This window comes from Adiantum capillus-veneris, chromosome 17, assembly GCF_014529385.1.
Source record: "Adiantum capillus-veneris isolate H3 chromosome 17, ASM1452938v2, whole genome shotgun sequence".
Lineage (NCBI taxonomy): Eukaryota > Viridiplantae > Streptophyta > Polypodiopsida > Polypodiales > Pteridaceae > Adiantum > Adiantum capillus-veneris.
The window spans coordinates 151,549,842-151,621,930 of record NC_140947.1 but is presented as its reverse complement, the minus strand read 5'-3'; the positions used below and the strand labels follow the sequence as shown (position 1 = coordinate 151,621,930).

The 72,089-nt window shown below is 43.1% G+C and overlaps 1 protein-coding gene across 1 annotated transcript; it reads right to left on the bottom strand.

Annotated features, from left to right (window-relative positions):
• Positions 1 to 31,413: 31,413 nt before the first annotated feature.
• Positions 31,414 to 67,295, bottom strand: LOC147438331 (uncharacterized). The gene is made up of 11 exons (XM_086487623.1): positions 67,147 to 67,295; positions 66,838 to 67,049; positions 66,398 to 66,659; positions 34,594 to 34,806; positions 34,074 to 34,464; positions 33,625 to 33,941; positions 33,347 to 33,544; positions 32,645 to 32,812; positions 32,431 to 32,549; positions 32,260 to 32,355; positions 31,414 to 32,183 (listed from the first exon to the last, which is right to left on the bottom strand). Exons 1-11 carry the CDS (start codon positions 67,201 to 67,203, stop codon positions 31,925 to 31,927), a joined length of 2,292 nt encoding a protein of 763 aa, XP_086343749.1. The 5' UTR covers positions 67,204 to 67,295; the 3' UTR covers positions 31,414 to 31,924.
• Positions 67,296 to 72,089: the final 4,794 nt, after the last annotated feature.

The following is a 72,089-nucleotide window of genomic DNA, read 5'->3' as shown; positions in this document are numbered from 1 at the left end:
CATTTCCGCACTTCCCTAGCAATCTTGGATTGTCGCGCACGCTCCATTGTGAGCTTACAAGCAAATGCTGTGCAAAAAAAACCAGTTGAACATCTCCTCTAAATAATTGGATTGCACCATTCCACCACCATGTCGAGTATTTTTGAAGGACACCCCCCTTGATCCATAATGGAACTTCTCCATGCCTTGAGTGCTAAAAATCTCAAGTGAACCATATTTGTGCATAAAAAATGCACCATGCACAAACAAGATATGTTGTTCACATGAGAAAACAATCCATATTATTTAATGAAAACATTCCTTTGAAAAATAAGTTCACCACGTAACATGGCTTACCATGTAATGTGTGATGTTATTTTCACCCCAAGAAAGGGTGGAGACCTTGGTGAAATCCGCCAAGGCTTCTTGAAATGATTGGCGTTGTTCAACTTGCTTGTGCTTGTTTGCAAGCTCTCCGTTTGAATCATTGTCAGTAGTAGCTTTGCATAGCTCCTTTGAAAGTTCCCAAAGGTTACCTGCCTACTGGTTGGAGCTGCTTTGAGCATCAAATCGACCTGGCTTTCCTTGGGTTAGTTTCTTCAAAATGTGTCTGGCTTTTTGTCCACTCATTGACACTTGTTGGGCAATTTCATGGGCCTCCCATGTGTTCTTTGCAGCAACGATAGACACATTTCCACCATGACAGCCAATGGAATTCAAGAGTGCCTCCACCCTTTCAATCTCTTCCTGGGACTTTTCCAATGGCTTCATTGTGAAAGCATAGTCAATGTGAAGCTTCAATATCCTATCAAATATGCGCATGAATGTGTGTAATGTACAGAAATGTACATTCGATAGAGGAAATGGAAAGATTGGATTCCAAGCCTGGTCCTTTTGTGCACGGTCTGGGTCATTGAGCATGGAACATCTCAAAATAGACGCTTCCCATTCTCTAGAGGACTTCACCTCCGACATCATGACATTCCAACCCTTGTTCTCCATCCCCTTGCCATGGAAGCATTGAACCGATGTTTGTAGAGCTCTTGTGTGATTTTTGTCCGCTAGGTTTGTACCCTCGAGTGCAAAATGGACAAGGCATGAGACAAGAAGCCCCTTGTTTGCAGCCAAGCAAACAATTTATGGTCTTCAAGTCCCCACCTAAGTGCCACTCCACATCATAGCTACCAAAACCCTCAACCTCCAACTTCTCACCTGCAATTTGGGAGTGCATTACTTCTGTGATCCATGGAGTTCTCTCAAAAATCCATGAAAGTACTCCATTGGTCTCTTTGGGCACCTCAATAGCACTCAACCACCAAATGTCTTTCTCTGATTATTGCACACTAAAAGACGGGATGGGAGATGGCTCGACTGAGAATCCCTTCGCTTGGTTTGCAAAAGGGCCTCATTCATTAGAGTGACAATTAGCCTCTCTAACCTTTGGCCTTTCACTATGCCTCTCTAACCTTCGGCCTTTCACTATTTGACACTCATTGAGTTTTAGCACAAAAGGGACCTTTGTGCCAAGCACTGCAAAATAAATAGTGGCAAGACCTTATACTTCAAAGTCTATGATAAGAACATAGCCAAAAGAAATAAGTATAGTGTGTCACCTTCTTCAGGTAACTCGTAAAATCTAAGCATGGATTGTTGAATTCAACCTTCTAAGGTCCACAAATATATTATTCCACATTGGGAAACCCTTCTCCGAAGGTCTTATGGAGTGTTTCTTACCTTTTTCCCTTGCCTTTTGTTGTGGATGAAGCATAAAGCAAAGTTGGCATTGTGTCCTCAATGTGTAGGTATGCCCCAATGCTGGAGAACACATCTTTGTTTGTGGCCTTCTTTGCAAGGTTGACCTTGTGTGGAACGGAACATAGGTTTTCCACAATTCCATGCTCTTTGAGGCCATCCTTTAGGAGTCAAAAAATAGCCTGATAGGCTTTGGTGTTGATCCCTGCCTTATCACAAGCTTGTTGCACGTCATCTTCACTAACCACATTTCTCAATTTGCACATAAGGTCCTTGGTGACTGTGTCCTTAATGTGCTTATCTTCAGGTGATCGTAACATGGAAATCACATCATGGGTATTAAGACAACTAGTGAGAAGGTTGACTCGACCATCTTGGCTTGTTCCACCACATGCCACCTGGATGAAGTTTCTAGCAACCAATAAGATAAATGTTAGGAAATAGTGTGAAGTAAGAATGTATCATTCAATTAAAGACCAAATCACATTGTGGTTGTCACTCGTCATTTGCATGCTCCACCCGAATGTGCAAGGGTTTCAATTGATGAATACGTGTGTTTGCGTTCCCTTGCACCAAGGGGTGTTTCTTTCAAATATGTGATGGTGTTGGCAAGATTCATAATGTGGGAGTCATTTTCTTGCATTTGTTGTTGAAGAGTTTCAACCTCCCTCTCCAAAGAGGCAATACTATCTTGTAATGCCATCGTCTTGAGCTGAAGAGCTTGACATTCATGCATCCACATATGCAAAGAAGCACATGCACCCATACACAACCGCTTGCAATAGCCTAACAAGCCTGCTTCTCCCCTCCCAAGATATTGAAGAAATGTCAAAAGGCTATTAAAGGATGGATGGAAGCGGCTTTTAGGATTGTAAGGGTACAATTGGCCCTCCACCCAAATGTCAACATTCCTCTCACCGATGGTGCGACGGTCCTGTGATGACCTTTGATCACCCTCACATGCGACCTTCGGTGCAAACGTTGTGGGCAAGTGAATTTGCACGCTTTTGGTGTACGGAGTACGTGGTGATGGAAGCAAACAATTTGTGAAGTATGTAAGCACCATGGAAGCTATTGCGTGAGGAAGCAAAGGATGAAAAGATAGAAGGGGAGGGAGAGGGAGAAGGAGAGGGAAGAACATGGGAGGAGAGAAGGAGGGAGGGGGGGAGGGAGAGATTGGTGAGGAGAAGGAAAGGTAGGGGCAAGGAGGGAGAGGAGAGGGAGAGAGGAGGGAGGAGGAGAGAACAAAGTGTTTTTTACTTTTTGGGAGAAAAGATCTTGAAAAAATGGACTTTCAAAGCTTGTAGGTAAAAAAAAGGGTCAAAATTTGATTTTTGGATATGTATATATGCTGGGAGGGAGTTTTAAGTCAAAAATAAGTAAAAATGAGCTTTTTGAAAAATAGTCAAATTTTGGCTCTTAGTGACCCACGTTTTTGCTAATGTGGCCACACCCCTATACTTCATTCACTTTCAAAAAGCTAGAGAGAGAAAGTAACCTCTTAGTCCACATCCTACATTTGTCTAAAAAAAGGCTAGAAAAGCCTACTCAAAACTACCTTCTTCAATGCCCTTGTCCCCTTAACCCTACACAACATTAGCCTTAATCCCTAAAAATTAGGATTTCTTACAAGGCCCATGCAAAGTTCATATTTCTCACGATGGTGTATCTTTAAAAAGTTGTAGATTTTACAGTGTAGCTATCTACCTAGGGTGACAACCTTTAGGGTTTAGTAAAGTATTTTCTAATATGTTGAAAACTCAAAAGCAATTAACAAAGTGTGTGTGTGTGTGTGTGTGTGTGTGTGTGTGTGTGTGTGTGTGTTTGTTTGTGTGTTTAAGTATTAAAAATCCCCTCAGAATTGAACCATACTTAGACAATTGTATTAAATAATATATTAAATAACAATATTTTAACACAAGATGTCATAAACCTCAATTATCAATTCATATACACTAATACAACAGCCTGTATCTAATGGATAATACAATCATTTAGATCAAAAATTTGATCTTTGATCACTACAATATAATATCTTAGTGTTGTATCTTATGTGCTCATCCTTTGGGATGAACTTCGACTATATCTACATGCAAAAGGATCCAGCTGGTATATTGGACGATCTTCCGTTACTGTTGCAGTTTCCGTTGTAATCCCAAGGAAAGAATCTCTTACCTGTCACCATCCAAGAAACACAAGCCTATCAGAACTGGCATTACTTGGGAAGACAGGTGTCAACGACTCCCTCCCCTTGTTATTGGTGTCAAAAATTACAACAAAAAACTAACAACATAACGTAGATCAATTATTAAGTTTAAAGAATGAGCCATATATTTACAATACTATGAATGTTATTTAATTCCATAAAGAATCGAACAGCGTCTCCTTTGTAATTTGAATCATTTTTCAAAAAATCCAATCAAAATGCCATCTCATCCGAGACCCTCACAGGAGGATTAAGGCACCTTTTTGAAGCATTGGGGTGTTTTCAAAGTAAATTACTAACCCTAATTTCGAACAAAAACATTTTATGTTTCCTTTATCATCAACAATGGTGTCGTTCCCATGGAGACACAGTTAAGAGTCATTAAAAATGCCAACATTCCATCAACTAAGTACTGTCATCACCAATTACTCAATCATATGTTTACTCAGTATAGAGAGAATAATACTAAGATAATTGCAGTCCCAAACCATGTAAGGGAAAAAACATTCAATGTATCAAAACTAGAACTATTGGTGTTCACCAAAAGTCAGCATCCAAGCTGCGAAATATTGTGTAGCCCTAGGTCATCAGAGCTGCATAGGTCAATGTTGTCTCATCCCACAACAAAACCGGCAAATTTTAGTCCAAAAAAGGCAATCCAATGTCCTCTCAACCGAGACCTCCACTTAGTTTCTAAGAGAGGAACATATCAAAAAATAGCTTATGGTTATGAGCTCACCAATGTATACTTACCTTGATTGGAGTTGCCATATCCATTGTATAAGACATTCATCTACATTATCTAATGTAAAGTATCTACCAAAAGGGATTGTACACTCCATGTATCTACATATGAATAGATTTTCAACTATAAATCAGCAAATATTTTTAACAACTAAAGAAGGTAGCAGGCATGTTGCACCACTACCGCTTCTCGCATTAAAGCGCTCTAAAAAGTGAAAATTTGGGCATCATCTCCTTTGTATAACGGATGATTTTTCAAAATTCCACTCGCTGCCATCTCCACCGAGACCCTCACATGAGGTTTAAGGCTCAACATCAAGCATCAAATGTCTTTAGCTAGGGTCAAATGTAAAAATCAAATCTTCCTGCACATGGGCCTTGCAGACTCCCAAAAGTATTTTCATTTTCCAAGTACTAACTTGACAAAAAATGAATTCAAAAAACCTATTTTTATCATCAACCTTGAAAGGACATTTTGAGTGTAAACTCCCAACCAGTTTTTTAGCTAATGATTATCAATAATATCATTTTTTCATTTGTAGTAAGACTCAAATTCTTTTTTTTGGAATTGAAAAGACATCTGATGTACTTCCTATCTGATGCATACAGCAACACATGTTTCATGCGCTTAATCAGTCGTGTCAACACTACTCATTAAATTCTAGCTATCTCTATTATACAAGGTCACAGTTCAGAATATCCTCATATGGCTGAAAAAGGACAATTAGAAGGCCGATTTAAGCGAAGGAATTCATCAGAACCAGACAAACAATAATTTTTGTACAGAGTAGAACTCAATTTTTTGTCAGTTCAGCTTAGTGTGTTATAGTCTGAATGTAAACCCTTATCATATGCCTTGTTCTCCAATACATATTATTAGACAGCTTTTATTCATAATTCCAAACTTGAAAAGCCCAAAATAATCAAAGTTTTGACTGAGTAGGTGCAAGGGCACCTACCTGTCCCATTGTTGCCGATAAAACAGTCAATTGGATAGTAGGTGAAGTGTTTCGAGGATCTTCTCTCCCCATTTAGCTTGATGCGGTCGAGACTATATTGTATGGCCATCGATTGTACCTTCATGTATGCTTTGTGATGAGTTGTCCAAGGAGCTGCCATTAGCTTCCGAGTTGTACATGTCTGTGAGCACGTACGCACGGATGGATATGCCAAAGAAAATAAAACGAAGATTGCGTATGACAAGCATGTATAACACTCAAGGCATGTATTGTATGCTAGAATCATTATGTGTGTGTGTGTGTGTGTGTGTGTGTGTGTGTGTGTGTGTGTGTGGATGGATGCAACATCCTGTGAGAGCCACGAGCATGTGAAGGAAGATGCAGAGGGTAGTGAAGCAAGTCAAAACCTGCAAGGGCTGAGTACACGAAGGAGGAAGACTCGAGAAAAGGTATCTCACGCACTGCAAGAGCTGAGTGCTGCCCGTGCAGAGTCCAGAGGAGGAGTTGAAAGTGCTTGTGAGCATGACCTTGGCAGGGCTATAGGCGCACATGAGAAATGGCGAGACCTGCGAGATCCATTCCGCGAAGGAGATGAAGCAGCTCGTATGTACTTACAATAGTGTGTGTGTGTGTGTGTGTGTGTGTGTGTGTGTGTGTGTGTGTGTGTGTGTGTGTGTGTGTGTGTGTGTGTGTGTGTGTGAGGGCATACCTGCGTAGAGGGATGATGCAGATAGAGAGCCAAAACGATGGGTAAACGGGTCGCTCAGAATCTCGACCAAGGTTGCAACCAGAAAGCCATTGTCTATCTATCACGAGTAGAAAACCGCAGCAAAATTGTAGGAGAAGGGGGAGATTCACCGGGGTATCGACATGAATCCGTGCGCTCACGAAATTGCGCAGCGTTTGTGTGTGTGTGTGTGTGTGTGTGTGTGTGTGTGTGTGTGTGTGTGTGTGTGTGTGTGTGTGTGTGTGTGTGTGTGTGTGTGTGAGAGAGAGAGAGAGAGAGAGAGAGAGAGATAGCTGTATGTGAGCGTCCCTGCCTGTGTTCGCTCGTGAGCAAGAAGGGCGTGTGGCAGTGTAACGAGATAATTAAGCAGATCCCAATTTTGCAAAATTAGAGGGGTTGTTTTAAACACCCATACCTACAGCTTGTTGACCCCATTATGAGCCTCCACGTTAGGTGAGTTATCTCACCACCAGTTCCAAACTCCAGCTAAACCAAAAAATATCCATCTATGAAGCGTGTTTCCTTGGGGTTCGAGGGTTTAAGCAAGGAAGATAACTTGTATCGAGAGCAATTACAAGCAAGGGTATATGCAAGAGAAGATCATAGGTTAAAGCATGTCTCCTCTATGCAGTTGTGCAAAAGTGTATGTCCAGAGTTGTGTTAGCGAGATATAAGCAGTACGAGAACTACCCGAGTAAATGGTACCATTTTTAAGGCGTAAAATGCATGTACCAAAACACACCAAGTGAGTGGGTGGGTGGGTGGGTGGGTAGCAGAAAATTCTCGAGCCAAAGTACGTGTGATCTAGGTTGAGCAAATCTAGGCGACTATCCTTGATTGATATGCAGTGAGGTATATAATATACGCATCCAGCTGTACCATGAGTATCGACAAAAATGGGTAGCCATAAACCCATTACGCTATATTTACGTTGGAAATCAACTACTCAAGGCAGCCAAGTATGATCACGACCTTCAATTTATGATAAAGAAGATACATAACTTAAAGGCTACCACCTTTCCTTGGGTGCTCAAAAATTTACTGACTTTTGTGTGTACTGCACAACATTGAGAAGGGCGGGCAACACCAGAATATATCGCCACGCCAAGGGATCCCACAAGGACTTCCAGAATGTCGTCATAGTGTAGATGTAATAATCGACACTGTCAGCTTGTAGAGTCAGACAAAGGTCATGTTTGGAGAAGGGCCGAAATAGAGAATAGTATCTATATTTACTAAGCAAGAGTGTGTGTGGGTGTGGTATACATCTGGTAGAGATTTGGTACCATGAGCCATTACATGTGGTCTTGTCTAGAGACTCAGTGAAACTTTTCTAGAGAGTAGCAGCTCTACGTTAGCACACCAAAAAGGGAGCTATCAGCCAAGGGTTAGCCAACGACTTGTCAGCTAAATAAGTGTGTGTGTGTGTGTGTGTGTGTGTGTGTGTGTGTGTGTGTGTGCGTGCGCGCACGCACGCGTGTGTGTGTGTGTACCCGGCCTGCCCCAGGCACCAAACACAATGGGTCGATAGTAGGCCCATTGTGAATGGGCCTACTACTTTATTAAAGGGATGAGAATATTATGGTTGAAGTGTAACTCAACCCAGTCATGCTGAGTAAGTAGTAGTAGTAGAATTTTATCAATTATGTCGCATCTATTGAAGCCATTAAGGCATTACTTTTTTATAGGTAGCTTGATATCTTCCCAAGCAAGGAGATAGTTGGAGGAGGATTAGATAATTAAGTAAAGCAGACTAGTACAAGTGCTAAGAGCCACTTTGTGGGGTCTATTACTATTCCTTTTTATGAACTCAAAGGGTGGAAGATTCAGAAGATCCCTTTTTCATTGAAATTTTTGGTCATACTCTCCAACACAAGGTATATGAAGTGAAATAGAAAAGTTAAGGAATTGTATTGAGGTGCTAAAAAAAAAAACACATTGAATGTAGTGAACCTTTCTATAGAAGTTGGATCTATTTTTAAGCAATTATGATATATTTGACTGATCTCTTGTGAACCAGTTAATGCAGAGTAACATCGCATCAGAATTTTACTTTGTAAAGCGACCATATTTATTATTCCAAACCCCAAATTTTAAGGATCGCCTTCATTCAAACCATATAATTATGCAGCTTTTACTGAAAAACCGAAACCTAGTAGAGGGTCAGAGCTTTTTATTTAAAAAACCCATTCATCCGTATGTAGTGTCATGTAAAGCAAACCCATTGGGTGGGCCTTATCAGGCATTCAGTGAAGGTGATCAAGATACCATAGCCTGGTTATGTTTGCAATTTAAACAAGAAAGAAAGTTCAGTAAACAGTGAAAAACTTGGGTTGGTTGAGCTACATGCTCCATGTTTGGTGTAGCAAAGTAACAAAAACCAACACATAGTCCTAACTCTCAAGTAAAAACACACCCAAAGCTAAGTGAGGGGAAGAAATCACCCTCGCCTCTTTAAATAGAGGAGGGGAGACCACCATTACTCCTGACGTGCACAGAATCCTCCCAAGTACTGAGTATAGCATGCCCCTTTTGGGGAATCGACAATATGCGGCCGCCTCAGTAGTGGTCCGTCTTAGTGGAGTAAATTTACCATAGCGCCTTACGCTAGGGTAGATGGGGCTTAGTAGAGAGACCCATGTTTTTTACCTGCCAGCTAATACTTAAGTGGCAGTTATCAGCCTATAAGGGTTTTATCGCATGGTAGATTTAAACTTAGTGTATCTTTAAAAAGTTGTAGGTTTTACACTGTAGCTATCTACCTAGGGTGACAACCTTAAGGGTTTAGTAAAGTATTTTCTAATATGTTGAAAACTCAAAAGCAAGTAACAAAGTATGTGTGTGTGTGTGTGTGCGTGTGTGTGCGTGTGTGCGTGCGTGCGTGCGTGTATCAGAGACAAAGAGGGGAAGGAAACATGAGAGGGAGGAGAGGGAAGGAGCATACCTGGCTCTCCTTCCTCTCCTCGTGTGTGTGTGTGTTTTGTGTGTGTGTGTGTGGGGGGGGGGGCGGGGGGGGGGGGGGGGGGAAGGGGAAGAGAGAGAGAGAGAGAGAGAGAGAGAGACAATTGTGTGTGTATACCTGTTTTGTTAGAGCGTCGAAACTCATATCTGAGATCTAAGTTTCTGGCGCTCTCAAAAAAAAAATTAACCTTGTGGGCATCGCTATGTTTGTCGCTATGTTTGTCGCTATGAGTGTCGCTACGAGTGTTGCTATGCAACAAATAATATAGCAACACTCATAGTACCGACGCCGTGGATTTTTACATTTGAGCATCACACTAGTAGTGTCACTAACATGAAGAACCTCTTGTAGTGTAAACTTGGTGGCCATGTTCAAAGAAGATCCACAAAGTTGTTCATTAGCTTCAATTGTCAAAGCACCCATCAAAAGTACCTCAAAACAGCTATACAAATTTTTAATTTTGAACCATAGTGATAAAAGGGAGAATCTTAAATAGTAGCTTAGCTATGATGGATGAGTGTTCCATCTCCATGAACCCTTATTTCACCAATTAAACAATCATATGTAAAGGCAAACAATCAGTATACCATGTAGTTAATATCTTTACCATTGATGTCGTATGTTTGGGATAGCCTCCTAAGGTGAAGGGAGAGGAGTAGCATGAATTCTAGAGTGTAGGCTCAAGTAATCTTTTCCCTATGTGGCTCTTGATCAAGTTTGATCAATCATATTCAAATTGAACACAGTGAGTTGCCTATAACCAAATAAGTCACCTGAAAATACTTCATGTGTAATATAAAGAATGAAAATGAGTCTTGTTAATTTTATAAGTAAACATGTAGATGTTCAATGTAATTCATAATATGACATAACCATAACTTTAAACTTACAGTCTGAGGTTGATGATACTTATGCATAGTGTTCTGGGAAGGTTTTTGTCCACTTTACCTTTAGTCGTTGAAAGTTTTGATTAGCTGAGATAACTAATTGACCACGCTTATGATACCTGTTTGATGACCTTAACTTCCAAGAAGAAAGTATCCTCATTTGATATCCATGGCAAAAACTTGTGTAGCATCATGGATAGAAGCAACATCCCATCAACAAGGGAGTCGAGTGCAAGTTGGGCTCCAAAGTATGCTCAAAAGTTACTAATTTTTGACAAATTTTCAAGAAAATGTAATAAATTTAAGTTAATTTACCTAGTTATCAATTCTAGTAGGCTTCTTTGCAAGCCCTTTTGACGGTTCTTGTCCGTTTTTGAGAGCTTTTATGACACAAGTGAGAAAGGATGTCATCATCTTTAAAGCATATTCAAAGGTCACTTCCATCTACCTTTTCAACACCATCAGATTCAACAAAAGCAAATTTGTACAATGAGCTTTGCATTGGTATTGATCCTGGGTAATCTTTAGAACACAAGCTACTACTTCCAAGATCTTTTGGAATGATAATGCCGATGTTCACAAATGATGTGCTAGTTAGTTGTCCTATTTGGTTGTTCAAAGAATTTTGGAATTTTCAACTGGGTTCGAGCTCTTATAAGTGAGGATGCATCAACTTGGGAGGCTAGCTTCAAAGGCCTTGGTGGGAATAGGGTCGCTTCTCATAAAGCCTACTTTCTAACGTCAAAGTTTGAGGTCATAAGGTCATTTCTAATAAAATAGTGTGAGATTATCATGGGACACCAATAAGCAGGAGTTAGATGGCAAAGAGCTACCTCTTAAATGATGTTACTAGGTATGTAATGGACGGCCAAAGATGTTCTTATGTTGGGCGACCGACCATGGGTGATGATCGACCGATGAGTTAGTTGGGGGTGAAGTGCCTCTTAGGTAGCTAGACATGCATTGGGCGGCCAAAAGTGGTTAGAATGGGGCAACCAAGAGAGTTTTCAGCGTGGGTTGGGTTATCGACTAAGGAGGTGATTCCAATGGGGATGTTGGTGGATGATCAAGAGCTGAAGCAATGGCCGTTATATTTCATTTTTTTGAAAGTAAGTTGACAAGGGGTGGACATGCAGTGGGCGGCCAACTTTTAACCACACTTTTTAACTAAAGTGTGTGAAGGGGTTGTCATTTTAGGGAGTCAACAACGAGCAAGAAGAGAGTGACACTGTGAGAGAAAGAAAGGACGAGGGTGACACCTACAGACACCTTTGCGCCATGAGGTAGAAGAGAGAAATTGTCAAAAAATCAAGACGTCCCCTTTGATGCCAATCTTGCAGGCTTTGGTGGAGGTCGACAGAAGGGGTTTTCTGCATGCAAGAGTTGGTGACACAGATTCTTCCAAGAAATTCAAGAATGGTAAAACTTTGATATAAGTAGCCGTCTCGGTATGGCCCTTGAGAAAAGATCCATGCTCAAACCTCTCTTGAGCAAAAAGAGGTGTGAGATTCCTTTGGGCAATTCTTCAGAATAAGGCTCAAGTTTGTCAACAAAAAGATATAAGACGGGAAAACTCAAATCTTCTTCGAGTAAGTGAAATTTTCTTCAATTTCATCATTACTTCGGTATAGAGTTTAAGTAGTGTGATGGTGGTATTGCCTTGTGTCAAAAAAGTTACATAGAGACATTGCTATGTAAGTTTGGACTTGAGGATTGCAAACCTATTACCACTTCCATGGAAAAAAGTTTAAAATTGAATCTTCGTGATGCTATTGATGCTACATATGTCACTCTTTACCAGACTATTGTTGGATGCTTCATTTATGTATGCAACACAAGGTTGGATATTCAGTTTTCAATCTCACGGGTCAGCAGATTTATGCATAGCTCAGGGTCTAAGCATTGGCAGGCTGTCAAGAGGAATTTTTGCTACTTGAGTGGCACTTTACATCTTGGCTTGTTTTATCCCAAGGGGGATCATTGCCGCTAGACTTACATGTTTTTTCGGACTCAGATTGGGCTAGTTTTTTTTGACACATGAGTGTCCACAAGTGGTTTTCATTTCATGCTTGGCAGCTCACGCATATCATGGTTGAGCAAGAAGCAACCTATCGTGGCCACTTCCAGTCGTGAGGCTGAGGACAAAGACAGTCTTCACAGCTATGGTTGAGTGTGTATGGCTCAGACACCTTATTGTTGATTTGGGTGTTGGACACGACACTGCCAACACTATCTACACTAGCAGTCAGAGCACATTGGCAGTTGCAAGGAATCCAATTTTTCATGCTCGCACAAAGCACATTAAGGTGCATTACCACTATGTTAGGGAGAGGCTCTCAGTAGGAGAGATTAGCTTGGTTTATGTGCCAACACAGGACAACCTTGCATATCTTTTCACAAAGGCATTGTCTCGTGAGAAGTTCAAAGATTTCCGCAAAGCTTTGGGCTTACTCCCCTTTGTGGATTAATCATGTCCTCAGGGCATGGCACTTCCCTTTACTCTATATGCCAGCTCTCATTCAACGCATCACTCCAGGGATTTTGACACCCTTTGCAGGCTACGTTTTCGCTATGATGGGCTGCTTCAGCCAGTGCCAATCCAGGACAATAGGACAATGGATATTCTTAATATCCCCCCATCCATCCTCTTGCAGGAAAGGCAGAGCCTTCAAGGGTTGAGAGCAATAGACGCACACGATCGCGGGTCAAGAGGGAGGAGCCTGAACATGCCAGGGAGGAGCGTGAGCCCATCAAGGATGAGCCCGCTTAGGTAGAGACAGATCCCACTAGGGAGGAGCCAGCCGGTTTAGAGCTTGAGCCAACCAAAGAGGAACACGCAGAGGTAGAACCAGATCCCACTAGGGAGGAGCTAGTCAAAGAAGAGCCCTTAGAGGTAGATATGGATCCCACCAAGGAGGAGCCAATCAGAGAGAATCCCACAAAGGTTGACCCCGAGCCAACCAGGGAGGAGCCAGTATGCAAAGCTATGTTTTGTGCCGGTATGCAAAAAGTTTTGTGGTGGATAAGTTTTGTGTCGATATGCAAAGCTATGTTTTTTATGTATTTTTTTTTTGTAGTGCGCATTGGAGTCTGATGTTATTCAATATTGATGCGAAGGTCATCTACTATGGAAACTCTTGGCAAAGCAAGGAGTTCCATGGCCGTGTAAAGACGTAAGGCTAATCTTTATGCTTTTGCTTGTAGTGTCTGTTTCTAATGCCCTACTGAAGCAAGTGCTTATGTATGTAGTTCCGCAAGAAAATTTGTTTGTTGTGTAGAGCATATTTTATTAGAACATGATCTAGGTGCTACCACTAAGCATCGACGGGTTAGCGTGCCCACTTAGACTAATAATTTCAATTATGGCTGCAAGACTTGTATGAATGCCATGCTCCTTCATACAAGACTCAAGACAAGGTTCGAAGCATGCAAGAAGCAAGCAAGCAATATTATGCAAACTCCACAGAAGCAAAGGATTGGGTTACACGTAAGGTGACAAGAGTGAGAACAGAGTGAAGCTTCACAGGTTCAAGATACATGGGAAGCCATGGACGAGGCACAAGCATTTGATCGACGCAAAAGGGCACCCGAGACTAGCGTCCCCCAAGGGAGAAGGAGTAGCAACGGGGGAGAGGGAAGGGGAGCAGTGGTAGCAATGCGGATAGGGGGCAGTAATTATCGCCCCTTTCTATAAATTTTAAATGAAAGAATACAATGTATAAAGTCTTGAGACAATACAAAGTTTATGATTTTGAGACAATGTTTGAGCGGCACAAATTTTCTTTGTATTAATTATTTTGGGGTGTACATCTTGAATGGCATGGCAATAAAACTCATTGCGTGCACAGTGTATGTGACCTAGATTCCGATTGAAGCAATCAAGTGAAGTGTATTTGAGAGGGAATCCTTGCACAATGTTGTTTTCTCCTTGCATCTTGGAATTTGAGAAAAACAAAGTGTTAGTATCTATATCTTTAAGGCACTAAAGACAAGTGAAATTTATCCATTTAGTTAGTACCTTTCTATTGTTGAGATTGAATGCATACACTTCTGGTAGCAGTGGTAGGTCTTCATATGTAAGATCTACCCTGAGTTGTGCAAGAGTTGTACTTGACCTTGTGTCTATCATTTTGAAAGTGTCTAGTGATAAGAAAATCATCTACATAAAGAACCACAATGAGAAGTACATCACCCTCATGCTTCTCTACAATGTGCTTTCTGTTGGAATGCTACAAAAGCCTTGTTTGTCCAAATGAGTGTCAACCTTCTCATACCAAGCACAAGAAGATTGCTTCAACCCATACAAAGCTTTGTTACATTTGAACACCTTATCCTCTTGTCGCTTCTTGACATAACCACGAAGTTGTGTCACATAAACTTCCTCAAATGTGTCACCATTCAAGAAAGTAGTAGCAATGTCTGATTCATGTACAGCCCAACCAAAATGAGCTGCCAATGCACATAGAAAATGTGCAGTAGTCATACGACAAGTGGGAGCAGAAGTCTCTTCATAATCTACGCCTTTTTGATGTGCATAACCCTTTGCAACAAGTCAAGCCTTATAGCAATCAATCTCAGCATCTGGCTTGTGTTTCAACTTGTAAACCCACTGTGTACCAATGGCCCTTTTTTCCAGGAGGCAAATCACATAAAGTCCATCTGTCATTTTTTAAAAGTGTATCATATTCTGATTGCATGGCAGTCATCCAATTTTCTTAATTTTGTGCTTCATCAAAAGACAGAGGTTCCTCAAGATCATGTAAGCTAGACACAGCCAAAGCATAACAATCTAATGCATAAGATGCATTATCCACAAATGCATGGTCAAAATGAAAGGATTCTAACATGGCATCCTCTGAATCAAGAAATTTATGCATCTTAATGATTGTTTAAATGGAAACACCTCCATTTGATGGACGAGGTGAGAACAACACAAAAGAGAGAGTGAGTCCTCACCTTTATGTAAGTGCCCATCATCTACTACCTTGTGATAGCAAAACGTTATCCGAGTGCTGTAGTGTCTATTGGTCTTGCAATTGTATACATATGTTTGTGTGCACATGGACGTGTGTGTGTGTGTGTGTGTGTGTGTGTGTGTGTGTGTGTGCACGCGCGCACGCGTGCGTGCACGCGTGGCCCTCCCCCATCCAACTAGTCATTATAACTTCATCTCTTAGACCATCAAAGAACCAAAGATAAAGGAACATGTATAACTATCCATGAGATGAAGTTGTATAGGTATTAATGATACTGGCTTGACTGGATCATCATCATTTCCCATGTTGCTTTTCATGCAACAAATTCTATCATAGTGTTACATATATAATTGGGTGAGTTATGAGATTGGGCACCCTCCTATTGTATGTGGTTAACTACAATTGGGATATCTGGAGTGTAATGGTTAATTACTATGTTGTCTTTCTATTTGTACTAACAATGATTTGATGTTGTGTAGATTGGAGCTCTGGGAGTTGAGGAGAAGGCATCGATAATATATTATTCTCGGCCATTTTATTTGCATAGTGTTATAGTTTATTTTCTAACAAGCCACTATGGCTCACTTGTAAATAATTAGTAAGAACTCACCCTAAGAGGGTCATGCAACAAGTGGTAGCCACCACACAAAGACTAAAGTGGAACTAAGTGTAAAGAGGGTCTCTAATTTTTGGCACCGATAAGAAATATCAAATATTAAATACCAAACTCCACAACATCGAGGTGCCGTGGAATTTGGGACAATAATCTTTAAGCCATTCTTGTGTGAAATGCTCAAAATTTTCCCTTTCCGCTCTCTTAACCTAAATCCTTGTGTACTATTATGTGTAGGTTGTGTGTGTGTGTGTGTGTGTGTGTGTGTGTGCATGTTAACATCAACCCTTCTATCTCTTTCTTTTCCCTTCTCCATCAAAGCGAGGTCAATAATTATATTTCATGGCCAAGGGTCAAAGCCCACCCTTGCTCCCAACAGTGGTATTTGAGCTTTTGGCTCGAGGAAATTGGCAATTGAATTCAAATTTCAAGGAGAATTAAAAATTGACAACATCAAGTTTGTAAATTAAGGCTAATTGGCAATTAATCGACAAATCAATCAATTAATTTTGCTTATCAACGATCAAGTTTTGATGTGACAAGTTTTAAATTCAATTTGATGGCTAAATCTTGTGTATTGTGAAGGTGGAAGAGCAAGGACACAAGAAGAAGAAGTTTTGAAGAGCCTGGTTAAGCGGTGGTATCGACTTGATATCAAAGTGCCTTGGTGGGAAGTAGCAGATTCAACTTAAGAGGAGGGAAATATAGATTAAAGCATTCGATTGTGCTTGCAAGAAGTTAGCAAGCATGTTCACAGACAACAAAGACAATACCAAAAGATTGAAGAAAATTTTAATTACTCGAAGAAGATTTGAGTTTTCCCGTCTTATATCTTTTTGTTGACAAACTCGAGCCTTATTCTGAAGAATTGCCCAAAGGAATCTCAAACCTCTCTTTGCTCAAGAGAGGTTTGAGCATGGATCTTTTCTCAAGGGCCATGCCGAGACGGCTACTTATATCAAAGTTTTACCATCCTTGAATTTCTTGGCAGAATCCGTGTCACCAACTTTTGCATGCAGGAAACCCCTTCTGTCCACCTCCACCAAAGCCTGCAAGATTGGCATCAAAGGGGACGTCTTGATTTTCTGACAACTTCTCTCTTCTGTCTCATGGCACGAAGGTGTTTGTAGGTATCACTTGGTCCTTTCTTTCTCTCACACTATCACTCTCTTCTTGCTCGTTGTTGACTCCCTAAAATTCCAACCACTTCACACATTTTAGTTAAATAGTGTGGTTAAAAATTGGTCGCCCACTGCATGTTCATTCCTCGTCACTTACCTTCAAAAAAATGAAATATAACAACCATTGCTTCACCTCTTAATCGTCCACCAACATCCCCATTGGATTTACCTCCTTAGTGGATCACCCAACACAAGCTGAAAACTTTCTTGGTTGCCCCATTCTAACCACTTTTGGCCACCCATTGTATGTCTAGCTACTTAAGAGGCACTTCACCCCCAACTAACTCACAGTCTTGGTCGATCGTCACCCATGATCGGTCGCCCAACATAAGAACATCTTTGGCCGTCCATTACATACCTAGTAACATCATTTAAAAGGCAATTATTTGCCATCTAACTCCTACTTATTGGTCTCCCATTATTATCTCACACTATTTTATTAAAAATGACCTTCTGACCTTAAACTTTGACCTTTGAAAGTAGGCTTTATGGGACGCCGATTCGAAGCCGACCCTATTCCCACCAAGGCCTTTGAAGCTAGCCTCCCAAGTTGATACATCCTAACTCATAAGAGCTCAAACCCAGTTTCAAATTCCAAATTTCTTTGAATAACTTTCACATCATTTGTGACATCGGCATTATCATTCCAAAAGATCTTGGAAGTAGTAGCTTGTGTTCTAAAGATTACCCATGATCAATACCATTGAAAAGCTCATTGTACAAGTTTAATTTTATTGAAGGTGATGATGTTGAAAAGGTAGATGGAATTGACCTTTGAATATGCCTTAAAGATGATGACATCCTTTCTCACTTGTGTCATAAAAGCTCTAAAAAAACAGACAAGAACCGTCAAAAGGGCTTGCAAAGAAGCCTACTAGAATTGACAACTAGGTAAATTAACTTAAATTTATTACATTTTCTTGAAAATTTTGCAAAATTCCGTAACTTTTGAGCACATTTTGCAGCCCAATTTGCACATGACTCCCTTGTTGATGGGATGTTGCTTCTATCCATGATGCTACACAAGTTTTTGCCATGGATATCAAATGAGGATACTTTCTTCTTGGAAGTTAAGGTCATCAAACATGTACCATAAGTGTGGTTAATTAGTTATCTCAGCTAATCAAAACTTTCAACCGACTAAAGGTTAAGTGGACGAAAACCTTCCCTAAACACTATGCATAAGTATCATCAACCTTAGACTATAAGTTTAAAGTTATCCTTATGTCATAATATGAATTACATTGAACATCTACATGTTTACTTATATAGTTAACAAGACTCATTTTCATTCTTTATATTACACATGAAGTATTTTCAGGTGACTTATTTGGTTATAGGAAGCTCACTACATTCAGTCTGAACATGATCGATCAAATTTGATCAAGAGCCACATAGGGAAAAGATTACTTGAGCCTACACTCTAGAATTCATACTACTCTTCTCCCTTCACCTTAGGAGGCTATCCCAAACATACAACACCAATGGTAAAGATATTAACTACATGGTATACCATTGTTTGCCTTTACATATGATTGTTTAATTGGTGAAATAAGGGTTCATGGAGATGGAGCACTCATCCATAATAGCTAAGCTACTATTTAAGATTCTCCCTGTTGTCACTATGGTTCAAAACTAAAAATTTGTATAGTTGGTTTGAGGTATTTTTGACAGGTGCTTTGACAATTGAAGCTAATGAACAACTTTGTGGATCTTCTTTGAACATGGCCACCAAGTTTACACTACAAGAGGTGCTTCATATTAGCGATGCTAGCAATGCAACTCTCAAATATGAAAATCCATGGTGTCGCTACTACGAGCGTCACTATATTATTTGTTGCATAGCACCGCTTGTTAGCGACGCTCATAGCAATGCCCACAAGGTTAAGAAATAATCCGAGAGTGCCAGAAACTCAGATCTCAGATCTGAGTTTTGGTGCTCTAGCAAAACAGGTATACCCACGCGATGTCTCTCTCTCTCTCTCTCTCTCTCTCTCTCTCTCTCTCTCTCTCTCTCCCCCCCCCCCCCCCCCCACACACACACACACACACACACACGAGGAGAGAAGGAGATCCAGGTATGCTCCTTCCCTCTCCTCCCTGTCATGTTCCCTTCCCCTCTTTCTCTCTCTCTCCCTCTCTCCCACACACACACACACACATTGTGTGTGTGTGTGTGTGTGTGTGTGTGTGTGTGTGTGTGTGTGTGTGTGTGTGTGTGTGTGTGTGTGTGTGTGTGTGTGTGTTGTGTGTGTGTGTGTGTGTGTGAGAGAGAGAGAGAGAGAGATAGCGAAAATCTAGCCTGCAAAGGGTGTCAAAATCCTTGAGCATGGACTACCAAGATATTGTTAGGAAATAGGACGTAGCTAAGTAGATAATAGAGTAGCTTACGTATGTTGGAATTAGGATTGCAGGAAAACACACACAGCTTGGAGAAGATGAAGGAAGCTCAAGGCACACAACCGAGAGTGTATTACTTAGTGTGCAATGAAAAAGATAGATAGCCCTAGAATGATGGCATATATACAATGCACGTGGGAAAAAATCTCCTAAAGAGGAGAAAAATGCCTCGGCGGTCCTAGTTGTGTTCACACACATCACTACCACATGTATATGGTAACAAATCCCCCCTGGAGTGATGCGGTGAACGAGAGTTGGTATATAGAGTAAAGGGAAGTGCATGCCCTGAGGACATGATCAGTCCACAAAGGGGAGTAAGCCCAAAGCTTTGCAGAAAGATTTGAACTTCTCACGAGACAATGCCTTTGTGAAAATATATGCAAGGTTGTCCTATGTTGGCACATTAGCCAAGCTAATCTCTCCTGCTGAGAGTCTCTCCCTCATATAGTGGTAATGCACCTCAATGTGATTTGTGCGAGCATGAAAACTTGGATTCCTAACAACTACCAATGTGCTCTGACTGTCAATGTAGATAGTGTTGGCAGTGTCCTGTCCAACACCCAAATCAACCATAAGGCATATGAGCCATACACACTCAACTATAGTTGTGAAGACTGTCTTGTACTCAGCCTCATGACTAGAAGTGGCCACAATAGGTTGCTTCTTGCTCAACCATGATATGCATGAGCTGCCAAGCATGAAACAAAAACCACTTGTAGACACTCATGTGTCAAGACAACCAGCCCAATCTGAGTTCACAAAATCATGTAAGTTTGGCGACAATGATCCCCCTTGGGATAAAACAAGACAAGATGGAAAGTGTCACCCAAGTAGCGAAAAAATCTCTTGATAGCTTGCCAATGCTTACACCCTAGGCTATGCATAAATCTATTGACATGTGACATCTGTAGGATCACTAACATCATGAAGACTCAATTTCAAACCTGTTTCCATGGGAGTGGTAATAGGTTTGCAATCCTCAAGTCCAAACTGACATAGCAATGTCTCTATGTAACTTTTTTGACAGAAGGCAATACCACCATCACACTGCTTAAACTATATACCTAAGTAATGATGCAACAGTCCAAAATCTTTCATCTTGAAAGTAGGATTCAATTCAGCCTTAAGAAATATGTCTCTTATTTTGGCCAGTGATAAGCAAATCACCTACATAAAGAACCACAATGAGAAGTACATCACCCTCACGCTTTACATACAATGGGCTTTCTATTGGACTATTACGAAAGCCTCCTTTGACCAAATGAGCGTCAACGTTCTCATACCAAGCACAAGGAGATTGCTTCAACCCATAAAAATCTTTGTTCCATTTGCACACCTTATCCTCTTGTCATTTCTTGACAAAACCGCGAGGCTATGTTACATAACTTTCTCAATATGTCACCATTCAAGAAAGTAGTAACAATGTCTGATTGATGTACATCCCAACCAAAATGAGCTCCCAATGCACATAGAAAATGCACAGTAGTCATACGACAAGTGGGAGAAAAAGTATCTTCATAATCTATGCCTTTTTGTTGTGCATATCCCTTTGCCACAAGTCAAGCCTTATAGCGATCAATCTCAACATCCGGTTTGCGTTTCAACTTGTAAAGCCACTTTGTACCAATGGCCTTTCTACCAGGAGGCAAATCACATAAAGTCCATCTATCATTTTCTATAAGTGCATCATATTCTGATTGCATGGCAGCCATCCAATTTTTTGAATTTTGTAAGCTAGACACAGCCAAAGCATAACAATTTGATGCATAAGATGCATTATCCACAAATGCATGGTCAAAATGAACGGATTCTAACATGGCATCCCCTCTAAAGTAAGCGAGTTATGCATATTAAAGATTCTTTAAATGGAAATGCCTCCATTTGATGGAAGAGGAGAGAACAAAACAAAAGGGAGAGTGAGTCCTCAGCTTTATGTAAGTGCCCATCATCTACTAGCTTGTGATAGCAATAACATTATTCGAGTGATGTAGTGTCTATTGGTCTTGCGATTGTATACATGTACATGTGTGTGTGTGTGTGTGTGTGTGTGTGTGTGTGTGTGTGTGTGTGTGTGTGTGTGTGTGTGTGTGTGCACATGGACATGCATGTGGGTGTGTATGTGTGTGTGTGTGTGTGGCCCTCCCCCATCCAGCTAATCATTATAACTTCATCTCTTTGACCATGAAAGAAACAAAGATAAAGGAGCATGTATAACTATCCATGAGATGAAGTTGTATAGATATTAATGATATTGGCTTGGCTGCATCATCATCAATGCCCATGTTGCTTTTCATGCTACAAATTTTATCATAGTGTTACATATATAATTGGGTGAGTTATGATATTGGGCACCCTCCTGTTGTATGTGGTTAACTACAATTGGGATAGCTAAATTGTAATGGTTAATTACTATGTTGTCTTTCTATTATTACTAACAATGAGTTGATGTTGTGTAGATTGGAGCTCTAGGAGTTGAGGAGAAGGCATTGGTAATATATTATTCTCGGTCATTTTTATTTGCATAGTGTTATAGTTTATTTTCTAATAAGCCACTATAGCTCATTTGTAAATAATTAGTGAGAACTCACCCTAAGAGGGTCATGAAACAAGTGGTAGCCACCACACAAAGACTAAAGTGGAACTAAGAGTAAAGAGGGGCCTCTAATTTTTAGCACCGATAAGAAATATCAAATATCAAATACCAAACTCCTCAGCACGGAGGGGCCTCTAATTTTTGGCACCGATAAGAAATATCAAATATTAAATACCAAACTCCACAGCACCGAGGTGCCATGGAATTTGGGGCTACAATCTTTAAGCCAATCTTGTGTGAGATACTCAAAATTTTCCCTTTTTCCTCTCTTAACCTACTTCCTTGTGTACTATTATGTGTAGGTGTGTGTGTGTGTGCGCGCGTGTCAACATCAACCCTTCTATCTCTCTCTTTTCCCTTCTCCATCAAAGCGAGGTCAATAATTATATTTTATGGCCAAGGGTCGAAGCACACCCTTGCTCCCAATAGTGGTATCAGACCTTTTGGCTCGAGAAAATTGGCAATCGAATTCAAATTTTAAGGAGAAATTTAAAAATTGACAACGTCAAGTTTCTATATTAAGGCTAATTGGCAATTAATCGACAAATCAATCAATTAATTTTGCTTATCGACGATCAAGATTCGATATGACAAGTTTTAAATTGAATTTGATGGCTAAATCTTGTGGATTGTGAAGGCGGAATAGCAAGGACACAAGAAGAAGAAGTTTTGAAGAGTCTGGTTAAGTGGTGGTATCGACTTGATATCAAAGTGCCTTGGGAAGTAGCAAATTCAACTTAAGAGGAGGGAAGTATAGAATAGAGCATTCGACTGTGCTTGCAAGAAGTTAGCAAGCATGTTCACAGACAACAAAGACAATACCAAATCACAGTAACTAGGCTCTTTCGAAAGTAGATCTCCATTGCTAAAGGTTTGTTCTCAGAGTTAGACTCTATATCTTGTTTGAGTGGAATAAGCTTCCCACTAAGAAGATGATACCTAAAATAGTAAAATGACACTATGAAATTTTGAGAGCTTATAATGTACTTGTAGATTATGGACTTCTTTTATAAAATACAGATTTTGCCCTCCGGTTGTTTCCTATCCCAATTATCATCTAAAAAGTCCAAACAGCTCTCAGACTTGCAAATGAACATTGTTGTGGTAGTTCTTATTTGCTCATCAAAAGAGAAATCTACAAACACTTCAATAGGCATAAATAGAGTGAGCCTAGCAATCCTTGTCACAATAGAATACTTGAGGGGCTTCTGTATATTCTGCAACAACCTATTCTTGAAGCTTTCACTAGTTTGGGATGCTGGCAAAGACCAATCCTTGCTGCCAAACGATGGAAATGGCAAAGGAGTCACACGACCCCAACCAGACGATATTCAAGGTTCCAAATATGACATATTATGAAAGAATATTTCGTTGTTTGTAAGCTCCTTGTGCAGTCTTCCTCGGTACATTTGCTCACCAATAGATGCATGGAAAGCATCAAAAAGCCCAACTATGCTCTCAGTTGGTTTCCAGTCTGTCCTGTTTGATGGATAAATATATGCACCATATCAAACATGATATCAACCATAAGCCTTCAAAAATAAACATGCACTAAATGAGATATATGCTCAAAATACCCTACAATTGGGTCGATATAGTGGAAAACTAGGAGGAGATGTTTGCAACCTTAAGTCTGCATGTTGAAAAGCATATTGTATGAGGACCTCTTTCACCTGCTTGCTTTGTGCACATACTTTAAACTCTTCAACTTGTCCCTTGAAAGCATCCACAAAATCATTGTGTTGCATCCTCTTCTGCAATAGTACCCAACCCTCGATAGTTATTCTAGATGGTATCCATGACTGATCATCTATAGTATAACTATTAAAAATGCTAACAGAGTCAATTGTAGTGCTAGGCCTTCGAGAGGTACTCATGGTGTGCACTAGAATACACAATAGAATTAGCGCAAATATGAAAGAAGGAAGACAGTTTTGAGAGGGAAGTAGAGTTACTCAAAGTAACATTTGGGCGGGAACATAGATATTTGAGCCTTCAATCCAAGTTTTGAAATTTGTCGTGCAAAGTTAGTACGGTTTATGGCATTTATCCTTTAAAAGTGTGACATTGTATTATTTGAATAACAAAATTATAATTTTTTCCTTAGTTTTTCAATGAGTTTCGCTCTAAAATGCCGATTTTCAACGTAACGTTAGCCTCTTCCTCATTGATCAAGCACCACTCTCTCTCTCTAGAACTAAAAGGCCCAAAAGTGAGTCCAACTTTCTCCTAAGGAACCACACATCTTCAAGCTCGCAAGATGAACCATACTTGTTAAAGGCATTGGGAAGGAGCAGCTCCGAGCATGGCCCACCTTGCGTAGATGAGCTCGTAAGCTTGGTACTTGTCAAAGTCTGCAGGTTTTTTGCTCAAACCAAAGGGAGAACTTCTCTAGTGAGATATGCAGGCACATCGGATCTGTGAAGCAAGCCTTCGGGAAGATAAATTCTACGAGCAGGACCATACCACTTGGCCAGCTCCTCGTTGATAGGGGCCTTAGGGGTGGCCTTCAAATATTTGGGCTTCTTCTTGCCAAGGAGGGAGACAATACGAGGAGCATCAGAGGACAAAGACGAAGCGGAGGAGGAGGAAGAGAAGGGGATGGCTTGCCCAAAGATCTCCGACCTGGTCAAGAACGAGGAACCTACGAGCACAGCCATGACTAATTATGCCTTCCCCTGGCACGTAGAGAACGCTTCACGTTAAGCTTCCACTATGTAGTGGGTGTCGCTCCCTCCCTCCCTCTCTCTCTCTCTCTCTCTCTCTCTCTCTCTCTCTCTCTCTCTCTCTCTCATGTGTAAGTGGGAATAGAGAGAGGGAGAGGGGACGGGAGGGATATATAATACAATGGAGAGAGAGAGAGAGAGAGAGAGAGAGAGAGAGAGAATGGGGGATAGGTGTATATATATATATATATATATATATATATATTGATCTCCCTATCTCTCTCTGTCTCCTCTCTCTTTATCTATCTCTTTCTCTCTCTTCCTCTCTCTCTCCCGAGAGAGAGAGAGAGAGAGAGAGAGAGAGAGAGGGATTAAGAAAAAAAGCTCACTCCAATTTAACCGGTTTCAGAGTGAAGCGGGCTTTTTTTTTTCTAAAGTTTCTTCGTTGAGCAAAAATTTGGAAAAAGCTCCCTCGAAACCTCAACTCCTTCTAAAAGTAATTCATCTTTCATTGGGCACATTGTAGGAATCTTGTGGTCGATAGCAATTTTGTGATTAAACTATTTTTTACCATTTTGGAACAATAAGAGAGTCTCTCATATCTCCGGATGTTTTAACTATACTTTGTGTGATTGTCTTTTTTTCTTTTATGCTGGTACAATATCAGAGTTTTGGTATCTTCCCTCAAAATTCTACTTTGCTCGCCTCTTTTCACTCGGGCAATGGAAAGGCTCCAAAACGGACATCCGGTGTTCGCCGCCCACTGATCTCACTGACCCACTTACCTTATTCTTTATATACATAAAGTAATAAGGAGTGAGTGCTACTTTAGGCCACTCTACTCCACCCACACAATGTCGCCTCTCCTCCTCCATTCCCTGGGCCTTTCCCACACCGTGCACGCACGCATCCGCATAGTCACTGACTAGTATCAGAGCTAGGGTCTTCCAACTTGCTTCCCAATGCACGTGCAAGGGCTTCTCAATGAGCTAAGGCTGAAGCCTTGGGAGCAAGGAGAGAGGATAGTGAGAAAATTTGAGAGCTAGTCAAGAAAGCAAGGGAACAACACAGTATTGTGAGTAAATGAGGACCTAGAACTGTGAATATAGCTATACTCAAAATTTGGCAAGGCAATAGCACTGTCCTGGAGCTAGAAATTAACATTGCTTATAGCAAAGCAAGGCAAGGCCTAGTTATAGTGTTGAATTCATTAAACAATAGCGATATGGCAACCAAAAACATTATGCTAGAAGAATTCGTAAGCAATAGCACAAAATTTAAAAAGACATAGCACTGGAAGATATAAGAAAGGAGAACTCTAGTTTTTAAAATAAGTAATTCTATAGCATTTGTGCAATAAAGTTGTTTGCAAGGACATGCCTTCCCTTACTGGTACAACATAGAGGGACTGAAGAAGAAGGGTTAGAGAGTTCCATCTCTGGCATCAAAATTTATGTATGCCATGTGTTAATTTTCTTATGAGACATTGAGTGCATGTTTATGGTCTATGCGGTTTTGGTGATATTTTTGAGATTTTGCTCAAATTTTTGAGAAAACTTTGTTGGCTTTTCCCAAATTCTCTGGTTCTAAGTTTTTAAATTGTCATGCTATTTATCGTGCTTCAAAAAATGATGACAGCTTTGAAAATTCATAATTCTTTTGTTTTGGTTTATACAAAGGATCAATCGTTTCACCAATTTGCAAAATTTAAACACTTTAAGATGTTTTCTTGACAAATGTAAGTCCTTCTAGTAACTACAATTTGAAAATTGTCTTAAAATACTTGCTTCCAAGGCAACCCAAACTCGGCTCCTAACATTAGGAGTCCGCTGCACCAATGGAAAAAGAAGGATGCACACCTAGGAATGCAATCATGAGTTGTAGGTGTATCACGTGCGCTTGACAGGAGGGTGCAGCTCCTATAACAATTATAGATTTACATCGATAAGAGGGGCTTATTAATTCAATTTTCAAGAAATATATGATAAGTTTATGAAGAAAAGGGGGTTTTTATTAACCTTCAATCACACATGATACATAGGATTCTCTTCTCTTGCCCATAGGGCACGCACATCTTCAAATTGGGCTATTTTTTAAGTAAACTTTGGAGATTCCTTGTTTTCAATTTCCAAATGAAAGGAAACAAGATGACAATCTAAGATGAAAATCAAAGCGTCTCTTCACATTGGCCTACCATTATAATGAGTTTTACAATGGCATGAGGTGGTGTGGCAGTAGTGGGGAGCTTGGAAGGAGTTCCCAAATAGGAAAGGGTGTTTTCAAGAAAGGTGGCATGAGAATTTGAGTGTGTGGTGTGTGACCTAGGATGGCAAATTGGTATTGAAATATTTGTATTGGGGTATTTTGATTGTCATATATTTCACTAGATTCTTCTAGATTGCAACCTTGAACTCAAAGAAACATTTCAAAGTAATTCAATGCTATGTATGTCTTCATTCTTATGTGTACATTTTTTTTAGCAATTGATCACATGTTACAAGCTTAAGCTTTAGAGACTTGATGGTGCATTCAAGCATTGATTGCAAGCAATAAAACTACCTTCCAATTGAAGAGTTGGATTTTGAGATAATTATAAGTCTCACTTGTTTTGTGACCACCACCTTCAAAACAGGCTTTTGGCTATGTATTGAAACGCTAACACCGCCTTCTAGACAGTTGTTTGGGAAAACAATTTAAATTATACAGTCTCTAGACATGTGATTCGTTTGTAGACAATGGAATACACCAACAATCTTACATGGTCACAAAATTGTCACGAGCATGTAATTCCTGGCCTTTCCTTAGGCCATCAAGAGGTAGCTAAACTGTTTTTAAACCGTGGGCAAGGCTACACCCTCCCTTGAGACATGGGCAGTCATGGAAAGTCTGGCAGAATGCATACGTGGCTGGCTGTACGGCAGCCCCTGAGAATTGCTGATATGGTAGTCATTGTACGAACAGGGCCTGCTTTTTGCGGCGCATCCCACGAAAATCCGTACAGCTTTTTGCGTGGGCGGTTTGTGACAGATTTGCTTTTCTGGCTATGCAAATGAGAGAGAGAGAGAGAGAGAGAGAGAGAGAGAAGCTCTTTTGCTTTATTTACGCTCAAGAGAGAGAGCTTGAGAGAGGAAAAGAACCTGTTTTTGATTTGAAGCTTTTGGGCTCTGCTTTTAGCATCCCATGTAAAACCTTTATAAGAGTCTTTGGGCTCTCACTTCTCAGAGCATCTGAACACAGAGTCTGAGAGAGAGTCCCGACCACTCGCTTGTACTTTGATTTGCAAATTAATATAAAAAGAAATACCGAAAGGGGCACCAATCTTTGGGGCCAATATCTGTAGGCATGGAACTCCGCCGAGCCAGTGTCGAATCAATTGTGAACTGTGAAATGTTTTGAAATATTTTCTTGTGGTGTCGCGGTAGAATATCAACTTGGCTTGTTGAGGCTCAAGCCCAAGTACACAACCAGAGATGCAATTGCCGCCTCTTGTAGCATCACTGCCCGTCTCAGGTTCCATCCGCGAGGCGTAGAGCACCGCCCTCTCCTGTTTCTCTCTCTCCATAGCCTGCTCCGTGCACCCGATGGCAATACCATGTTGACTACCAGCAAAATACCCTCTCTCTCTCTCTCTCTCTCTCTCTCTCTCTGCCCCGTCTTGTCCTCAATACAACCCCCCACCACGCCCTCCTCCCGATAGCGCCACGTCTGCCTTCTTGAAACCTCCGTCACTCTTTTCTTTTGCGAGAGGTGTAGGGTGTAGTGTCTCTCTCTCTCTCTCTCTCTCTCTCTCTCTCTCTCTCTCAAGGGGGTGTCGTACGTTGTCGCCGCAGCTCATGGGGCCTTAAGGAGGACGAGCTGCTCTCTCTCTCTCTCTCTCTCTCTCTCTCTCTCTCTCTCTCTCTCTCTCTCTAAGCCGTCATAGCTTAGCCCTCGAGCTCGCGCACACGCGAGCACAGGTGGGAGCAGGCAAAGCGTGTTGGGTGCGCGCAGGTTTCACTCTCTCTCCCTCTCCCCTGTGTTGTGCTTCGAACTGCCGCTGAAAGAGCCTTTCTCCCTTTGATGCTGCGCGTGAAAAGAAATGTAACGTGGCATTTCTTTTAACTATATATCGTCTCTGAGCAGGTAGGGGGTGGTACCCAATGATGAAAAATGCACAAGGGTTGCGTGCAAAGAATTTCAGGACGCTCGTGCAAGATGCAGGTGTGCGCACGCGCAGGGAAGGCAATGCAGGGATAATGTTCATCTTGTTATTTATTTTATGTTTCATTGCATTGGCAACATGCGTGCGTGTGAGTCTTTAACGATGCTGCTGTAGCCCGTGTGAGTTCAAATTTCATTGTGCTGTTTTTGGCCTGCCATGCAGCAGCCTTAGCGTTTGGCCCAATTTTGGGACCAAGCACGTGGCATCTATTCATTAGTTATTGAAGTTAACTGATTTAATTGGGCAAATTGGTAGGCTGTTGGCGCCTTGCTTTCTTAAGCGCAGCCTTTTTCTGGGACCTCGAGCCATCGAAAAGGGAGAATATCTGATATAATATAGAAGAAGCTGCGAAGTAGGCACGCCTGATTTTGAAAAGTTCTTTCGTGCCATCTTATCTCGCCCCTATTTTTTCTCCTGTCTCACCTCTACCCCATTTCAAGGGGCCCGTGTGCTTTAGTGATGAGAGTCCATGGACGCATTGACGAGACGGAGCAGGCCGACAGGTGCTTGGTCGATGAGGGTTGCATAATAGAGCTCACGGTGTCCAAAAAATTTGTTCACAACTGATGGCCAGCACCAGGTCGGCCAGCGTGCATGTGCACTATCCGGTAGAGCACTCACCATCACAGCATGTATGTGCGTGACAGTGCCTAATCTGCATTTTGAGGTGCATTCCTTCAGAGTGTAGTCATGCAGACTCCAGATCTGGCTACATATGGCAACAATTCACTTTCAGCTCTTGATAAAGACCAAACATTGTTGTCTCGCTGATTGCTACTTAATTTCAAGCACACGAACTCGCCTTAACTTGGCACAATCTTACCTATTAATATACATAGCATGACTTGAAAAAAAGAGGATTCCCTGGAGTACCAACCCCTCATCTCAAGCAGAAGGTAACTCTTTTGGCAGAAATCTTTGACAAAGATGATCTGATTAATTCACAAAGTATCTCTTTTACTATATGCAGATCACTTACAATGTATCTCTTATTCTTACGTAAGTTGAAGATCACTTGGTCTTTGACCTCAAAGAGTATACTAACCCCTCTCTACCTAAGTTCATAGCCTCTTGCATGCTTCAATCCTTAAGCCAATCCTGAGCATACTGTGAATTCTATCACAAGGCTTAAGGCTACAGTCTTTGCAATAAAAGGTTTAGTTTCTCTCTCTTTCAAGTTTATTGTTGAAGGAGCCCCCATCATACTTCCTTTTCCTTCTAGATCCTCCTCCGGTTGGAAGATTACGTGATGTTTGGGTTTTGTTTGGGATGCTGGTTATTTCCTCTTTTAAACACAACACATTTGAATATGCACTGTTGGATATGCTTTTTGGCTATGAGATTATAAAGCTTGCTGCTGTTGTGGAATTGTTTCTATTATGAAAACGGGTTGTTTCCGCTTTTAAACATAAAACACTAAACACTTTTTTCTAGTCTTGTAGAAATGTTTGGATGTTCCTTGTAGAGAGTTGCTAATGAAGAGAATTAGCCATAAATTAGAGTTATCTTCTATTTGTGCTTAATCCATCACTCTGATATCACACATATATGGACAATTATCGTAACCTCTCTCTAGCTATACACTAATCAAGAGCATGCAAGCACATGGAACTCTAATTAGAAAGATGCATTCTTAATCTTGGCTAAATCCTACATACACACTCCAATCGCATGCAATAGATGGCGGCACACACTACAATTAGAGACGTGGAAGAAAACACAAGATTAAGTAATTAGTGAGAAGAAAGAGGGATTAATTGCTACTTAGAGAGTAACATGGGACAAAATCATGCACATTAGCAATAGTTGGAAATTTAACAAGACATAGGTTTCCTTTCACAACTTCCAAAAAATCTCGATACTCATAACAGACTTGCCAATTTTTTGTTTTTTAATCTTCTTTTATCTTTTTTTTGGAAACAGGTGGAATTATATTTTTAAACAATGGAAATACACTCTACCCCAAAAGAATGGAAAAGGGGCCTAAAAGACCACTATTGATGTGAACTTAACATCCATTTTGTAGAGCCCTTCGGTGGAGAGAAGCTCCAAACTCCATAGCCGCCTCCTTCACTAGGCATATCTCTCTCATACCTAGATTCCTAACTGTGTCCTCGCCCATTCTTCATACCTAGGGGTTCTATGTCGAGGCGGCCAAATGCACCTAGATCGACATGGAGAACTAATTATTACGTTAGTTGCTGATGCTTCTTTCTTCTTTTCATCTTGTGATCAACCTTGTCCTTGTCGTATCTTCACATCCACATACCTTTACCTGTAGTTGCCACTGAACTATATTTAGTATATGGAATCTTTGATAGCATCTTGACCTTTTTGGAGAATCTCCAAACATATGGGAGTAGGTGCAGAAAAATAGAGGGACAGCTTGTCTCATCACTCTCTCTCTCTCAAGTGTGGTAGATTGGTTATGCCATTTCCCTCTTGAATAAGAGTTCTTGAGTTCAACTCTCCTCGTCGGATAGATCTTTAAGGTCTCTTGGGATAGTTTCCTACGATGTTAAAATTCTCTTCTTCTTCTCTCTCACATGCACGCACATGTTTTGACATACTGAAAGCAAGCACCAACACACCTACACGTTAATGTTCAAACAATGATAGCCATGCCCCTCAAGAAAATGCTGCAGTTACTCTGCAAACCATCATGAGCTTGACATGCCGACTATACAAGACAACGGGCGTTATGGAATGCTCCCCCACCAATATAAGTGAGCAGTAAAATAACGACTGCTCACTTAGAGTAGTTAAGGAGCACCATGTAGTGAGCAGAAAGTTCTATGTCAATTTAAACACTTCAACAAGAAATTTAAAAACCTAGATGGACACGATTGCTTTTATGACCCAGACTAATATCTTTGTTTTATCAATATACTTTCTCCCACTGACTGTATGTCTGTTAAGTAGGAATCTGGGAGACCGGTCGGAATGTTGAGATGTAGATACTTGCCACACTTCGCTTGAGGCTTGGCATGAACATTCAATACAGCTCAAGACATGCACCTAAACCTGAAGCAGTTGTCTGCATCAAAGAGCTATGGCCTACTTTGAGATAGAAGAATCTTACAGCACCAGTTTCTCCTTGAGTTGACCAGAAACTCCGCTTACACCTGGTTGGGCGGCATTATCACGAGCGTCAGTGCAGATTGAGCTGTGCCCGTATAGCTTACCCAACTCTCCAGCCACCAATCTTAACCGTCCTTGGAACTCATGGGCAGGATATGACAAGCTTTGCTCCAAAAGCAGCATCCCCTCTGTGGAGTTCGCATCTTGTTGCAGAAGCATTGAACCAAGCTCATAACAGCTATACGGGACTATATTTCTGCAACAATTCCCAAAACAACACGCTTGAGAAGTTCTGAAATCAGCAGCAAAACTACATTACATTGACAACTTACCCACAGATAACTTCTGAATTATCAATGACATATCGAAGATGATCATCTGCTTTTTCTAACTCTCCCAGGTTCTTTTGGCAAACTCCAAGTATAAACCTGCTTGAAAAGCTTGTGCACACTGTAGATAAATATGCATATGAAGAGATTTTATCAATCGGACCTACCGCTCACCTGCAAATCATTTTGCTTGATCTGGTCCACTTGTGCTCATAATGAAGCCTAGGCTTCGCCAATGTTTTCCCGCTTGAAACGTCGGTAGAACTCTCACCCGAAAGCAAATCCTGTACAACCTTTTCACAAAGATTGCATAATGAATCTATCATTGCACAAACCTGTCTTCCACAAAAAGTTGAGGCTGAGAATCCATAGAAGCATTCACAGTTACCCCTATATCTTGATTGTTGCTATTAGGTGGAGCCTTATGCGACTGGGTCTGAGTCCATCCCTGCAAGACTTCTTCTACCAGTCTTTTATGAGCTTCCAGAGAGGCCTCGTCCATATATTGAAAGCCACTGAACACAGCTGCCAGTTCTAAAGCTGAAAATAACGGCGCCTGTAGGAACAGAAAATTGATTCTTGAAAAGCAAATTCGTACTTATCTGCAGTGCTTTATTAATAAAACTGTGACCAGCAAACATTGACACGATGATATTGAAGAATGAGAAACAGTCCAAAAATTACACCCCAAATAAATGCAGCAGCTGTACGGAATCTTGTTACCTTAAATAAAAGGAGTCAAGTGCAAGATGCTCAACACAATTCGGTACACATATTTATGGTAAATTCTTAACTATGTGACCACTCAAAGTGTGTATGCACATATGAACATATGAAGACATTGGAAGGCCAATGAAGGATGGTGGCTACTTCGAGTTTTTCAAATCTTTAAATACCTTTTTGTTTTCCGTTACATGACGGTTTGGAAACAAAGTTTGACACAGATGGCATGGAAAAGTATGGGTACACCAGTACGAATACAGAATGCAACCTTGTTCACCAAAACCAACATCTTTAAACTTTTGATAAAAAGAGCACCTCTATAGTGAAGCATATATAAATACATAAGCACAGAATGTCACTATGTTACCTGATTGGTGGCATTAAACTTTGAAGAAACCTGCACCGCATATTGTTCTAGCGGTGTCAGTTGTTGCTGTTTCTTAAGTCCCACCAGGTCTGGAATTTCCTTCAACAACTGGCCTGCTTGTTGCTGGGCACTCTCACTTGCTTCCCATAGGCAGGAAGATAATAGGAAAGCATAGTGAACCTTAAAGGAAACTGATTCCTGAAGATACAGCTTGTAAGACAACCTCAGACCCCTTGCGTACTTTCTGTGAAAAAATGAGGTAGCTCTTTCCTCCTCACCTGCAGTAGTGTACTAAAGCAACTAGCTGCTTCCGAGAACTTTCCTTGCAAAAGGAGACACCATCCAAGTTCATCAAGCATAAGGCTCCTGATTTTTCTCAAGTTACCTCTCTCGGAAAGACCATAGGGGTTTTCAGGTGCAAGAGTCACCATAACTGTTGCCTGCTCAAGAAAGCGCTCATATCTTGCCAAACGCGAGCTGAGGATCCGAAACAGAGAACAAGACTTCCACATAGATGGCATGTTATCCATAAGTTCATGAACCTCCTTGGCATGCCTAGAGGAGAAAGGCAGTAGCCCCACAATGGCTGTCTGGTCTACATTGAGAAATTTACACCACAAAAAGGAATGGGCTAAGCTCTTTTACATAAGCCAAATTTCATGAATAGCCCATGCAAGATCTGAAACTATGTCTCAAGTCCAAAACCTGTAGAACCATTCTTACTTACAGTAAAGAAGCATGATAGACGCAAGCGGAGCAGCTGGATGATTTTCTGCACAAACCTTCCGTAATAAAGAGATTCCCCTTTCCCTGTTGGCAGGAAAGCGCATAACCTCTAGAGCTTTCTGGTAACTTGCAGGAATGAGAGACAAAATAAGGTTGAATGCACCTTCCCCAAACTGCACTCCAATGCGAAGAGAATGCAGCTCTGTGTCCTCTTTTACTCCCTTCTTTACATCCAACATTAATAAAGTTCCGTGGCTCTGATCCTGAGGGTAGCACTCTTCATTAGATTGTGAAGCCATAAAACTCGAATACTGACCACTTGACTTCCCAGCACTAGAGACATCTTCATGTTGTCTTTGGGACCCATCCATGTCAACAAAGCCTTCCATGGTCTGGTTTTCCGAAAACTGAATGCACATCTCAATGTACTCCCAAAACAATAAGGAAAGCTGAATATATGTTTACCAAGCGTCTAAAAACCCCTAGTGCATCCTGTCACTACCAAGGTGAAGAAAGATTACATTTACTGCTTCTTCCTCGTCACTCTCTGAACTACTTTCATCCTCTTCCACATTTTTGAAATCCCCCTTAAAATCGAAACTTCCATCCATGGCAATCCACTCTTTTGTCAGCTGCTTGAGCTTGTTTCGGCAGTGCTGGTAAAGACCCCACATACGTCGAAGACTGTAACCAACTTTGACAACAGAACTCCAACTCTCAGCAGCATCCACAATCTGTAACAGAATTTGTGTTAGTAATATGCCCATGAACTAATAAAATGCAATGCATTCATAGCAACTAAATTGAGGGGCAACAAAAGCATCCATTCAAGGCACTCTGCGAATATGTGATAGGACTACAGCGGTATGGGTAAGGGCCAAGCAGCCCATACATCCGACAATGCTAACTACAGAGATCAGTTCATGAGCATTACGACGGATGGATTCTTTTGCTAGATTACTTATAGCTATAAATAAATAAATAAAATCAAAATAATAGAATCCATAAGTGAGCGTATATTTTGGATGCATCATTATGAATAGAGAATCACAAACTAAGATCCCTAGAACCATCTCGGAATAGGCATTCCTAGTACGTCATTCTAGGAGAATGACTAGAGCGGACCATATGAGATGGGTACTTATTATGTCCCAATCACAAGAGAGGGAATCTAGTCTATGACACCGTCAGGATGGGTGTCGCAATGTCCACGCAGACATAGTGTGAACAAGACCGGTGTGGTCGGTCACTTTTGTTAAAGGAGGCCAAGGCCTCATTTGTGGTTATTGACCCCCACTGGCAGAGTGCCGATGGTTAGCCCGCGAGGTTAGGAGTGCACGAGGTCACCCCAAGGAGGGAGTCCGGGTGGTATGGGACGCACAGTATTAGCGTCTAAAGTATGTTCAGTCTGTTCTTTTTCGTTCGCACATGGTGTTGTCCCGTTACAGAAATGGATGCTATCTGTTTTGAACCTGTCTTGGTGCCGATTTGACAATTGTTTGACTCTGGTTTTAATACTGGTTTTTGTTGCTAAATGGACTATTTTCTTTTTTTTGGAGTAATTTCTATTTATCGAAATTAGGATATTTAATGTGCACACTTGAACTGTAAAAGTTAGGAACAGGAGGTCTACTAGAATTTGATAAAAGCCATCAGGAACAGACAACTTTGATGTGTCATATGAAGGGTGACATTAAGCATCACGAAGGAGCTGTACCGTAAGTTCGGTGGGTTCGACCGGGAAGTGGGTATTCTTGATGCATTACATGATGGTGACGGGAGCATTGGATAGGGAATATTCCATTGATCTAAGAGGAAATCTAAACTAGAAAAAAGAATATGCGTAAAGACGCAGGCTTAAGAATAAAGATGGGTTTTGAGAAGCTTTTTCTAAAAGCAAAATATTTTTGAGTAATTTTCAGGAAGGCAGATGCTTTCTAACGAGGAATCTGCGTTTGCATTGCATCTATGCATGAGGTTGCATCCAAGGACGCCTGGGAAAGTGTGGTGTAGCATTGGTTTTCAGCTCACTGAGTTTTTATCGAGTTTTTAACAGGTTTTGACATTTTTTTCAAGTGACCAGCCGCCCACCACTTGATAAGTGGGAAGCCAATTAAGAAAATTAAATCTTATAAAAAACCATCAGCGCTGCCCTCATGGCTGAGAATAACAGGAGCGATCACTTTGTCTCTCCCTCTCTCTGAATCAGCGGAAGTTTTCTCTCTCTTCCCTCTTCAAATTCAGCGCTATCTCCTTGCTGCTATTGTGGGAAGATCTGCGCCGGCTATTCTTGCCGCCCCTTGCAGCTTATAAATTCAGCCAGCGCTACCTCTCTCTCGTCAGTTATGCCAATGCTAGCAACAAGGTGCATTGCCGCCGATGAATCTGCAAGTGATCGCGTGAAGCCTCAAGAGAGCGTTGCTTTTCCGCACTTGGCAGTGTCAGGTACAGATTGTGAATACGCTCTTCAAGTTGTTTAGTTTTTGTGCTTTTTGCAGGTACTCCGAGTGGAGAAGAAGCAAGGAGGCTTCGGCCTACGCTCAGGGATTCCGGAAATGGTATCCGAAACGGTTTGCGGAGTTTGCTACTCCGGATGCAGACGGAATTGAGAGCTCGCCTCTCGGAAATTCTGCATAGGAAGGAGTCGAACATCAAGTCTAAGAATTAGAATGGAGGGTTTTCTTTGGTTCTTGTAATCGACCATCGAGTCTAAAAATTAGAGCGGAGGGTTTCTCCTGTTCTTGTGCTTGTAAAAAGATTCTCCCTAAGAAAGATTCTCTTTAAGGGGGCGACCAGTCCATCTTCTGTTCCCCAGAGAAGAATTGATGTTTGATAATGTCTGAAACCTCAAGACAAAGCAGACCACGTGTCTAGGCGATGCAGACCGCATGGCCCGGACCTTCTTTGGTTATTTGCAGGAGGAGTGAGGAGGTAGTTGTTGAGTAGCTTCATGCCTAACCTGTCACAAGATGGGCACCACCTGCCAATAGAATAGAACAGATTGAACAAACTTTTAGCACGTCAATAACAATTGAAACTGAAAGAGAGAGAGCACACGCGACACGAATTGGCGGAATTCCACCCCAAAGAGTATTGGCCCCAAACCTTGGCGCCCCTTTCGGTATTTCTTTATATTACTTGAACTCAGTACAATGTCGGTACTCGCGCTCTGCACCTTCTCCCTAAAGCGTGCCAGAGAATGAGCCCTAGCCTCATATTTAAAGGCCCTTAGCCCTTAAAAGCACTTTAAATGAAAAGCTTTAAACTCAAAAGCAATTGGTCCAAAAAGCTGACGTTGAAAATCAGCCTGCGTAAATCACGGAAATCCATACGGGTTGCCACGTCATCACTGTCAATGTGAAACTCGGAAATCCCTATAGTTTGCCATGTCAGAAGTCCAATGCAGATTGCGGAGATCCGTATAGTTGCCACGTCATCAACCTCTCCGCGTGTGTGTGTGTGTGGCCTTGCTTTATTTTAATGCCTTTATGTCACTTGGGCCCCATCGGACGGGGTCCCATAAGTTGGTGGGAACTTCAACTCCTGCTTCCTAGGGTTTAGGCCCGTCAGCCAGGGCCTATAAGTTGGCTCAGGTCTTCAGTGGCTTGACACGTAGCGGTTTGTGACATCCCCCCTCCCTTCTTGAAAGAAAGTAATCCTCCGCGATTACAGCATATATGCAAAACAACTCAAGTTAGCTCAAAAATTTCCGACGGACATTCCGTGGGACAATCAGTTTGCTCTTTTTGTTGAGGAGTTGGCTTCTCCTTTCGTCCAAATCGAAACTCTTGATATTCCGGCGTAGTAAAATTAGCCATCACACCCAGACCGCATTGATCTTCCACGGGTATCTTGATGCACTAAAATTACATACCCAGGCAATCTCATCCAATTAGAAATATTCAGTGGTTGGCACATCACAATGCAACACAAATGCTCACATATGCATGTTACAAGACACAACGAACAACGCCGTTGAGCACTCCCCCGAGACGAACAGTCTGCGGTATGAAGCTACTCGAGGACTACCTCATCCCCCCCCCCCCCCCCCCCCGGCAAATAACCTAAAAAGGTCGAGCCATGAGCTCAGAGGACTGTACAACCAAACACTCCCCAGACCGCAGTCTGTGTCGCTCGGAGGTTTAAGCATACAACCAAACGCTCCCCAGACATCAATTTGCGGTGTTCAAAGGTTTTCTAGCATACAACGGAACGCTCCCTAGACATTGGCCTGCGTCGTTCCGAGGTTTTCAAACATACAACGAAACGCTCCCCAGACATTTGCATTCGTGATTCCGAGGTTCAAACAATACCAAAACAGTATTTCTCAATTCTTCACCCGGGAGTAAAATCATCATTCAATGAAACCAGTATTAAATCCAGAGTCAACAATTCAAACCGGCACCAAGACAAGTTCAAAACAGATACCATCCATTTCAAACAAATTCCATAAGGGTGAAAGCATGTTAACCTGTCGCGCTTTTGTGCTAGTTAGCAGTTTCAAGTTAGCACATCTTCAAAAAATTGGGCGTCCGGTAAATTTTTTACAAATAATATCAAAATTTGTCGGAGGTTGTACATTTGGATTCCTTGTTTCAAGTGCTTTCTATTGATATATCATATGTCATAGATCTTGGAGATGTAGCTCAAGTTATTTTACTAGTTAGCATATGTCAAAATTGTGCTAGTTAGCATTGTCTGGGACATGAAAAAGCATGACAGGTTAACATACTTTCACCCATAACCAAACACTTCAAATAGAACTCAAACTTAAAAGGCAATCACGACATCAGCCAAGCTCGAAAAGTCGATTGACTTTCCATCCCGAAACATGCACCAAAAATTAGGGTTAGGTTCCTTCCATAAGGTCGTAGCCGACCGCACCATGGTCCATAAGCTGTTGGACAGAAAATGTTCTTGTGGCGGTGATGGTAGTCCAAAGACAAAGAAATCACATTAGACCTCCAAGGTTATCAGCTCGAGAAGAGACACCTACTGAGAGATGTCGAGAAATTTCAAGTTATAATCTGCTAGGGTTTCCATGGCAAGCATTTCAAGATACCCCACTCTGCCAGAAGTTGCATGTCAAGTGCAGCGGAAGTGAATAACGATTTTCTCGGATCTAGCACTCCGCACACAAACACAAGGGACACTTTACTTCACTTGAAAGAATTGAATCGAGCTGAAAGAAAGAGAGAGACACAAAAGAGAGAAAGAGACGACACAGGGATGTCGGGTCCCAACCCTCAAGGGCCCCCTTGCTCTGTTGCCAGAGCAAGTACTTTCTTTATTATTGCACAAATGCTACTACAATGATGCTACTGATACTCGGTACTGGGTACTGAGGTACTAAAGGGGTACTGAGGTACTGAGGTTCTATGTCGAAGATGATGATGTCAACGACGAGGTGTTGATGGTCTATGTCGACGATGATGTCGACAACGGGTACTACTGGTCTATGTCGAAGACGGGGAGGTCTACGACAGGTACTGTTGGTCTATGTCGAAGACGATGATGTCGACGACGGGTACTGCTGATGTCGACGATGACGACGACGACGACGACCGTCACGGACACAACGATGTCGCCGTGACAACGACAACGACGCGAGGCTAGGGCTGAAATCTGAAAACGCTAGGGCTGAAAACTGAGATCGCTGGAAATCTGTTGCGATCGAGTACTCTGCAGACCACGACAACGATGGGTACTGCTGGTCTATGTCGAAGACGATGATGTCGACAACGGGTACTGCTGGTCTATATCGAAGACGATGATGTCGATGACGACGACAATGCTGACGACAACGGCGACCGTCACGGACACAATAATGTCGCCGTGACGACGACGACGACGCGAGGCTAGGGCTGAAAACTGAGATCGCTGGAAATCTGCTGCGATCGGGTACTCTGCCAACCATGACAACGATGACGACGATGTAGACGACGACTACTGTTCTAAGGGCCGAAAACTGAAAATGTTGGCTGATATAAGGTTGAGAACTGTGGCACTGATGTAAGGGCTGAATACAGGGAACTGAGTCGTGATGATGACGACGATGTGACTATGACGATGACGACGATGGGTCGTCGTCAATTCCGGGACCTGCGCTGACGATGACCATGACAATGTCGACGACGACGATGGTGTCAACAACCACGGCGTCAAGGCTGAAAAACCCAGTCGCAGCAGGATGTAGACACATTGTGGTTCACGTTTTTGCTGACACGCAGAGCCCGCCATGCTATGTACACATACATGAGGACTCCTGGACAAAGGAGGTTTACGCACGGCTCGGTCTACTAGGGCTTGGACTAGACACTCTTTGAAGTCACGCCTATCTCGAGGATGCTCGGATGCGGATTACTCCCCATCCAAGCAAGCCTCGAAGATAGCACGGTTAGTTGCTGTGGTAGCATCATTTCTCTCTCGCTCCCCATGAGGATCGTCTCATGGAACGTACAGGGATTAGGTGGGCCCCAGTTTCAGCGTCAGAGGGGCCGACTACATCAAGAGCTTCAGCGATGCCTTGTGGGAGGAGAGATTGACCTTCTTATGCTATAGGAGCATCATTTGTGTGAGAGCCGCATTAGACGTTGTGGTCAGCTTTTGCGTGGACGATATGAGACTTTTTGGTCAGCTACATTTGGACCTGGAGGCATCTAGGGCGGGGTATGTATAACTATTGCGGATTCTTTGCAGCAAGCCATTGTGGGCAGAGGGATTATTGTGCCAGGCAGGGCTCAGTGGATCACTATGCAGGTTCAGGGTTGTCTCGTTGGCTTCCTGAACATCTATGCACCCAATGTGGCGAGTGCCCGTGCAGAGTTTTGGTCTCAGATTGTTGATCTCTACCGCAGGCAGAGCAATGGTGCATAGGGGGTGACTTCAACATGTTGGAGGAACCCTCTGATAGGATTGGTGGTAACCATACTACTCTGCATGGAGTTGAGCTCGCAGCTTGGGAGAAGTTTTGTATGACTCTGCAGGTTTCAGATGTGTGGCAGCATTCCAGCTTTGTGAGGCCCCCAGACAACCTGTGGCTTCTCTCGTTCGGACCGCAGAGTGGAAGGCGTGAATCTATCTCGGGTAGATCGCTTCTACACTAGTGACCACTTTTGTGACTTGGGTGGGACAGTTGGCATTCTGGCAGGGACTTCCTTTTCGGACCATGCTCCAATGATCCTTACAGTGACTGATAGGCACAGGAGGGGGAGCACGATGCTTCGGATCCCAGAGAGGGTCTTGCTAGACACAATGCTTGGAGAGCGAGTGGAGGCTCTTTGGACAGAGAGCTTAGACATGCAGCATTCTCCTGCTGACAGAGTGGCCTCAAGACTTGCTCAGCTTAGTTGACTCTTTCTTCAGGAGTCTTCGGCTCGCCTGGCTGCAACGAGAGAAGAGTCGTCCGACGGGGCGTTGCTTCCTTGCAGAGGATGTGCAGGAGCAGCATCTAGACAGTCCTTGGTTGAAGGAGCAGGCTCGCCAGGAGCTCGTCAGCACAGAGGAGAGGCGCCATGAGTTTGCTTTCCATTGATAGGCATCTCAGTGGACCCAGGTGGGTGACAGAGTGACGGGCCCTTTCTTTGAGGCAGTGGCAAGGTCAATTAGTTGAAGAGGCCCGACAGGTCAATTGCTTCAAAGCTAGAGGACATGCGTGCAGTTGCCACTGACTTCTACAGTGATTTACTGTCCGCAGAGCCTCAGTCAAAACGTCAGGATGCATGCAAGAGCAGGTGTGGACGCAGATGCCTTGTCTTGTGACTGAGGAGATACGCCAGAGGCTTGAGCTGCCTCTTCAGCTAGAGGAGCTACACACGGCTCTTAGAGCACTCCCCCGTGGTAGCTGTCCAGGTCAGGATGGCTTGACTCCCAGCTTTTTCTTGGGGTACTGGGACTTGCTTGGCTCAGATCTCTGCAGTGCTTTTTAGTACATCCTACACACAGGAGAGATGCCTGACAGCATGAGTGAGGGCTTGACTTACCTCATTCCCAAGGAGGGTGGCTCCTTGGATGAGATTCGACAATGGTGCACCATCACCATCCTCAACTCAACCTACAAAATTCTTGCCAAGGCTCTGAGTTTGAGGATTCAGCCACTTCTAGAGAGCATTATACATGGGACTCAGACAGGTTTTGTCAAGGAGCGTAGTATCCTTGACAACATCTTTACTTTTTGGGAGGCTTCTGCCCTCGCGCGGCTCCGTGGTGAGGATCTGGTGATTTTTCTTCTCGATTTTGAGAAGGCCTACGATAGAGTTGACTGGGACTTTTTGGAGGGCACTCTACGCAGGATGGGCTTCTCAGATGCTTGGATCAGAGGGGTGTCAGCTTTGTACAGACGGGCACACAGCAGGTACTTTTGTCAAGAGGTAGAGGTGATCGTTTCATGCTCACTTCTAGTCGTGGAGGATTCCTCGCCGCGAAGAAGAGGGAGACGCTGCTACGCCGCACTCAACCGCCTCACAGTCGTCGTGCTGCCGGTCGGTCAGACAAGGCTGCCCTCTTTCTCTTTCTGTTCTATGTTGAGACGATGAGCAAGTTTTTGGTTTCACAGTAGGTTGGTTTACGTCTCGCTAATTCGTGGAGATGAGCTACTGGACGCTAAGTTTGCAAACGACTCAGCCTTGTACTTGGATGGCCAGGAGGCCAACCTTCACAGGTGTGAGCATGCTCTTGAGATTTTCTGATGTGCATCTGGCGCACTGATCAACTGGAGAAAGACAGTGGATTTCTCGGTTGGTAGTGCTCCTACGCCCGATTGGATGCCAGCTGAGGGTTCCAGGTGGATTCCCCCAAGGACTGCAGTTCAGTACTTGGGTTGTCAGGTTGGTTTGGAGGTTGGTTTGGACTTTGTCTCCTCGAGCAGCAGCTTGCTCCCCTCCTCCTGTCTATCAGGAGGAAGTTGTTACATTGGAGCTCCGCACGACTTTCTCTGGCAAGGAGAGTTGTAGTGGCCAACCAGGTGTTGTTGGCTACTATGTGGTACACCACTTCTTGTTGGATCTTCTCGAGTTCTTGTATCAGCCAGGTAGAGAGGCTGATCAGGAACTTCCTTTGGTCAGGGCGTGACACTCAGATAGCCCGGGCCAAAGTGGCATGGCAGGTCATCACTCTTCCTTGTTCTCAAGGAGGGTTGGGGATCATAGACCCAGCACAATAGAGCAGAGCCCTCCTTGGGAAGTTTATTGTCAGAGGACTTCTTCTAGGTGAGGAGCCCTGGAAGGAGTTCTTGCTTCAGCAGCTTAGTGCTAGGGTGCCTCAGGCTGGAGACCCCTAGTGACCCTCGACTAGATGGATTTTCACAGAGATGCGCAGAGTTGGCTTGAGCAGGAGACAGGAGGACCGCTTCGCTGTGAGTCTGCTCCGATCTTGGGAGCAACTGCGGAGAGGCCTGGAGCAGCGTCAGCCTACTTGCACGAAGGAGCACCTGAGACAACCCCTTGTTTGGAACCCCATGGCTAGCACTCGGAGAGGCCACTTTGGTTGGTAGTCGGCCTCATATTTCTTGGGGTCCCATGGCAGAGGGTCCAGCACGCTCTTTAGGTGATTGGTTGCACTTTTCAGGCTTGTCAGAGGAGCTTCAGAGCATTCAGCTCTACAAGGCATGAGAGAGGTGCAGAGCATGTGTCAGGACATCTCAGAGACAGTACCAGTTGAGTGGCTCACACCTCTCGAGTCAGCAGCGCCCAGATGGATGGAGCCTTCACGCGATTGGAGGTTCTCATCTCAGTTCGGGCTTGCTCAAAGAGTATATCCTCCTTATTTTTCGAGCTACAGGGTGAGGGACGTTTACACAGAGTTGCAGTAGAGGCTGGGCATCTATGGGAGGACTTGTGTCATAGATCCCGACCCAGCAGCTCTTGAGACTCGCCACTGGAGACTGTGGGTTTGGGAGAGTTGTCCATTGGCACGAGTACAGTGGGATCCTAGAGAGTGGCTTGGAGGGACCCTTTCTCCTCAGCAGACCACCCAGGTGTCCCTTTCTTTCAGTACACTGTTCGACTGGGACGCCACATACTGGCAGCACAGAGAGAGGCTCGTCCTGCTGCAGCACCTCATTGGCAGGAGGAGGGTCTCACAGCTGAGTTCTTGGTAGCTTTTTGGGAGAGGTGGTGGGACTCCAGACAACCGAGGCGAGTCACTTTGTTCTTGTGGCTGGTTGCACACCAAGCTACAGCAGTTGGGAGCTAGCTTGTACATAGTGGTCTCTCGGTCTCATGTGCAGCTTGTGACCATCTTGTGGAGAGTCAGTGTCATTGTCCTTGGGACTGTCCTTTGGCATAGCAGGTGTGTATGTTCTTCGACTGATGCCAGCTCTTTCAACAGCTCGGCATTACACATGGGGAGCAACTGCCTGGTCTACTCTCACGGGCCCGGCACTTCAGTTTGAGCTATCCTCCACCAGTAGGATGATAGTGATGCAAGGGGATCGACCTACACTCCAGTCTGCTACAGAGCTTACTCCACAGGAGTGGTGCAGTGAGAGAGAGGAGTGTTGGGAGCTCATTAGCGGCCTAACACTCTGGTTCATCTGGCGGGCCCACTGCTTCCGCATCTTCAAGGCTCGCCCTATACCACCAGCAAAGACTGTTCGGGATCTTGGCTAGAGCTGATCCATACTCTCAGAGGACAATTCGAGAGACTCCAGGCAGCTCTGACCACATGCAGGAGCGCAGAGAGGCTTTCCTTCGACTCTGGCGTCCTGGGCCTTTCTTCACCATGGTCCAGGGTGTGCTCAGATGTCTCCCATCTCTTGATTTAGCCTCATTGTACATATGTTGTTTTTTCATTGGGAGTCTCTCCCCATCAGGATTGTTGTAGCCCTCTCTCGCAGAGGTGGTTGTAGCCCTATGGACCGTTTTCATTAACTAATAGAAGGATCTTTTTCTCTTTTTTTTTTTTTTAAGATCCCCAGGACTCTATTTTTGTAACTTTACCCTCTAAAGGAATAAAGAAATACAGAAAGGGGCGACCGTTTTTGGGGCCTATAAGTTGTCGGCGTCTGCTCGGAGCATTCTAGCTTTAGAGCTGTGTGCGCTTTGAAGTGTTAATTCTCGTTACAGGTTCCTTCTACAAGGTTTCTCTGTGTGTTAAAGCTTAAAGTAAAGTTTTGAGTGAAAGCCAAAGTCCACCGCCCTACGGGCCGGTTTCAGATGATGTCAACGATGAGGTGTTGATGGTCTATGTCAACGATGACGATGTCGACGACGGGTACTGTTGGTTTGTCAAAGACGGGGAGGACAACGACGGGTACTGCTGGTCTATGTCGAAGACGATGATGTCAACGATGGGTACTGCTAGTCTATGTCGAAGACGATGATGTCGACGACGACGACGACGGCGACGGTCACGGACACGACGATGTCGGCGTGACAACGACGATGATACGAGGCTAGGGCTGAAATCTGAAAACGCTAGGGCTGAAAATGAGATCGCTGGGAATCTGGTGCGATCGCGTACTCTGTTGACGACGACGATGACGATGTTGACGACGACTGCTATTCTAAGGGCTGAAAACTGAAAACGCTGGCTGATCTGTAAGGGTGAGAATCGGCACTGATGTAAGGGCTGAAAACTGGAAACTGTATTTTGACGACGACGATGACAACGATGGGACTATGACGATGACGACGATGGGTCGTCGTCAAGTCCGGGACCTGCGATGACGATGACGACGACAATGGTGTTGACGACGACGGCGTCAAGGCTGAAAAACGCTAAGGTTGAAAACTGAAATCTGTCGCGATGGATGGCTTTCCGGCGAGAATCTGCTGCCGGGAATGGAATCGAGGATGCGACGAGGCTAAAGGGATGGTACTGTTGCAAAAATGCTAATGGCTGAAATCTACTCCAAAAACTCTAGTGTAGTTGGGGTACTGCTGAGAGAGAGAGACCACCTACTAGGTGCAACACTTGGTGCACCACCTTCTGCTACCTCCTCTGCCTCTACTGAGTGCCTAATGGGTTTCTTGTATAGTTTCTTGGCAATTTGCTCTACCTGCTTTTCCAACAAAAGTCACTTATTAATAAATAAGTGAAAAAGTGTACTTTGGAAAACATGGTTCTATGCTTGAGAAAATGTTCATGATGGGATAATTGTTCTGTGCAAGAGAGGGTAATGCAAATGTGACCCACGTCCTGCTAGAGGCTCACAAGGTGCTGTAACAAACTTGGACACTCCAAGTCAAGATTCTACCATGACACAACAGAGATTCACTTCAACATAGTTCACAATTCACACTTGATTCAACACGGCCCGACGGAGTCTCGTGCCTAGAGATATTGGCCCCAAAGACTAGCGCCCCCTTTCGGTATTTCTTTTGTATTAATCTGAGTTCAAAGTACAAGAGAGTGGGAGGGTTCTCACTCTCAGACTCTGCGTCCAGATGCTCTGAGTTGTGAGGGCCCTGCCCACTAATTTATAGATTACAAGAGATGCCCAAAAGCAGAGCCCCAAAAGCTGTCAACTTTTAAAAGCTCTTAAATAAAGCAATGAGACCAAAAGCCTTGCTATATCTGTCCAAAAACCAGTCAGCGCTGAAAAAGCAACCTCCGTAAATTGCAGCAGTCCGTACAGTATGCCACATCAGCCTGTCAGCGTAAAACTCGCCGGAAATTGCAGGAGTACATACGGTATGCCATGTGAGCATGTCAACGGTTTTTCCAGGACTATCTGCCTGCTGGGAATGTATGCGGCACATGCCACGTCACCAGTTTGTGAGATAACCCCCCCTCTTGAAAGCATTGTAATCGTCCTCAATTACGCCTGCAAAACAGAGGCCATAAACTGTCTTAACAGACACTGACTGTTAGTACCGACGCACTAGGAACAACATATCTAGCACATGTACCAATCGATAGTCACATCACAGGACATCACATGACAAATCACATTCAATAATCATTCCAAATCTCAGACCATGATTAATCGGCAACATATTTAGCAATCGCATCTAGATCCAATCGGGACCTCTCAAATGCCCAATTAACTAATCCTTATTGCAATCATGTCTATAGAGATTTATCATACCGAAATGCTGTAGTCATTTCGTTTATCGGTTCCTGCACTTAAACAAGTCAAGTACAAATCAGTATCATATTATCGGGAATTCCAAATCTTAAAGTCATTACAGCAGAATATTGTTAGCCCACAGTATCCCTGAAACCCCCATAGGGACATCAGTGACTATTTTCAAAAATCGAGGCAATTTCTTGACAAAGGAGAAGAGTGACTCCCCTCTTGTGCAAGCCTGCTGCACCGAATTCCGCCCAAGCTGAAATCGGGGTTCTATCGGAGTAGACTATGCTAAACCGAATGCTTCAAGGTAAAGGTTCACAATCTAAGAAGTATCTGTCAGGTCCTCCTCCTCCATCCACTTCGCATCCAATGCGGGATAGTTCTTGAATTTAACCAAGAACCGTCTTATCGCTTTACCTTTTATCTTTCTATCTTTATGTGCCAATATCTGTTCTGGAACGAGTATCTCCTTGCTTTCCTCCACTTCGGGTTGCTCATCTGGCTCCTCATCATCGGGCACATCGCCTTTACAAGGCTTCAGGAGACTCGCATGAAAAGCATTGTGAATCCTCCAAGTATCGGGCAGCTTCAGTCTAAAGCAGACATCATTTATCTTTTCGGTTATCTGGAAAGGTCCATAGTATCTCATGCTAAGCTTTGGAAAAAGGCGCTCCTTTCCCTTTTTCTTTCTCATGTGTGCCTTCTCAAAACGTAAGTGCACCCAATCATTCTCCTTTAATCGCGACGATGTCGATTTGCTGCCTTTTTGTGTCTTTCCTGAGATTTCGGTAAAGCCTCCCGGACCTTGGCAAAAGCAGTCTCCAAGTCCCTCGTGTACTGGTCGGCTTCAAAAATCTTATCTTTCGTGCTTAAGAAGGATGGACCTTTGGACCACCTTCAATAATCTCAAATGGCGCCTTCCTCGTCGAAGAGTGAATTGTGTTATTGTAGGCAAATTCCACCAAGGGCAAATACTTTTCCCATTGAGTCTCCTGATCCAAAATGTAAGACTTCAATAAATCCAGTACGACTGAATTTGCAATCTCAGATTGCCTGTCACAAAGTGATGACGTGGCGGACAGCAGAAACCCTGATTTCTGCCAGAAACCCTAATTTTTTAAAATCGCGGAGGCTAAATTTTTTTTAAAAAAATTGGAAAATGATGAGCGACACGAATTTTGTTTTTTTTTTTTAAAAAGAGAAAAGACTCTCTAAGAGAGAGAGAGAACTAATGCTTTTTATTTTAAAAGCTTTTGGAGCTCTGCTTTTGGGCATCCCTTGTATCTTTAAATAACTGGTGAGGGCTTCACTTCTCACAGCATCTGGACGCAGAGTTTGAGAGTGAAACCCTAACCGCTCTCTTGTACTTTGATGATTGATTAATATAAAAAGAAATACCGAAAGGGGTGTCAGTCTTTGAGCCAATATCTCTAGGCACGGAACTCCGCCGGGCCAGTGCAAATCTATTGTGATCTGTGAATTGTTTTGAAGTGGTTATTTGGTGCTGTCGCGATTGATTCTTGACTTGGAGTGTCCAAGTCTGTTACAATGGTATCAGAGCACGGCCGATTTCTCTTCTACGGAAATCCGATCCCCGAATTTTTTTTCCGCAGCACCTATGGCTTCACGCAAGGATCGGTTGACTCCCTCTGCATCTGGAGATGCGGGCTGGGATCACAACGAAGATTCTGGCAGAGAGTATGGCCCGCCTTGGCCTACTCAGGCGGAGAAAAGAGAGATGACGCGTCGTCAATTGATCGGCGATGCAACGAAGATGATGCTCAATTTTGCAAAGGACCCGAAGATCGCAAAATATATGAACCGGACCTCTTTGGAAGAGGTACAGATGGAGTGGCAGAGAACCACAACACCACTCCCGAAACCCGCTCTCAAGAAACCTTCTGCCTCCAAGAAAATATACGGAGAAGGAACTGGAGAACGTGGTTGATGCACGGATTGCTCAGCTTTTTGGACGTGCAAAAGAAAGGCAAAAAGCAGAAGAAAGGCACTGACTTCCCGGGATATTTGGGTCGTCGGTCGACTTTTGACAAGGCAAAGAAACAGAAGAAGCGTGTTCGATTTGAAGGAGTACCCAGTTCTTCTTCTTCTTCTTCCTCTGATAGTTCTTCTAGCTCCTCGGATTCGAGCGAAGAAGACAGAAAAGGTAAAAACGAAGCAAGAAACAAAGCTTCGGAAAGGGCAACAAATAGGCAAGGAAGGCTACATCTTGCCCACAGACTGATAGTTCTACTGAGGACTCATCTACAGACAGCTCAGATTCCGATGACGGAAAGTTTTATGCGAACAAGAAGAATTTTTACAAAGCCAACCAGTATGACTTTCTCGAAGATAAAAGCAAAAAAGTCCGAGAGTTTAAGGAAGGTGGTGTAACAGACTTGGACACTCCAAGTCAAGAATCAACCGCGACAGCACCAAATAACCACTTCAAAACAATTCACAGATCACAATAGATTTGCACTGGCCCGGCGGAGTTCCGTGCCTAGAGATATTGGCCCCAAAGACTGGCGCCCTTTTCGGTATTTCTTTTTGTATTAATCAATCATCAAAGTACAAGAGAGCGGTAGGGTTTCACTCTCAAACTCTGCGTCCAGATGCCCTGAGAAGTGAGGCCCTCACCACTAATTTAAAGGTTACAAGGGATGCCCAAAAGCTTCAAATCAAAAGCAATTGCTCTCTCTCTCACAGAGAGTCAAAACATGAAAGCAAAAGCATTCTCTCTCTCTTTCTCATTTAAGTAGAGAAAAAGCGAAATTTGCGTCGCTCATCATTTTCAAAAAAAACAGAAAAAAAATTAATAATCCACCTCCGCGATTTCCGAAAATTAGGGTTTCTTGCAAAAATTAAGGTTTGCAGGAATTTTAGGGTTTCTGGCAGAAATTAGGGTTTCTGTTGTCCGCCACGTCATCACTTTGTGACATACCCCCCTCTTGAAAGCATTGTAATCGACCGCGATTACGCCTGCAAAACCGACAAAAGCCATAAACCGTCTTAGCAGACATTGCCTGTTAGTACCTACGTACTAGGAACACACATCTAGCACATGTACAAAATCGACAGTCACATCACACGACATCACAGGACATCACCAGCCATCACAGGACATCAAATGACATTCAACATTCATTCGGATCTTAGACCATGATTTATCGGCAATGTAGCTAGCAATCACATCTAGGTCCAATCGGGACCTCATCGATGTCCGATTGACTAACCCCTATTGCAACCATGTCTATTCTAGATCAATCAGACCAAAATGCTGCAGTCATCTCGGCTATCAGTTCATGCACTCACAAGAAGTCAAGAACAAATCAGTATCATAATCAAGAATTCCATTTCATAAAGTCATCCAGCAAAATACTGTCAGCTCTCAGTATCCCTGAAGCTCAAAGAGACATCAGTGACTTTAGTATCAAAATCGAGGCATCTGTTGACAAAGGAGTGGAGTGACTCCCCTCTTGTGCATCCCACTGCAGCAGATCTCCGGCCAAGCTGAATTCTGGGTTCTGTTTGGAGTAGACTATGCTAAACCAAAACATCGAGGTAGAGTTTCACAATCCGAGGAGTATCTGCTAGGTCCTCCTCCTCCATCCACTTCGCATCAAATGCAGGAAAGTTCTTGAACTTAACCAAGAACCGCCTTCGGACTTTACCTTTCTTCGTATCATTATGTGCCAAAATCTGTTCAGGAACAAGGATCTCCTCGTTTTCTTCCACTTTGGGTTGCTCATCAGGCTCCCCATCATCAGGCACATCACCCTTAATAGGTTTCAAGAGACTCACATGCAATGCATTGTGAATCCTCCAAGTATTTGGCAGTTTCAATCGGAAGGAGACATCATTTATCTTGTCAGTAATCTGGAAAGGTCCGTAGTATCACATACTAAGCTTTGGAAAAAGCCTCTCCTTTCCCTTTTTCTTTCTTAGGCGTGCCTTCTCAAAAGTAAGAGCATCCAATCATCCTCCTTCAATTTCCAGTCGCGACGATGGCGATCCACTGCCTTTTTCTGTCGTTCTTGAGACTTCTGCAAAGTCTCGCGAACCTTGGCAAAAGCCGTATCCAAGTCTCGCGAATATTCATCCGCTTCAAATATCTAATCTTTCGTGCTCAGGAAGGATGGAACCTTCGCAGCACTTTCAACAATCTCACATGGCGTCTTCCCCGTCGAAGAGTGTATCGTGTTACTATAGGCAAATTCCACCAAAGGTAAGTTCTTTTCCCATTGAGTCTTCTGATCCGAGGATACAAGACTTCAATAAATCTAAAATCACTGAATTGGCAATCTCAAATTCCCGGTCAGTCTGCAAGTGGAACGATGACGAGAACTGCAACTGCGTGCCAATGTTCTCCCAAATTGCCTTCCAAAACAAACTCATAAATCTGGGGTCTCTGTCGGAGACAATCGTCTCAAGCGTGCCATGTAATCGGAAAATCATCGTGATCGTTCTGTATTCTCGGGAGATCAAAAAAAATGAAATCCATTTCAATATTTTCCCAGGGGCAGGTGGGTATGGGTAAAGGCTGTAACAATCCCTGTGCCTTATGCCTGTCAAACTTGACCTTTTGGCATACCAAGCAACTGCGCACAAACTCTTCCACGTCCTTCTTCAGTCTCCGCCAAAAGAAATCTCTCTCTACCCCTATCATGGTGGTAGCAATGCCGCGCTGGCCCGTATAAGGTGGACAGTGGCAATCAGTCATAACCTTTCCCCTCGACGGCTGTGTTACGCACAACATAGTCTTCTTCATCAAGTAGCCTTCCCGAAGGGAGTATCCTGCTACTGTCTCCCCATCCCATATCCGTGTGAAAATATCTGCAAAATCTGTATCTGTGGCACACTGATCGACCATATCCTCGAAGCTCCTATGATGTATCGCGGAAATAGCCAGAACCAACAGTTTTTGAGACAAAGCATCTGCCACCACATTCTTCTGTCCCTGCACATGGACAATCTGGAAGTGGAATTGTGACAAGATGTTCGCCCACCGCATCTGCTTTTCCGAAAGCTGCTTCTGTGACAAGAAGTAGCGCAAACTCTGATGGTCTGTAAAGACAGTAAAATCTGCTCCGAGTAGGTAATGCCGCCATTGAGTAAGACCGTGGATAACCGCCAAAAGCTCTTTCCCATAGATCTGTGCTGTCATCTCCGGCCTAGAGAACAAACGGCTCTCGTAAGCTATGACATGGCCTTCTTGCATCAAGACCGTACCCAGACTACGACCACAAGCATCACAAAATACTTCAAATGACTTCTGCAAGTCCAGCAAAGTCAAATCTGGTCCTGTAGTGAATTTCTCTTTCAATGTCTGAAAGGCAGTCACCTCTATGGGTCCCCACGAAAAAGGTACTCCTTTCTGTGTCAAGGTATGCAAAGGGAAAGCAACCTCTGCAAACTTTCGTATGAACCGCCTGTAGTACGAACACAGTCCCAAGAAGCTTCTAACTTCATGGACATTCCTCAAATCGGGCCAATCACGGATAGTCTCTATCTTGGTCGGGTTCATTTGCACTCCTGCTGTTGACACAATGTGTCCCAAAAAATGTATCTCTGGTAGGAAAAATTCACTTTTCGTAGCATTAATCACTAATGTGTGATCTCGTAATGCCTGAAAGACTTGAAGCAGATGATCTCCGTGTTCTGCCTCATTCTTGAAGAAAACAATGATGTCGTCAAAGAAAGTGCCAACAAATAGCCTGTACTCTCGAAAAATCCTATCCATCATCCGGTTAAATGTCGCAGGAGCATTGGTTAAGCCAAAAGGCATCACCAAAAACTCAAATAACCCAAAAGTCGTCCGAAAAGCTGTCTTGTAGACATCTCCTGGCGCTATCCTGATCTGATGATATCCACTCTTCAAGTCAATCCTGCTAAAGCACGAGGATCCCTGTAACTTGTCGAGTATATCATCGATCCTAGGAATCGGAAATCTGTTCTTGATGGTGATTTCGTTGAGAGTGCTATAATCGATGCACATTCTCCAAGATCCGTCTTTCTTCAAAACCAACAACACTGGAGAGTAATACGGTGAAGTACTAGGCTAGACAAGACCCTTTTCCAAGAGGTCTTTCACTGAGTTCATAATCTTTTCATTCTGTACTCGGCTCACATGATAAGGTGTCCGATTCGGTGGCGTGCTTCCAGATATCAGATCAATGGTATGATCTTCAGGCCCTCTCAAAAGCAATCGACATGAGCGTGGAGAAAAAAATCTTGGCGTTCTTTTCTTCAGGTCAAAACATATTCAACTTTTATCCATCGTTCAGTTCTCTCAAAAGAATGAGTAAGAAAACTGAAGTTCATCAAGTACAATCTCTAAGCCCTTCATTTATCAAAGTCGCTTTCTCGGCCCGGTAGTCAACCACGGCGTAGTTCTTGTGGTACCAAGGGATCCCGAGTAGAACGTCACTCGCGTGCCCTGAACACCCCTGTCGTTGCAAACGAAGTTTACCAATGCTCGGTGTAATGGCAACATCCCATCCGGGTGCCAGTCGAACTACCTCCGCCTATGGCGTCAGTCTGTCGGGCGTAGTTCCAAATCGAGCCGCCAATTCCAAGTGAAAATAAGTTGGCCTTGGCTCCTTCAAAAGAGCTTCCTGATCCTTCACTTTGCCCCGAAAGCGGCAAAGTTTGTACTTTCATTCATTAGATTCGGTGCAGGTCCCACGCCATGTGGTACCAGTTCTGCTTTTCTATCTGCCTTTTCTGCCACATTCCTCAGCTGCTCTCGAACTCTCAGATCTGTCGTCGTCTTTATCATTCTGTTCTTTCTGTGCCTTATCAGGGCACTTTGCGGAAATATGTCCATGTTCCCCGCATCCAAAGCACTTCCCCTCTCTGATGAAGCGAGCTCTCTCCTCAGGAGTAAGCTTGGGTCGTGCATCCTTTTTTTTCTCTGGGTTGCTCTTTTTCATTCTACTTTCATTCCCAGAAGTCTGTTCGGCTCGTTGTGTCATGGCCTCATCTGTGGGGTAGGTCAGACTGCCAGAGTGAATGGCAAAGCCCCGCTTCGCATGACTCATCAACTCCTGAATAGAAGCTGACTTCTGTTCCAAGCAGTGATCTCGGATCTCTGTAGGTAGACCCAAGGTAAACCGCTCAATCTGTTCTCTGAACGAGATCTTGAATGAAGAGGCGGGTAGAAAAGAGCTCCAGAATCTTTCACAATAAGAATTCATTGTATCGCTCTTGGTCATCCGGAGATGGTTCCAAGCAGCTCGTATATCTCGCTCAAACTCTTAAGTCAACCAAGAAGAAATAAAAAGCCTCTTGAATTTCAGCCATGTAACTGGCACAGTCTTGCTTAATAGAAGAGTGGACCACCAAGTACGAGCATTCCCCTTAGAGTAAGAGGCAGCTCTCCGAATCTTGGAGTGCTCTGAATAGCGTCCTCCCGCGAAAGCGATGTCAAACTGCTGAAAAAAGACACAGCCTTCGAAGCATCCGAGTATCCTGAAAAAGTATCAAACTTGATCGAGTGGCCACCTTCCTTAAACTCTCGGACTTTCTTGCTTTTATCTTCGAGAAAGTCATACTGGTTGGCTTTGTAAAAATTCTTCTTGTTCGCATAAAACTTTCCGTCATCGGAATCTGAGCTGTCTGTAGACAAGTCCTCAGTAGAACTGTCAGTCTCTGGGCGAGATTTAGCCTTCTTTGCCTTTCTCTTGCCCTTTCCAAAGCGTTGCTTCTTGCTTCGCTTTTTACCTTTTCTGTCTTCTTCGCTCGAATCCGAGGAGCTAGAAGAACTGTCAGAAGAAGAAGAAGAAGAACTGGGTAGGTCTTCAAACTTGACGCGCTTCTTCAATTTCTTTGCCTTGTCAAATGTCGACCGACGACCCAAATATCCCGGGAAGTCGGTGCCTTTCTTCTGCTTTTTGCCGTGCTTTTTGGCTTTCTTTTGCGTGTCAAAAAGCTGAGCAATCCGTGCATCAACCACGTTCTCCAGTTCCTTCTCCGTATATTTCTTGGAGGCAGAAGGTTTCTTGAGAGCGGGTTTCGGGAGTGGTGTTGTGGTTCTCTGCCACTCCGTCTGTACCTCTTCCAAAGAGGTCTGGTTCATATATTTTGCCATCTTCGAGTCCTTGGCAAAATTGAGCATCATCTTTGTTGCATCGCTAATCAACTGGCGACGCTCTATCTCTCGCCGCTCCGCCTAAGTAGGCCAAGGCGGGCCATACTCTCTGCCTGAATCTTCGTTGTGATCCCAGCCCGCATCTCCAGATGCAGAGGGAGTCGACTGATCATTGCCTGAAGCCATAGGTGCCGCGGAAAAAAAATTCGGGGATCGGATTTCCCGTAGAAGAGAAATCGGCCGTGCTCTGATACCACTGTAACAGACTTGGACACTCCAAGTCAAGAATCAACCGCGACAGCACCAAATAACCACTTCAAAACAATTCACAGATCACAATAGATTTGCACTGGCCCGGCGGAGTTCCGTGCCTAGAGATATTGGCCCCAAAGACTGACGCCCCTTTCGGTATTTCTTTTTGTATTAATCAATCATCAAAGTACAAGAGAGCGGTAGGGTTTCACTCTCAAACTCTGCGTCCAGATGCCCTGAGCAGTGAGGCCCTCACCACTAATTTAAAGGTTACAAGGGATGCCCAAAAGCAGAGCCCCAAAAGCTTCAAATCAAAAGCAATTGCTCTCTCTCTCTCACAGAGAGTCAAAACATAAAAGCAAAAGCATTCTCTCTCTCTTTCTCATTTAAGTAGAGAAAAAGCGAAATTTGTGTCGCTCATCATTTTCAAAAAAAAAAATTTAATAATCCGCCTCCACGATTTCCGGAAATTAGGGTTTCAGGCAAAAATTAGGGTTTGCAGGAATTTTAGGGTTTTTGGCAGAAATTAGGGTTTCTGTTGTCCGCCACGTAATCACTTTGTGACAAGTGGCCACTCGATCAAGTTTGATACTTTTCAGGATACTCAGATCCTTCGAAGGCTTTGTCTTTTATACAGCAGTTTGACATCGCTTTCGCGGGAGGACGCTATTCAGAGCACTCCAAGATTCGGAGAGTTGCCTCTTACTTTAAGGGGAATGCTCGTACTTGGTGGTCCACGCTTCTTTTAAACAAGAGTGCGCCAGTTAAATGGCTGAAATTTGAAAAGCTTTTTATTTCTTCTTGGTTGACGCAAGAATATGAACGAGATATACGAGCTGCTTGGAACCATCTTCAGATGACCAAGAAAGACACAATCAATGCTTATTGTGAAAGATTCTAGAACTCTTTTCTACCCACCTCTTCATTCAAGAAGATCTCGTTCAGAGAACAGATTGAGCGGTTTACCTTGGGTCTACCTACAGAGATCCGAGATCACTGCTTGGAATAGAAGTCAGCTTCTATTTAGGAGTTGATGAGTCATGCAAAGCGGGGCTTTGCCATTCACTCTAGCAGTCTGACCTACCCCACAGATGAGGCCATGACACAACGAGCCAAACAGACTTCTGGGAATGAAAGTAGAAAGAAAAAGAGCAACCCAGAGAAAAAGGATGCATGGCCCAAGCTTACTCTTGAGGAGAGAACTCGCTTCATCAGAGAGGGGAAGTGCTTTGGATGCGGGGAACACGGACATATCTCCGCGAAGTGCCCTAATAAGGCACAGAAAGAACACAATGATAAAGACGATGACAGGTCTGAGAGTTCAAGAGCAGTTGAGGAACGTGGCAGAAAAGGCAGATAGAAAAGCAAAACTGGTACCGCATGGCGTGAGACCTGCACCGAATCTAATGAATGAAAGTACAAACTTTGCCGCTTCTGGGGCAAAGGGAAGGATCAGGAAGCTCTTTTGAAGGAGCCAAGGCCAACTTCTTTTCACTTGGAATTGGCGGCTCGATTTGGAACTACGCCCGACAGACTGACACCACAGGCAAAGGTAGTTCGACTGGCACCCGGATGGGATGTTGCCATTACACCGAGCATTGGCAAACTTCGTTTGCAATGACAGGGGTGTTCAGGGCACGCGAGTGACATTCTACTCAGGATCCCTTGGTACCACAAGAACTACGCCGTGGTTGACTACCGGGCCGAGAAAGCGACTTTGATAAATGAAGGGCTTAGAGATTGTACTTGATGAACTTCAGTTTCTTACTCATTCTTTTGGGAGAGAACTGAACGCTGGATAAAGGTTGAATATGTTTTGACCTGATCAAAAGAACGCCAAGATTTTTCTCCACACTCATGCCAATTGCTCTTCAGAGGGCCTGAAGATCAGACCATTGATCTGATACCTGGAAGCACGCCACCGAATCGGCCACCTTACCGTGTGAGCCAAGTACAGAATGAAAAGATTATGAACTCAGTGAAAGACCTCTTGGAAAAGGGTCTTGTCCCGCCTAGTACTTCACCGTATTGCTCTCCAGTGTTGTTGGTTTTTGAAGAAAGACGGATCTTGGAGAATGTGCATCGATTATAGCACTCTCAACGAAATCACCATCAAGAACAGATTTCCGATTCCTAGGATCGATGATATACTCGACAAGTTACAGGGATCCTCGTGCTTTAGCAGGATTGACTTGAAGAGTGGATATCATCAGATCAGGATAGCGCCAGGAGATGTCTACAAGACAGCTTTTCGGACGACTTTTGGGTTATTTGAGTTTTTGGTGATGCCTTTTGGCTTAACCAATGCTCCTGCGACATTTAACCGGATGATGGATGGGATTTTTCGAGAGTACAGGCTATTTGTTGGCACTTTCTTTGACGACATCATTGTTTTCTTCAAGAATGAGGCAGAACACAGAGATCATCTGCTTCAAGTCTTTCAGGCATTACGAGATCACACATTAGTGATTAATGCTACGAAAAGTGAATTTTTCCTACCAGAGATACATTTTTTGGGACACATTGTGTCAATAGCAGGAGTGCAAATGAACCCGGCCAAGATAGAGACTATCCGTGATTGGCCCGATTTGAGGAATGTCCATGAAGTTAGAAGCTTCTTGGGACTGTGTTCGTACTACAGGCGGTTCATACGAAAGTTTGCAGAGGTTGCTTCCCCTTTGCATACCTTGACACATAAAAGAGTACCTTTTTCGTGGGGACCCATAGAGGTGACTGCCTTTCAGACATTGAAAGAGAAATTCACTACAGGACCAGATTTGACTTTGCTGGACTTGCAGAAGTCATTTGAAGTATTTTGTGATGCTTGTGGTCGTAGTCTAGGTACGGTCTTGATGCAAGAAGGCCATGTCATAGCTTACGAGAGCCGTTTGTTCTCTAGGCCGGAGATGACAGCACAGATCTATGGGAAAGAGCTTTTGGCGGTTATCCACGGTCTTACTCAATGGCGGCATTACCTACTCGGAGCAGATTTTACTGTCTTTACAGACCATCAGAGTTTGCGCTACTTCTTGTCACAGAAGCAGCTTTCGGAAAAGCAGATGCGGTGGGCGAACATCTTGTCACAATTCCACTTCCAGATTGTCCATGTGCAGGGACAGAAGAATGTGGTGGCAGATGCTTTGTCTCGAAAACCGTTGGTTCTGGCTATTTCTGCGATACATCATAGGAGCTTCGAGGATATGGTCGATCAGTATGCCACAGATACAAATTTTGCAGATATTTTCACACGGATACGGGATGGGGAGACAATAGCTGGATATTCCCCTCGGGAAGGCTACATGATGAAAAAGACTATGTTGTGCGTTACACAGCCGTTGAGGAAAAAGGTTATGAACTGAATGCCACTGTCCACCTTTTACGGGTCACCGCGGCATTGCTACCACCATGAAAGGGGTAGAGAGATACTTCTTTTTGCCGTGACTCAAAAAGGACGTGGAAGAGTTGTGCGCAGTATGCCAGAAGGTCAAGTTTGACAAGCATAAGACACAGGGATTGTTACACCCTTTACCCATACCCACCCGCCCCTGGGAAAGTATTGAAATGGATTTCTTTTTTGATCTCCCGAGAACACAGAATGATCACGATGATTTTCCGATTACATGGCACGTCTAAGACCATTGTCTCCGACAGAGACCCCAGATTTATGAGTTTGTTTTGGAAGGCAATTTGGGAGAACATTAGCACGCAGTTACAGTTCTCGTCATCGTTCCACTTGCAGACTGACGAGCAATTTAAGATTGCCAATTCAATGTGGGAAAAGAACTTACCTTTGGTGGAATTTACCTACAATAACACGATACACTCTTCGACGGGGAAGACGCCATGTGAGATTGTTGAAAGTGTTGCGAAGGTTCCATCCTTCCTGAGCACGAAAGATTAGATATTTGAAGCGGATGAATATTCGCGAGATTTGGATATGGCTATTGCCAAGGTTCGCGAGACTTTGCAGGAGTCTCAAGAACGACAGAAAAAGGCAGCAGATCGCCATCGTCGCGACTTGAAATTGAAGGAGGATTGGGTGCTCTTACTTTTGAGAAGGCACGCCTAAGAAAGAAAAAAGGGAAAGGAGAGGCTTTTTCCAAAGCTTAGTATGTGATATTACGGACCTTTCCAGATCACTGACAAGATAAATGATGTCTCCTTCCGATTGAAACTGCCAAATACTTAGAGGATTCATAATGCATTGCATGTGAGTCTCTTGAACCTTGTTAAGGGTGATGTGCCTGATGATGGGGAGCCTGATGAGCAACCCGAAGTGGAAGAAAACGAGGAGATCCTTGTTCTTGAACAGATTTTGGCACATAATGATACGAAGGCGGTTCTTGGTTAAGTTCAAGAACTTTCCTGCATTTGATGAGAAGTGGATGGAGGAGGAGGACCTAGCAGATACTCCTCGGAAATTGAAACTTTACCTCGATGTTTTGGTTTAGCATAGTCTACTCCAAACGAAACCCAAAATTCAGCTTGGCCGGAGATCTGCTGCAGTGGGATGCACAAGAGGGGAGTCACTCCACTCCTTTGTCAACAGATGCCTTGATTTTGATACTAAAGTCACTGATGTCTCTTTGAGCTTCAGGGATACTGAGAGCTGACAGTATTCTACTGGATGACTTTATGAAATGGAATTCCTGATAATGATACTGATTTGTTCTTGACTTCTTGTGAGTGCAGGAACTGATAGCTGAAATGACTGCAACATTTTGGTCTGATTGATCTCGAATAGACATGGTTGCAATAGCGGTTAGTAAATCGGACATCGATGAGGTCCCGATTGGACCTAGATGTGATTGCTAGCTACATTGCCGATAAATCATGGCCTAAGATCCGAATGAATGTTGAATGTCATGTGATGTCCTGTGATGTCTGGTGCTGTCCTGTGATGTGACTGTCAATTTTGTACATGTGCTAGATGTGTGTTCCTAGTACGTAGGTACTAACAGTCAGTGTCTGCTAAGACGGTTTATGGCTTTTGTTGGTTTTGCAGGCGTAATCGCGGTCGATTACAATGCTTTCAAGAGGGGGGTATGTCACAAAGTGATGACGTGGCAAACAACAGAAACCCTAATTTCTGCCAGAAACCCTAAAATTCTTGCAAACCCTAATTTCTGCCAAAAATCCTAATTTTCGGAAATCGCGGAGGCTGAAAAAAAAATTATTTTATTTTTAATTCTTTTTGGAAAATGATGAGCGACGCGAATTTTGACTCTCTAAGAGAGTGAGAAAACTGATGCTTTTTATTTTAAAAGCTTTTGGGGCTCTGCTTTTAGGCATCCCTTGTATCTTTAAATAAGTGGTGAGGGCTTCACTTCTCAGAGCATCTGGACGCAGAGTTTGAGAGTGAAACCCTAACAGCTCTCTTGTACTTTGATGATTGATTAATATAAAAAGAAATACCGGAAGGGGCGCCAGTCTTTGGGACCAACATCTCTAGGCACGGAACTCCGTCGGGCCAGTGCAAATCTATTGTGATCTGTGAATTGTTTTGAAGTGGTTATTTGGTGCTGTCACGATTGATTCTTGACTTGGAGTGTCCAAGTCTGTTACATTGTCCATCTGTCTGCGAGTGGAAAGATGACGAGAACTGCAACCGTGTGCCAATGTTCTCGATCTCTGTCAGAGACTATTGTCTCAAACATGCCATGTAATCTCAATATCTGGGCAATGAACAGTCTCGCTAAGTGATCCGGCTTGACTCTTTTCTTCACTGGAATGAATCATTGAAATGAGCTTGCTTGTCAATGACAGTCCAGATACCATCGTGCCCACTCTGTCTTCGGGAGATCAAAAATGAAATCCATTGCAATACTTTCCCAGGGGTGGGTGGGAATGGGTAAAGGCTGTAACAATCCCTATGCTTTATGCCTGTCAAACTTGACCTTCTGGCATACGAAGCAACTACGTAGAAAATCGTCCAAATCCTTCTTAAGTCTCGGCCAAAAGAAGTATTTCTCCACACCTTTCAAGGTGGTATCAATGCCGATGTGACCTGTAAAAGGTGGACAGTGGCATTTGGTTAGAACCTTTTCCCTCAATGGCTGTGTAACGCACAACATCGTTTTCTTCATCAAGTAGCCATCCAGAATGGAATATCCGGCTACTACCTCCCCATTCTGTATTCGACCGAATACATGCAAAATCTGGATCTGTGGCGTACTGATTGACCATATCCTCAAAGCTTCTATGATGTATCGCGGATTCCCGACTTGGGGTGCCCAAGTTTGTTACATGAGCATTGACTATAGAGCTCTCAACAAAATCACCATCAAGAACAAGTTTCCAATACCTAGGATCGATGATATACGGGACAAGTTACAAGGTTCTACATGCTTTAGCAAAATCGACCTGAAAAGTGGCTATCATTAGATCAGAATCGCTCCCGGAGATGTATACAAGGCCGCATTAGGACGTCCTTCGGATTGTAGGTGTATTTGGAAAATGATGAGCGATGCGAATTTTGCTTTTTTTTATAAAAAAAGAGAAAAGACTCTCTAAGAGAGAGAGAGAACTGATGCTTTTTATTTTAAAAGCTTTGGGGGCTCTGCTTTTGGGCATCCCTTGTATCTTTAAATAAGTGGTGAGGGCTTCACTTCTCAGAGCATCTGGACGCAGAGTTTGAGAGTGAAACCCTAACCGCTCTCTTGTGCTTTGATGATTGATTAATATAAAAAGAAATACCGAAAGGGGCACCAGTCTTTGGGGCCAATATCTCTAGGCACGGAACTCCGCCGAGCTAGTGCAAATCTATTGTGATCTGTGAATTGTTTTGAAGTGGTTATTTGGTGTTGTCGCGATTGATTCTTGACTTGGAGTGTCCAAGTCTGTTACATTGCCCATCTGTCTGCGGGTGGAAAGATGACGAGAACAGCAACCGTGTGCCAATGTTCTCGATCTCTGTCAGAGACTATTGTCTCAAACATGCCATGTAATCTGAATATCTGGGCAATGAACAGTCTCGCTAAGTGATCCGGCTTGACTCTTTTCTTCATTGGAATGAATCATTGAAATGAGCTTGCTTGCTAAATCTGTCAATAACAGTCCAGATACCATCGTGCCCACTCTGCCTTCGGGAGATCAAAAATGAAATCCATTGCAATACTTTCCCAGGGGTGGGTGGGAATGGGTAAAGGCTGTAACAATCCCTATGCTTTATGCCTGTCAAACTTGACCTTCTGACATACGAAGCAACTGCGTAGAAAATCGTCCAAATCCTTCTTAAGTCTCGGCCAAAAGAAGTATTTCTCCACACCTTTCAAGGTGGTATCAATGCCGATGTGACCTGTAAAAGGTGGACAGTGGCATTTGGTTAGAACCTTTTCCCTCAATGGCTGTGTAACGCACAACATCGTTTTCTTCATCAAGTAGCCATCCAGAATGGAATATCCGGCTACTACCTCCCCATTCTGTATTCGACCGAATACATGCAAAATCTAGATCTGTGGCGTACTGATTGACCATATCCTCAAAGCTTCTATGATGTATCGCGGATTCCCGACTTGGGGTGCCCAAGTTTGTTACATGAGCATTGACTATAGAGCTCTCAACAAAATCACCATCAAGAACAGGTTTCCAATACCTAGGATCGATGATATACGGGACAAGTTACAAGGTTCTACATGCTTTAGCAAAATCGACCTGAAAAGTGGCTATCATTAGATCAGAATCTCTCCCGGAGATGTATACAAGGCCGCATTAGGACGTCCTTCAGATTTTAGGTGTATTTGGTCATGCCTCCAATCTCACGAATGCTTCTGCAACGTTCAATAGGAAGATGGACAGGAGTTTTAGAGTACTGGTCATTTGTGGGCACCTTTTTCGACGACATCATTGTCACAAGGCGGGCACCACGTGCCAATAGAAAAGAACAGACTGAACAGACTTCTAGCACTTCAATAACAACTTAACTGAAAGAGAGAGACGACACGCGACACAGAGTGGCGGAATTCCACCCCATAGAGTATTGGCCCCAAACCTTGGCGCCCCTTTCAGTATTTCTTTATATTGCATCATCAAAGTACAAGCCGGTACTCCAGACTCTGCACCTTCTCCGGGAAGCATGCTAGAGAATGAGCCCTAGCCTCATATTTAAAGGCCCTTGGCCTAAAAAGCAGTTTACATGAAAAGCTTTCAAACTCAAAAGCTTCTGGTCCAAAAAGCAGTTTACATGAAAAACTTTCAAACTCAAAAGCTTCTGGTCCAAAAAGCAATGCCAAAAGCTGTCAGCGTAAATCACGGAAATCCGTACAGCCTGCCACGTCATCATGCCAACGCAATTTTCGAAAATCAGCCACGCTATTGCAGTTTTAGGGTTAGGGTTTCCAGAATTAGGGTTTGCAGGTTTTAGGGTTAGGGTTTTCTGCTCTCAGACAACCACGTCATCACTTTGTGACACTTCTTCTGTTGCTTGTTCTTCTTAGGGTTTAGGCCCCTCAGCCGGTAATTCCGTTCTTCAGTAGTTCGACACGTCAGCAATTTCAGGATACCCCACTCTGCCAGAAGTTGCACTCCCTAGGAAGATGTCAGAAACCATAAAAAAAATTTCTTGAAAGCTTGCCAAGTACTTGGAGTGTGCGGCTTGGTAGCTATAGATATCAACATCAAAACAGTGACTCGAAACAAATATCGGATCCTTCTTTGCAAGTGATATTAATGGCTTATGCCCTATAAGACATGAGCGGTGCAGACGGGAGCGCGCCCGATGCGCGATGAAGTAAGGGTGGGAGTGGCTAATAAGTCCGGGTTGGAGGGCAAAGATACCTCAATCAAAATTCCAATAGCTCTATCTGCTCTTTTTGTAGGACCGGTATGCTTTCAGAAAAGCACACGCCTAATGCTCTGATACCAATGTCACCGTACTAGCACCACGTGCCAATAGAAAAGAACACACTAAACAGACTTTTAGAACTTCAATAACAATTGAACTGAAAGAGAGAGACGACACGCGACACGGAGTGGCGGAATTCCACCCCAAAGAGTATTGGCCCCAAACCTTGGCACCCCTTTCCGTATTTCTTTATATTGCATCAACACAGTACAAGCCGGTACTCCAGATTATGCACCTTCTCCAGGAAGCATGCCAGAGTATAAGCCCTAACCTCATATTTAAAGGCCCTTGGGCCAAAAAGCAGTTACAGTAAAATGCCTTTAAAACTCAAAAGCTTCTGATCCAAAAAGCAATGCCAAAAGCTGCCAGAGTAATTAACGAAAATCCGTACAACCTTCCACGTCATCAGACAACGGAAAACGCGGAAACCCGTACAACTTGCCACATCATCATGCCAGCGCAATTTTTGAAAATCTTCCACGTCATCAGTTTTTTTTTGTGTGCGGGTCCCGCTTTATTTTAATCCCTTTATGTCACTGGGCCCCCATGGGACGGGGTCCCCATAAGTTGGTAGGACTTCTTCTTCTTCTGCTACTTGTTCTTCTTAGGGTTTAGGCCCCTCGGCCGGCATATGTAAGTTGGCTCCCTTCTTTAGGCTTTGATACGTCAGCAGTTTGTTACAGCATTCAAGACTCTAAAAGAAAAGTTGATGACCGGTCCATTGTTGGTACTAACAAATTTGTAGAACCCATTTGAGGTTTATTGTGATGCATGTGGTCGCAATCTGGGAGCGGTCTTACTGCAGGATGGCCATGTTGTAGCTTATGAGAGTAGGATGTTCTGGCGACAAGAGTGGGTTGCACAGATTTATGAGAAGGATCTATTGGCGATTATCCATGCTCTTACTCAGTGGCGCTATTTTCTACTCGAACCGATTTCACAGTGTTCATCGATCACCAAAGTTTGAGATACTTCTTGTCCTAGAAACGGCTCTCGGACAAATAGATGAGATAGGTAAATAGTTTGTTATAGTTTCTTGCATTCGGAAGCATTTTTGTAGGATACTTAGCCAAAGTGTGACCTGTCAGCCCATAAGTCAGTCCCGTGACGAAACGGCTGTTGCTCACCTAGCAAGATCCAAGCAAAGTGAATAATAATTGAGGATTGGATGCGAGCGAAACTCCCGCCAATGACTGAGATGTTCAGTCGACTCTTTTCCCTTTATATATATGTGTGTGTATATATATATATATATATATATATATATATTCAAGTGCAATATACTTTGTTTGCAGTTTTCTCACATGTGTTTCTGTAGATTTCTCATTGGAGTGCCCAAGCCTGTTATAGTTGCATTCATTAACGAAAGGAACGAACAAAGGATTGTAGAAGTGTGAATTCTTGATCCTACCTATTCTCTCAATTCCGCTACATCTGACACACATGAAAGGCAATAGTTAAAATGACAAAAACCAAGTAGCACCTGCATGGACTTCCTTATCATCCCCATGAAGACAAAGCACACTATTCCACAAACAAGTTCCAAATTTCGGGTATGAAGCATGTCAAGCATTGTAACATTTTGCATGCAAGCCTCTTTATACATAGAACTGGCAAGGGTCTAATGTCATTTCAAATGATCAGTATCATTTGGAATGGCCTAAATTAAAAGGCGTGTAGGAAATACATGAATGCCAACTCTAGCATCAAATGGCCAAATGCTCTTGAGCCCAATCAAGAAAGAAGATTGGGTCTCTTAATGTTCTTCAGCCAAATCAAATTACTCAGCCTAGTTTCCGTACCCAAGCCTGGACTTCAAGAACCGCACATCAATGTATACCCTTTTTTTGCCTCGGAGGTTGATAGGATGGGTGGAAAGAGCAAGAGCTTCAGCTCCATTTCTTTGGACCCAAGCAAGCAAAGGTTTCATCTTAGTTGCTCTTCACAGTCTTCACAAGATGACAGCGCATAGAACACCAAATGAATGTGCTAGTTGTTGTTTGACTAACTGTGTGAGTGACTATGGATCATAGGTAACTCTTGGTGACCAAAAGTCTGAAACAATACAAAGATGATTTTCCTACCAAGTAATCTGCTCCTTAGCATATGAGTGTCATACCGAACCTGAAGAATAGAAGACATAAGATGGCATTCTGCCTGTATCTGGAGGGCCCACAATCTTGCTCTTCTCAAACGATGATGCAGCACTTTCTCCTCAATTTTTGCAGGATCTACAACTTGCTCACTGTCTTCCGTTTCAGGAGTCAGATATTTTACTGCTGGTGCGACCATTGCAGAGTATCTCTTGGAGATTTTCCCGAGGGCCCAACTTTTGATATTTGATACTGCTGCATTTACTTTCCTGATGCTGCTGTGAGTGCGAAACCTGAAAATAACCAACCATAACCTGGGCTATGGACTCCTTGTACAAGTTCAATGAGTACACAATGTGTGCCTTGAAATGGTCCTACAAGAAGGTGACCTGAATACAGATTTCTTTAATGTTATGATACCCAAGATGTGCCTCACACTGTGTTACGATGCGTAAAGCAGATGGTGCTTACTTGTGAGCTAGTTGGCCTGCTAGGGTTTCCGTCTCAGTAAGCAGCACATGAGCACGCTGGATGTCAGAGCCTTCACAGGAAATGAGAGCAACAAGGACTGCGACTTCAGCATGATAAAGGCTATAGCGGAAGCTTCCCGGCCGCATTGCTTCAAAATACTCTTCTGCCTCATTGAGATTGTCTGTCAGGACGAGCTCGAACCCTTTCAAAATCTGCGCAAAAGACCGGATCAGACGTGCATAAGGAGGTCTGCACTTACAACAACCACAAGCCCACGCCCAAAATGTGACAGCGAACCGAAAGTTGAACCTTCCCTTCCTCCACGACGCAGTTGAGGGAAATCGGGGGGTCCGCTGATGCATCCATGCAGTCGTATTTGATGCTGGAAGAATTGGTGCTAGCGAGGGATTTCAAGACCCCAACGGTCGCAGCTCTTTCAATTTCAGCAAAAAATTTGCGCCATATAATCCGGATGGAAAAGTAACTAGTCTTGCTTGGTGGGCCTTGCTATATAACATCTATAGAATATAACATGACTTATGCAAATTGACTTTTATCAGGTAGCACTGAAGGAACAAGAGCAAGGCTAATTTGGGAAAGGCAGCATTGCGTGAAAGGGATATACACTCGAAAAATGCTATAATGTTATGGGAGGAGACAAAGTTAAGTGCATCAATTATTAGAGATTATAGGGGTCGTTACAGTTGAGATTATATCCAAGCGAGGTTGTACTACACATGAATGTTTTTTCTAAAATATATTTGCAAACGAAAAGTATTTCAAAAAGAAATTTTTCATTGAATGGTTGGTAGCGCAACACGTCGCCTCACATTTTTGAAGGTGGATTTCGAGTGTGTTTTGTGTTTCTTCTTTTATAGTTGTTTGTGTTTTGCCTTTCTTCTTTTGTAGTTATTCCCAGTACAATGAATGAGGACAATGATACATGTAACTTCACATTCTGTGTTTTGTGTTATGGCATCGACAATGCATGTTGCATCGTTTGTTGTATCAATTGTCAAGTCGTTATTTTCAGTGATCATGCAGTGCATGCAAATTACGATCGAATCGACTCATTGAACTTAGGGTCTAGGAGCCACTACTGAAGGACATTTATGTTACGCGCATTCGTCTTCATTTTAAGTTTTGTAATGTCAGTTTGATTGTACAATTTATTCACGGCAAGGTTGTTATAGTGTTGGACGTCTGACACGTGTATGTGCAGATTATCGTAGTAGAGTTGTTGATATAGTCGTGCATATAATACATGCACCCAAGATACAATTGATCTTGTCTATGACTAGTTTTCTTTCACAAAAATTGGTGAAGAACTGAAGCAATTCAGGGTCCGTTGCATGTCTTATAGAGCATGACATCTTGTACAAAGTTGCATGTAGCTAGTGGACCGAGCTTGTGATATGGCATGTGTTACAAAGCTCCCGTGCGTGACTACAAACTGGAGGTAGTTGGACAAGATCACTGAGCAAGAGAACACATTTGTTGTTGAAGGGATTTGCCAATTTACTACTTGTTACATTGACATTTTGTCTTACAATAAGGTCAAAAGTCGTTTGGGTTAACAAAAATAGCTCGTCTATAATTATAATATCTGCCTCTTTTATGTCCAAATATCATTCGTCGGTCTCATGAATAGAGAGAGTATATTGTTGATTCGTGGTTGGTATCTTGAACTGACAATGGACTGTAAATAGAATGCTGCTAAGCCTTTTTGTTGTCGCTTCGATGACAAAGCAGCCAACAATAATACAGAAGTGAGGGCAACAAGAGTGTCTATTTCATTTATTTTTTGACCTCGTTTATTGCTATATATGTGAGGTATGCCGTCGCACAGCAGAGACATATTTCTAGATTGTGAGCGAAGATGTCACACTGCATGCTCCAATCTTTATACAATGCTGTGATTTCAAACCATGACCTAGCATATGGACAATAAGCTAGTTTCAAGTTGGTTGCAGTTTACTCTTTAGCTTATTGACACTTGGACTGTAATCTTCTATGTCTTGAGAAATTCATACTGATACCTAGTACGGGAGAAACGACGACATATATAGTATGGCATCAATTATTTAGACACCTAGTATGGTATAAATTATTTAGAGATAAAGTAAAGATGCACAAGGTGAATTCACTAATGCGATACACCACATGCATTCACTACTTGTGTATTCACTACTATAATACATCACATACATTTGGCAAGCAGTCACATGCAAAAAGTTGCGTGTGTAACTCACATGTAGATGTTGATCGACATTGAGTGTATAGTTTTTGAAAACAAGATCCGAATAAACGGAAGCAAAGGAAGTAATGCGGAAAATTCTAAAACAAGCAAATAGATAAAGCATGAATGAATTGCAACAATGAGGTGCTTTACTTACCTGCAATCTTGTACTCTTTCTTTTTGATTGTCCAATTGACAAGCCAATATGTGAGTCAAGCTACAAAAAAGCAATGTGAATAGTTAAACATATCGTCTGCAATGAAATATCACACTAAAAGTGCAAAAGTATGTTGTGCACGTCATACAGAGGTGCCATACAAAAGTATGGTGGAGAGCTGGCACTGTGGTATCTCCAAAAGTATATTGTGCACGTCATACAGAGGTGCCATACAAAAGTATGGTGGAGAGTTGGCACTATGGTCTCTCCAAAAAATGATAAGAAACGGAAGCCGTGCCTTGCCCCATAGCGTTTATGTGTTGCTCAAAGCAAAAGCATGCGCATGGAAAATTGGATGCAGATAACTAACCTTGCAATGTTGTTGAGCTGGAGTCACGCTTGTGCAATTAGAACATGTTGTTTCCCAATGCCTTTCCCTCGACATTGAGCTGTCTGCCGCTAATCCCCTCACACTCTCTGCTAAAAGCGCAAGCAGCTAGCATTGAAGCCGCTAGCTTAATTACTTGAGGATAACCATCATAAGCTTCGGCGTGATATATCTTGCTAATCTTTTCTGCCCTCATGTCCACTTCGACGTTTATAATTTCCATTTCTTCAGCCTCTTCCGTCTGTATCACCAACACCGTGATAGCATCAGCCAAAAAATGTGTTGAAAGGGCGTGCGAAGGCAATGAGTTTTGGTGGTTCAACTCCAGATTAGGCCAACTGATCATTGATTGAAGTCTGATTATCTTCGGTTTCAGTAGGACTAGACAAACCTTTTCCATTGGTTGATTGCACGAAATATCTGATCTTTGAGAGTTCTCATCACGTCGGCAAGCATCCGAAGTACCCTCCAACTTGATGGTCTACGAAATATAACCAGGGTTTGAAAGGTCTTTGGTACTCCTTTTCGGTTCTGCTCGACTTACTGTTGCACAGGCAAACTGTACGAAAAAGAATTGGAGTGAATCTTGAGAATTAGGCATGCAGGGGACCTGCTGCATATCATTTCCATGAACATTGAAGGATAGACGAGTGCACATGGTTGTTGAATCTGCATGAGATTATACTTGGAGAGGCATAATGTTGTCCATAACTAGTTGCACCTGCAAAAAAGAGCTGAGTAAGGTAGTTGAAGCTGGACATGTTGTTCAACTAGCCACTGGGTCTTGTTGCACACAAAGCTGCTATGATCGCTATGTGGGGAAGGTGCAAGTAGGCTTCACTGCAAAAGAAGGCCGATTCGAAGCTCTGAGCTGCTTCTGGGAACCTGCAAACTGCTTGTGGAGAAGAGCGAATTGCTTCTGTACGAGAGCAATGGAGAGTGGTTTTTTTATTTAATTCACTTGGGAGCTTTTCATGGAGTTTTTTTTAGAGCTTTTCATTAGAGCGATGTTTTTTTTTAATTTAAATCTAATGACACGTGGTGGCTTCTGCGTTCAGACACTGCAAAAAGAACCTTGGGCTCACCAAGTAACTAGTTGGGAGCATTATGTTTACTTGGTGATCCTTAATATGCTCTTGGGATTCCTTGAGATTACATGAGGCCGCCCAGGCCATTGCTTCTTAATGAGATATGATTATCGAGGCTCACCAAGCAAATACTTCTTGAAAAGCAATAAGCAATAAAATAAAAGAGGGCGCTAGCGAGCATTGAAAAGGAAGGGCCGCAACAATTGTAGGGAACAAGAAAAGAAAAGGAGTCATGTTGCAGTCGGTCAATCAAGTAAAAAATAATAATTTGACTTGCAGTTAAAGTTGGAGGCGTAGACAGTCACGCAGCAAGGGCTGGGAGGAAAAGGCAACACAACCGGAAGGGAGGAGAGCAGCAAGAGGGATAAAGAAAGCTCAGGTGCAAGAATTCGAAGAGAGCATTGAGGAGCAGGACCAAAGGAGACCACGTGCAAGAATTTAAAAAAAGAAATGATGGTTGGTCTCTCAAAAGGCAGTGATGGCCGAAAGCGAACGAGTACTTTCAGAGAGATAACGAGGCGACAAGCTGTAGAGAGACATTGATGAGCGGAGATGGATGCAAGTGGTTGCTGGTATTGAGGACGACATTGGTGGTTTTTTTGTCAGGGCTGACGAGTAACTTCTGCAAAGAGGAGGCAAATCATCAAGGTTTTTTTCAGATTGGCGAGAGATTGTTGAGCATTGCCACTCGAGAGGAGTAGGTTGTGATGCTTACGGGTGTGTTATCTCTCTCAACATTACGTTGTCTTTACTTGGTAAGCCTAAGGAGGTTTTCCCAAACAAGGCCCATGCAATGAGCCACGTGGATCAACTACCACCTTATGCTAATAATAATAATCAAAGTCAACTCTGTTTTTTATGGTTGGTCGCTTTTCACAGCTTGCACAGAGTGATGATGCCAATGAGTATGGTAAACAATGGAGCCCTGTGCAGAATGGTACGAGGCAGTGGAGAGACATAGTACACACATCCAAAAAGTAAGCACACGCAGTCCATTGGGATCGTAGAATGTCATAAAATATAATATCTAACTTTACCAAATGATTTTCTCATATTAAATTAATCACTTAATATGGGAAGATAAAAGGGGAACAAGAGTTAGTATATATATATGTGCTTCTAAACCTATCTCAACAAGGGATCGAAAGGAGAAATGGTTGCATCTCAATAGGGGTCCAAAAGGAGACGGTCTCCCGAAGAGCATTGTGCAATGAGTGCTTCTAGATTTACCTCAGCAAGGGACCAAGAGGAGAGATGGTTACATCTCAAAAGGGGTCCAAACGGAGGTAGTCTATCAAAGAGCAACATGCATCTAATGGAGCTTAAAAGACCTTAGGATTAACTTCATTAAAGACCTCCAAAATTTAGTGTTAAAAAATC

Coding starts and splice junctions, on each gene's coding strand:
- LOC147438331 (XM_086487623.1), bottom strand. CDS start 67,203: ATGGATGCATCAGCGGACCCCCCGATTTCCCTCAACTGCGTCGTGGAG. Junction 66,660..66,837: donor GCAGGCCAACTAGCTCACAA/GTAAGCACCATC, acceptor GGTTATTTTCAG/GTTTCGCACTCACAGCAGCA. Junction 33,942..34,073: donor GTCTATCATGCTTCTTTACT/GTAAGTAAGAAT, acceptor TTCTCAATGTAG/ACCAGACAGCCATTGTGGGG.